Source organism: Centropristis striata, chromosome 1 (assembly GCF_030273125.1).
Source record: "Centropristis striata isolate RG_2023a ecotype Rhode Island chromosome 1, C.striata_1.0, whole genome shotgun sequence".
Taxonomy (NCBI): Eukaryota; Metazoa; Chordata; class Actinopteri; order Perciformes; family Serranidae; genus Centropristis; species Centropristis striata.
The window spans coordinates 2,438,802-2,510,890 of NC_081517.1; the positions used below are offsets into that span (position 1 = coordinate 2,438,802).

The 72,089-nt window shown below is 34.9% G+C and overlaps 3 protein-coding genes across 3 annotated transcripts; 1 reads left to right on the plus strand and 2 right to left on the minus strand.

Annotated features, from left to right (window-relative positions):
• Positions 1-547: 547 nt before the first annotated feature.
• On the plus strand, positions 548-5,821 carry krt94 (keratin 94). The gene is made up of 8 exons (XM_059352008.1): positions 548-1,096; positions 1,422-1,504; positions 2,397-2,553; positions 2,902-3,063; positions 3,222-3,347; positions 4,526-4,746; positions 5,461-5,474; positions 5,583-5,821. Exons 1-8 carry the CDS (start codon positions 644-646, stop codon positions 5,630-5,632), a joined length of 1,266 nt encoding a protein of 421 aa, XP_059207991.1. The 5' UTR covers positions 548-643; the 3' UTR covers positions 5,633-5,821.
• A 19,028-nt stretch (positions 5,822-24,849) lies between these two features.
• LOC131986752 (stromal membrane-associated protein 1-like) lies at positions 24,850-50,591 on the minus strand. The gene is made up of 10 exons (XM_059351895.1): positions 50,286-50,591; positions 47,979-48,112; positions 40,822-40,907; positions 40,639-40,714; positions 39,368-39,430; positions 39,176-39,251; positions 34,385-34,515; positions 31,315-31,522; positions 27,450-27,787; positions 24,850-25,525 (listed from the first exon to the last, which is right to left on the minus strand). Exons 1-10 carry the CDS (start codon positions 50,401-50,403, stop codon positions 25,391-25,393), a joined length of 1,365 nt encoding a protein of 454 aa, XP_059207878.1. The 5' UTR covers positions 50,404-50,591; the 3' UTR covers positions 24,850-25,390.
• Positions 50,592-52,474: 1,883 nt separating this feature from the next.
• On the minus strand, positions 52,475-60,416 carry cenpk (centromere protein K). Its single transcript, XM_059352525.1, has 10 exons — positions 60,370-60,416; positions 59,444-59,533; positions 58,570-58,626; positions 57,481-57,544; positions 57,094-57,140; positions 56,905-56,987; positions 55,464-55,562; positions 54,544-54,676; positions 54,369-54,422; positions 52,475-53,137 (listed from the first exon to the last, which is right to left on the minus strand). The coding sequence occupies exons 1-10, from the start codon at positions 60,370-60,372 to the stop codon at positions 52,982-52,984; spliced, it is 786 nt and encodes a 261-aa protein (XP_059208508.1). The 5' UTR covers positions 60,373-60,416; the 3' UTR covers positions 52,475-52,981.
• Between the last annotated feature and the right edge of the window lie 11,673 nt (positions 60,417-72,089).

The following is a 72,089-nucleotide window of genomic DNA, read 5'->3' on the forward strand; positions in this document are numbered from 1 at the left end:
TAAACATATTCACCATGTGTTGCATGTTCAAATAGAAACACTGAATTATGAATGAAAAAAAGTTGACAAAAACGAAAACTAAGGACATTTTCACTATAATTTTAGTTAGTTTTAGTTCGTTTTGTAACCACAAAATACAGTTTCAGTTAGTTATCTAGTTTTCATTTTTATTTCAGTTAATGAAAATGTTTTTTCAATTCTAGATTTCGTTATTTCGTTAGTTTTCGTTAACTATTATAACCTTGACACACACACACACACACACACATGAACACACTCTGAGAGATCCCCACGGACCAGCAGAACCTCACACAGAAAGCAGAAACACACTGACACACACATTCCATAACAGTTTCCTCACAGGAGTGGAAAGAAACCGAACCCTGGTCCTTAAAGGAAAACAAATGGAGGTTCTGCCAAGCCCGTGGCTGAACTGTGAAGAAAAAACCTCCCTCCTTCCCACTCCACTCCTCTCCACTCCCTCCTCCTCCCAGCCAGCCAGCCAGGCCCGCCCCAGGTCCAGCACTATATCAAGGCCCTGCCTCCCTCTATCAAACTCCACAGTCCTGCTACAGTCTTCAGCTGTATAACGGTCCTCTCTCCTCGTGTTCTCTCCTCACCAGCAGACAGTCAGTCAGCCATCATGTACAGTTACAGCCAGAGCACCATGGGCGGCCCCATGATCACCAGGCAGAGCCGCAGCTACACATCCAGCGCTCCTGCCCACAAGGCTCACAGTGTGTCCGGATACAACTTCAGAGGCCCCCGCATCATGTCCAGCAGCGTGCGCAGCGTCTCCTCTGGGTTTGGAGGCGGCATGGGGGGCGGCATGGCGTCCGGCGGCGGGTACGGAGGTGGCATGGGAGGGTTCGAGCTGTCCAACGCCCTGGACCAGAGCAACGTGCACCTGAACGAGAAGGCCACCATGCAGAACCTGAACGACCGTCTGGCCAGCTACCTGGACAAGGTGCGCTCTCTGGAGGCGGCCAACTCCAAGCTGGAGATCCAGATCAGAGAGTACTATGAGCAGAAGGGGCCTGCAGCAGAGAAGGACTACAGCAACTACTGGGCCATTATCAATGACCTGAAGGACAAGGTAGAGTGCACCAGCCTCGACAAGTTAAACACCAGACAAGTCAAATGTTTGCTGTGCTGTTAATGATTATCATGGGAGGGTGTTAGAGGATAGAGGCATGACTAGAGTGTGCATGATTCTTTATGCTCATGAATTCCTGATATTTTGATGTAAAGTTGTTTGTAAAACCTCAAAATAAACAAGAAGAGGTTGTCAAGTTTGCATGGGAGTACTGTGCATGACCATATGACTCATTGTTGTGCTGCTGGATGTAACTGCAGTATGAACTATTCAACTGGGACTTTTTCCTATTGACCAACTCCCATTGTTCTTCTTCTCTCTGAAGATTGCCGCAGCCACCATCGGCAATGCTAACATCCTGCTCCAGATTGACAACTCCAAACTGGCTGCTGATGACTTCAAAACCAAGTAAGTGTCTTCATCTTTGAACCTTCATCTTCATTGAGTTAATGCTCAACAACAGAGCTCAAAGGGCTCAATTAAGAATTAAGAGTTTTGCCATGGCCTGAAAGAGGTTGATCGATATTTCTGAACCAGAAAAGTAAGTCTCAAAGTTGTGATGTCATCAAGTATAAAGTCTGGAGCTGCTCTACAGGGGCAGTGTTTAGAGGGGGGTCATGGGGAGGCACTGGTTAGTACTTAAATAAGACATTACTTGCACAAGTATTTTACCTTGTGCAAGTAATGCACGATTTACTAAATGCTGTGATGACACTGTGATGTCAGTTAGACACAAAATAACCTATACAATGGCCCCAAAAATTCATGGCAAATTTACTAAAGGAAAATTAAGACCTAGAAGACTGATATTCTGCGTTTAAGCACCTGAGTCTTGTCTCAATCCCAGCAGAGATTCACGGGCAGATGTCATGCAGAGTTAGCTGGCGTACAATGCAGCCTAGTTGCTCCACGGCTGAGCTAAGTCTGGGATGTTTGCACCTGACTCACTTCTGCTTCCTCTCAAATTGTCGACTGCAGTTTAGAATGTCTTAGAATAAAAATCTGGCCAAATATTACCAATTGCATCTTCAACAAAAACCTTAGAAGCGCCCCTTTGCTTCATGGACAATGAATGTGAGATTCATTTTTCATCTATTACATCTTTCCAAATTCATGGTCAATGGAGCAACTCAAGACTTTAACACTGTAGTTTTTGCATTTGATAGAGAGTTTTTTGTTATGTTACTAATATTTTCTGAGGAAAAACTTGTTTTTTTGAGTTTTGAGAAAAGGGCGTAGTTCCCCTTCCAAGGGCGTAGTTGTCTCATATCGGTGTTCTCCACTCTCAACAAATAATTAGATTCGAGCATGAGCTGATGATGCGCCAGTCAGTCGAGGCCGACATCGCCAACCTGCGCCGTCTGCTGGACCAGACCACCCTGACCAAGGCCGACCTGGAGATGCAGATCGAGGGCCTGCAGGATGAGCTGGCCTACCTCAAGAAGAACCACGCCGAGGTGACTGATGCAGTGATGATAACTGATCCGTATGACGACAATAGCGTGCTTCAAGCGTGTAGAACTGTTTAAAACTATCAAAACTGCCCAAAATTTTGCATTGAAGTGAATGGGACGGCCGAAAGAAAATGAGCAAAAAAGAACATTAATTGAAGATTTTCAGACGTCTACTTCTCCGGCATAATTTCACCTAGAGACTCCATTTAAACTTTAAACAGTAGACACAAGTCTTGTGTATCGGTGTATTAATCCACGTTTCGATAGGTCATATAGTTTTTTATCAATCCCTGTTCAATGACCATGATCAGATCTTAACTGTGACTTCTTCCTTCCCTGCTGGTTGTTTAGGAGCTGGAAGCTTTACGCTCTCAGCTGACTGGCACAGTCAACGTGGAGGTGGATGCTGCTCCTCAGACAGATCTCAACAAAGTCCTGGACGACATCCGCTCCCAGTACGAATCCATCACAGACAAACACCGTCGTGACCAGGAGAGCTGGTTTAATGAGAAGGTGATAACATGTTTCCATAAACACTCATATCCCACACGTTGCAAATGACTGTGTTCACTCCCTCAAGGGTCTAGCCTGTAATTAAACATAATCTTCTGTGAAGCTAAGACGGGCCGTCAACAAGTCTTCACATCTGTGCCTTTGTGTCTTTTCTCTAGTCGTCTACCTTGTCCAAGGAGGTGGCCGTCAACACAGAGTCCATCCAGACGTCCAAGACGGAGGTCAATGACCTTCGGCGCACAATGCAGGGCCTGGAGATCGAGCTCCAGTCTCAGCTCAGCATGGTGAGAGAGAGAAAGAGAGAGAGAAATCCTGAACACAAAACATCTGTTCACAACTCACTGATCTTGCCTTATATGAGCAAAATCCCCCGATCGCTGTCTTGTCGGTGGGGAAATGGAGAAACAGACAGTGATAGAGGGCGAAAGAGCAGAAGGGAGAGTAACAGAGAAGAGGGCTTATTGAAATAACGAAGGGAGGGAGAGAGATAAGAGTGATGGGAGGGGAGGGCTCCTGCTGGGGGAAAACATTTCACAGACATCTGCTTAAATTCTGGAAGACATAAAAGAGCTGGAAGAAAGCTGAAGGAATGCAGAACTGGACGACCCAAAAAGCCATACTGCCATGGATTATCTGTACCCAGCTGGAGTAAATCAACACTCCCTGCAAGAGCTGCATGCTGCTCTTGTGTTAAAGACACATTTAAAACCTTTTTACCTTCGTTAAAGAAGGGGAAAATGCTGTTCAAATACAGACATTGTGTCTAGCATACACTACCGGTCAAAAGTTTTAGAACACCCCAATTTTTCCAGTTTTTTATTGAAATTCAAGCAGTTCAAGTCAAATGAACAGCTTGAAAGGGTACAAAGGTAAGTGGTGAACTGCCAGAGGTAAATAAAAAAAGGTAAGCTTAACCAAAACTGAAAAATAATGTACATTTCAGAATTATACAAGTAGGCCTTTTTCAGGGAACAAGAAATGGGTTAACAACTTAACTCTATGGAGTCTTGGGCTATTTAGTCCATTTTTGAATTCTTTTCATATCTTTTTAAGTCTTTTTGTGTCTTTTTTAAGTCTTTTGGTGTCTTTTTTGGTCATTTTGTGTCTTTTTTTGGTCATTTTGTGTCTTTTTTTAGTACTTTAGTTCAACATAAAATGTGATTTTGAATCTTTTTTTTATTTTCAAAACACTATCATGCTCACTAAAGAATTTTAAATGTTGCAAATGTGCATTAATTTCAGAGTAGACTGAGACATTAAACTGCATCATTTTCAATTAAATTCTGGAAAAGTCGGTGTGTTCTAAAACTTTTGACCAGTAGTGTATATAATCCAGGGCGGGGTTGGTGGTTTCAGACTATAGGTTTAAACTGTCACAAAAGATTTACAACAGTTAATTAGCATGCACGTATGAACATCCATTTGTTTGCATGAATCAAGCTCTTTTTTTTTCCTCCAACAGAAAGGTGCTCTGGAGAACACGCTGGGGGAGACAGAGGCTCGGTATAGCGCCATGCTAGCAGGCTACCAGAACACAATCAACATGCTGGAGCAGGAACTGGCCAACGTGCGTGGAAGCATCGAGACGCAGGGCCAGGACTACAGGATGCTGCTGGACATCAAGACCAGGCTGGAGCAGGAGATCGCCACCTACAGGAGCCTGCTGGAGACAGAGGAGTCCAGGTAGACGCAGCCACTTTTTAGGTTTTTTAGGTTTTATTTTATTTGCACAGTTAGAATTACATAAAATGACAAAGATAACATATAATGTAAAGTGCAGGGAGAGGCAGAAAACCCAGATGGGCTTATTTATTTAAAGCCTCCACCTAAAATTTCATTAGAAAGTAATAAACTGATAATAGAAAAAACAAATGTATAACATCAACAAGTTATAATGACAATAACAAAAACAATTAAAAACAAAAATGAACATGTTAAAAAAGTATATTTGTGTGTGAACTAGAATTTCAAAACAGCAGTTAAATGAGCTTTTAGACATCTTTTGAAGCATTTTACAGAGATGGAGTCCTTTGCCAGATGGGAAAAGGTTTTTATCCATAATTTGGTCCCTAAATTGAACAACAAATTGATAAACTGCATGTCAGAAATCTTGGAGGATGAAGATCTAAAGATTGACGTGTTGAATAAGAGTGAATCTGAGAATTAAATTTAAAATAAGTCTTAAAGTGCTTTGGAAAGTTTCTATGATCTGAATATACCTTAAAAATAAAAACACATATGTGAGAAATATTGATGTCATGAACAGTAAGTATCTGGAGTTTCTGAAAGAGGGCTACAGATGACTTATTGGACCATTTAGACCATTTTTATTGGGAAAATAATGCCCTTTCACTCACTGTTTTCCTCTACTTTTCTCTTCCCTTTCCCTCATTGCAGACCAATGGCTACAGGTGAGTGACGTCTGCATTAACAAGACATTACATAACAACAGTACAGTCAGTGTATTACAAGCTTGAAGCACGGCCATCATGATTTTTTCCTTCTTTTTTTTTTTACAGGAGGCTCAAAGACCACAGTCACAACCACCACTGTGCGCAGTTCCAGCTAGAAGGTCCAACTGGCAGGACAAGCTGTTCTCAGACACACACAAGCACACACACACACACGTACACACACACTCCAACTAATAAAAAGCTGTTACACGAGACGAGTGAAACTGTACTGAAAAGAGAGAGAGAATAAAAATGAAGCCCGTGTTAAAGTTTGCAATTTAATCCAAGCAATCATTGTGTATGTGTGTGTGTGTGACCTGTCTGAAAAATAAATCTGCTGGTGAATACAACTTGTTTTTTGTGTCTTTACTGGACTTTCCGGAAAAAATTGACATCTTTTTCAATAACATGGCCCTGTTTATGCAGTGGTCATGGCAACTGCATTACATTCTGGGAGGTGGGATGTGCGGAAATCTGTGTTATGTAACCGGGGCTGTTGTCAGGAAAAGGGTGAACAATGGTTAACAGCCCCAGTGTGGAAAGCATTAGGGGTTAGAGAAGAGAAAAGGGCCGCTGGGGGGGGAGATGGCTGAACTTGATGCTCTCAGAACTCAAACAAAGAAAGAAAAGTTGTAAAAAAGTGCAAGTTATGTGTCCAAGTGAAAGGAGTGACCTCGGGCTTTGCCTGAAGAGGTTTTTTAAACATGACACACCCAAATGGTTGACTAATCTTTGCCCTGGAGGCTTTCGACACAGTGTTACATGTAGTTTGTCTTCCTCCTGTCACCTAGTAACAAGAACATACACAGCTCAGGATAGAAATACTGAGTGGGAATGCAAACACTGACGAACTGAACAAAGAGAGTCATTGTGGAAACAGGTGCTATCAGCACTGCACTTTGCCCTCTTTTATGAACCATGATTGATTACAAATGACCAATGAGCTGTTATGATAAAGTATCCAGAAGGGTGCGGCTCGGCACACTGACTCTAATGTATGTTTGTGTGAAAGAGAGGCAGGAAACTGTTATCGTGTGGTGTTTGTGTGTGTGGGACAGAGAGAGATAAAGACAGAGAGGGAGTGAAAGTAGCATTTGAGCCGCTGCACTGCAAAAAAAGTAAACTTGTATTTTTTGGCCTAAAACAGTGATTTAAAATCACATGAAGTAATACAATAAGAATAACAGTTGAGGGATAATTGTCCTTGTTTTTTTGTTTTTTTGAATGATCTGAATATCTATAAACAAGAGTTTGTGCAACAGTATATTTCTGAGAAGCATGTGTTTTTGTAGGATGGACAAACAATACAAGTTAACAAGCAATATGTGTAATCCTGCACTGCAGATAGAAAACAAAGACCACGTAGTTCTGTTAATGTCTCTTCTCTGTAACGCCTTTAAGAGCTTGAATGTTTCAAATCAAAACCTTTTAATGCAAATCATACAGGAGGTGTAATACAGCAGTTTGATGATGATTGTGCCATGAAAAATGCCACTGATTAGATTGTTATCGTGCTCTGTGAACCTTTTTAGAAGTGAAATTTTAGTTTGTCCACTTTCTGGAACTTCACTGCAAAAAAAGCCAACTTGTATTTTTTGGCCTAAAACAGTGATTTAAGTTGGTAAAACTTGGAAATATAAATTATTGACATTTAGGGCAATAATGTAAGTTAGCACAACAAAGGAAGCCAGTTGTCTGCTCAAAAACAAGTTGGTGAGTTGTTGTTACTTATATCTTTAAGTTGGGGTTCACAACAAGGGACAATAGTTCTGATAACTCTTATTTCTTTGTTGGGAAATGCGGGAAAACGGTGAAATTCGGTCATTAGCGAAAGCTAGCGGCTAACTGATGCTAGCGGCTAACTGATGCTGGCGGCTAACTGATGCTAGCGGCTAACTGATGCTAGCGGCGCTGCTTGTTACAGCTACAAGAATAGCCATTAGCGTATCAATGCTAACTCCAAATTGTGGTCGCAACATTAGCTGACATTTCATAGCAGCGTTACAATCGTGCCAATTCAGCACATTGCAGAAGTTAGCAGAAGTAAGGATTAAAAGTTATTACAATGTAAAATTATAAGTGAGTACAACTTACAGTTGCGTTGACAAAAATCTGAATTCAGAGTTGAGCAAACTCAAAAACAAAACTTAAAATATTTAGTTTAATTGTCCAACTTAAAAGGAAAGTGGTGAAATTCGGTCATTAGCGAAAGCTAGCGGCTAACTGATGCTAGCGGCTAACTGATGCTAGCGGCTAACTGATGCTAGCGTCGCTGCTTGTTACAGCTACAAGAGTAGCCATTAGCGTATTAATGCTAACTCAACATTGTGGTCGCAACATTAGCTGACAAGTTATTACAATGTAAATTATTATAAGTTAGTACAATTTACAGTTGAGTTGCCAAAAAGTCAGAATTCAGACTTGAGAAAACTAAAAAACAAAACTTAAAATATTTAGTTTAATTGTCCAACTTAAAATTTTATCGAAGTTTGTTGCCTTGAAATTTTGAGTTCACCCAACTTTTCTTTTTTTGCAGTGTGTACTCTATACAGGTCAGCACTTACAGCCTCTGAAATTACAGTCAAGTCCTGTGAAGAGTTCATAATGCCGAAATGATGGTGTAATGTTAGTTTTGGATAAGAGGGAGATTACAGACAGGATCAGATTGCAAAATCCAACCCCCTCTGAGGAGATTCACCCACCCATATTTGGACCCATTTTGTTGCACATCAGCGTCTCCTCCACACTGTTATAATGAGAGTTGATGACAAAGTGCTTCCAGTTATGTTGGTAATTTGACATGAAAATCCAAAGCAAAGGTCATAAAAAAAGATGCTGCACGAACATCGGAGCATTTTCCCCAGAGCAGTGTTTAACACAGCAGGCCTGTTGAGAGCAAACTGTGCTGAGTAATAAGGGAACATCTGTTTACGAGCAAACTAATGTCAAACCTTATGAGTTCTTCCAATGGTGTCACTTACTCATGTTTTAGATGTATTTTGGATATTATGCATATTTTGTCCAAGTTTTTCCTGTTTAAAAACTGCCGTGATGGCATTTGTTTCTCTGTAAGAGTTACAGTACTTCTGTTTATATGCACAGCAATTTATAAAGACGCATCTTTAAGTTGTGAGCCAATATGTGAACATGGATTATATTACATGCATTAGAAAATGTACACCACAGCATGTTATGTTTCTTATGATAATATCAGAAAGAACAGATTAAAAGAACAGAAAGCTTATTTTCTTTCTTGCCAACAGTTAGAACAGTAGTTCTCAACCTTTTTGAGTCGTGACCCCCAATTTAACATGCATGTTGTCCGTGACTCCCGTTTACTGAACAGAATCTCACACACACAGTTCAGATCACCCAAAAAACAAACAAAATGACCACAAAATGACTAAAAAGACACAAAATGACAAAAAAAGGAAACAAAATGACCAAAAAAAGACACAAAATGACCAAAAAAGGAAACAAAATGACCAAAAAAGACACAAAATTACCAAAAAAGACACAAAATGACCACAAAATGATCAAAAAAGACACAAAATGACAAAAAAAGACACAAAATTTCCAAAAAGACACAAAATGACCATAAAAAGACACAAAATGACCAAAAAGACTAAAACACATTACCACATGAACACTTTAACACAGTGGAGACAGAGCTGACTTCCAAAATGATTTGGCGACCCCCAGAAATCATCTCGCGACCCCAATTGGGGTCCCGACCCCAAGGTTGAGAATAGCTGAGTTAGAAGACTGATATGAATCAACGTGGCTCTTTTTTCATACTGCGTTTGCAGAAAAATGCAGTAACGAAGCTCTGCTGTCATTTCACCTTAGGACTGATTCTGCAACTGTGTAATATTGGCGTTCCCGGTCTGTATTCCACAACGATGGTTTGCCATGTGAATTCAAAGTGGGTGCAGCCGGTAAAGCAGTGCAGAGCAGCGGTAGTATGTGTACAATAAGCACTGACAGGGCTGAGGGAATTCAAAACAATAATGGAGGAAGTGTTGTTTCTGACTGTAGAGATTCTACAGAATAATATGACTCGATTCCTGTCTGACTCAGGTGACTCCTCAAGGAAGACATAGGTCATTTGCACAGGCAGCAAAATGTGACTCATATTTGGGTGATTCTTCAATTAAGGGAGTTTTTCTGTCCCCAAATTTTGAAAAAAATAATGTTCTTTAATCTCTGTTTTTTCTATTTGAAAAAGTTTATCAATTGGTCTGGAACAAAGATCTTAGCATAGCTTTGATTGCATTTCATGATGATTTTGATATTTTTATAATTTTTTCAAAGTTGTCAGAGCAAAATGTCATTACCATCACAAAAACAAAACACTGCTTTTAACACAAAATGATTTGAAAAGCAAAGTTTTCACAATCATTCCAGTAAGTACAAAACATGCTCTTTAAGAATCATATTCTAAATATTTGTAAGTACAATTGAAATACATTTTGGTGACTGTTCAATTATGTATCATAGTGAAGTAGTAAATAGTAAATTAAGCTAATATATTCTAGTTATGAGGTAATAAACAGATAAATTGTCATTACCATCACAGTCACTTGTGTGATGGTAATGACACGTGATGGTAATGACAATTTTCACTTGCCGCACAAAATGTTGGCTAGGTTTTCGCTAAGCTAAGCTAACTGTTAGCTAGCATACAATTTACACTAAATATACGTAAATAAAGTGAAATTTCCTATTAATTAATTAAAATACTCAAATAGTAACTTGTTTGGTAATGACGCCTAATAAACATACTCTCAGATCAGGATGTATAAAACATCAAATTACTTACATATGTGGGCATCAAAAAATCAGACAGAAAAACTGCCTTTCAGAATCACCCATTTACGTTTTAGACTGTCCTCCACAAGGCCGGATGAACCATATGGGCAACTGTGCAATGGCCCAGAGGCCCTCGACCTCTAAAGGGCCCGGGGCAGAGTGGGCACAAGCAAAATATCTGGTTATCTCTCGTTTATATGTTAAACTGTCCATCAGAGCCGTTCCTCAAAAATGAATTTTGAGGTGATTTCAGGGTGATTTCTGTTTAAAATGAGCTGAGGACCAAAATGCTTCTTGATTCTAGATTCTTGATTCTTGTTTGTGTCTTCCTCTGTGATGCCTCTATCAATTCAATACATTTGTGCTGCTGGGAATAAATGTTGTTAAATAAATATTGGATGCTTTGAAAGTGGTTGCTTACTTATTTTTTTTGAGAAAATTGAGGACACTTCCTTCCCTTTCTTTTTCTAACTTTTTGTAGGTGTCCTTGAGTGGTTCTATTAAATAAATATTACTTAGAAACAGCCTGAGTAAAGATTACAAACACTTTCTGTGTGGAAAAACTTGCCTAGCTTTTTTTAAGTAAATGTCACTCATTTTTTTCAGTGTAGAAGGATCTGGGGTTTGATCCATCAACAGCCCTCCCACCTACCTCATAGGAGACTTACGTAACATTACATAACATTGCTTTCTCATTGAACAAAATTTTGTGCAATACCTTTATACCATGGGTCTCAAACTCGCGGCCCGCGGGCCAATTGCGGCCCTCGTCACGATATTTTGTGGCCCCCACCTTGATATGAAAGTTTAATGTGAGTTTTATATGAATGACACTTTACTGTGTTGTGTGTGGAAGGTCCCTTTTATTACTTTTTTGGGGTAATTTTGTCTTTTTTAAATAATTTTGTCTTTTTTTTAATAATTTTGTGTCTTTTTTGGTAATTGTGTGTCTTTTTTAAGTATTTTAGTTTTTTTCTGTCATTTTGTGTCTTTTTAGTCACTTTGTGTATTTTTTTGGTCATTTTGTGTCTTTTTAACGTAATTTTTTTTTACGTAATGTAGTGTTTTTTCAGTCATTTTGTCTTTTTCTGTAATTTTGTGTCTTTTTTTGGTCATTTTGATACTGCCTCCAGCGGCCCCCAGGTAATTTGAGTTTGAGACCCCTGCTTTATACGGACCGTTCCTGAGGACAGCCTGACCACTACAGAGTCTGTACACTAAAGCAGAGTTCAGGCTGCATTTGCACCAAATTCTGTGATGTAATATCTCAATCTATTTTCTCTAAAGACAATTAAATACGCTGAGTGGTGCAGCAGCTTCCTTATTGTCATTCCCCGTTATCCTTTAAAGGAAACGATCCTGTCATCTGTCAGTTTAATGACTGATTGCTGAACCACTGCCCTGCCCACATCACTGGGAATGGAAGTTGGAGCGTGGAAGGATTTGCTTCAATTTGTTGCGGAGCGTCTGGGCGTTATAATGAGCTGTCATCATAAAGAAATAAACCCTGAAGAAATATGGGTTAATGATGGCTTTATCAGATAAGGAGATCGTGGGAGTAGTTGTTATGTGAGTTATTTATTTTATTTACAACATGAAAAGGCAGACAGTCGGCACGTGGTGGCACAAAGGAATATGATAGAAAGCTGCGCCAAGTTGCCAACAGCAACTTCTCTATTTTCTCCGTGTGATGGCTGTCTGCCAGCCGAGGCTAGCCCGAGGCTAGCCGAGTGAGATCAGAGAGGAAAACAAGATGTTTCTCACTTGTCATGAAATACTTGGCATATAAAGAGTTCACTTCAGCTCAATTAATGACAAGTTCAGAATATTTTGAATTCTTTCGGTTGTTTGTTTTCTACTGAAACTGTTGAAGCAGGGACTTCCCCAGTGGTGGAATAAGTATTCAGATCCCTTACTTAAGTAAAAGTACTAATAGCAAACTGTGAAATTACTCCACTACAAGTAAAAGTCCTGCATTCAAAACTTACTGAGGTAAAAGTACAAAAGTATCAGCATCAAAATGCACTTAAAGTATCAAAGGTAAAAGTACTTGTTATGCAAAATAGACCCACTTAGACTGTTTTATATATTCCAAATATATTATTACATTATTATTATTGATGCTTTTATGTAAACAGCCTTTTAATTTTCTTAAGCCAGGGCTCATTTAAACTACTTAATATACTGTTATGAGTCTAATCACTCTAAATTAATCACATTTTTTGCGTTAAATCTCGACCTGAAAAGTAACTAAAGCTGTCAGCTAAATGTAGTGGAGTAGAAGTATAAAGTTACATAAAATGGAAATACTCAAGTAAAGTACAAGTACCTCAAAATTGTACTTAAGTACAGTACTTGAGTAAATGTACTTAGTTACATCCCACCACTGTGTGTGTGCAAGCTTTCCCTGCAAGCTGTAAGTCACGGTTGATTTCTTGTTAATAATTTATTTAGTGCAGTAGATTACGGTTTGGAATTGCAAAGTAAATAGCAGTAAAATAAGGAATAGTTTGAAACTTTTACATGCCCAAATAAGGCAGCTTCCTTATTGCACTGGTGAAGCCAGAGTCATTTAGGACATAATACACGCGTTTCACAACATCACAACTATCTAAAACCAAACTTATCAGAATAATGAATACATGATAAGAACAACCACAAATAGCAGAAATCGTCTTTGCGAAAAATGTATCTGATGTTTATTTTTTGTTTTTAGTTTGATTTGTGACAAGGTTTATGACCTATACTGCAGCCAGCCACCAGGGGGCGATCCAGATAGATGTTTTGGCTTTACTTTACTTTTACACTGTAAAAAAGCCAACTTGTATTTTTTGGCCTAAAACAGTGATTTAAGTTGGTAAAACTTGGAAATATAAATTATTGACATTTAGGGCAATAATGTAAGTTAGCACAACAAAGGAAGCCAGTTGTCTGCTCAAAAACAAGTTGGTGAGTTGTTGTTACTTATATCTTTAAGTTGGGGTTCACAACAAGGGACAATAGTTCTGATAACTCTTATTTCTTTGCTGTGAAATGTGGGAAAGCGGTGAAATTCTGTCATTAGCGAAAGCTAGCGGCTTACTGATGCTAGCGGCTAACTGATGCTAGCGGCGCTGCTTGTTACAGCTACAAGAGTAGCCATTAGCGTATCAATGCTAACTCAAAATTGTGGTCGCAACATTAGCTGACATTTCATAGCGGCTTTACAATCGTGCCAATTCAGCACATTGCAGAAGTTAGCAGAAGTAAGGATTAAAAGTTATTACAATGTAAAATTATAAGTTAGTACAACTTACAGTTGAGTTGACAAAAATCAGAAGTCAGAGTTGAGCAAACTCAAAAACAAAACTTAAAATATTTAGTTTAATTGTCCAACTTAAAATTTTATCGAAGTTTGTTGCCTTGAAATTTTGAGTTCACCCAACTTTTCTTTTTTTTGCAGTGTATGGAGCTGTCATACTATCCATGTTCATACACAATCTATGCTAGCTGCCAGTTTTAGCTTAGCTTAGCATAATTTTTAAAGTCTTGTGTTGGCATTTGGCTGACCTATTTTGTTGCTTTTGGAGGCAGAAGTGATCATATTTGGACAAAGGGGAACTGAGTGAGACACATATACATAATATGCAAGTCGTTGCTAACAAAGTTAGCTTCCATAGTTCGAGGTAAACCAAAAACAAGTTCACAGCTATTTAAATGTGTAGATGTAGCGCCATGAAACAGATTGCAAGTCGTCATAAAAGTGACTTGTCAATCACAAGGTAAACAATTGGATTGTTATATACAAAATAATCATCATGCAATATGGAAGAAGAGTAATTAATAGCAATTGAGACCATAAACACTTTAGAAAAATGTTTACTGAGGTAATAAATCAATTATGATAGGGTCATTTTGTCATAGATTTGCATGCTTTTGGACTAGCAGTGGAGTCTCCCCCTACTGGCCATTAGAAAAAATGCAGGTTTAAGACATTTCTGCATTGGCTTCACTTTTCAGACCCAGAGGCTAATAAGTCCACTCCATGCAAGAAAGTGAGTCATATTTTCCCAAATTTGACATTTTACAGTACTGATTAAATGGAAGAATGTAAAAAGTCTAATCAGAAAGTTCACTTGAATGGGCGCCTGCTGTATTTCAATGTGGCCTTTAACCAAATCACATGAAGCTTTCATATCAGTGAAATGTTTAGTAAAGTATGAGTCATGTCTGCAACAGTTAAAGCTCAAAATTTCAAGGCAACAAACTTCAATAAAATTTTAAGTTGGACAATTAAACTAATTATTTTAAGTTTTGTTTTTGAGTTTGCTCAACTCTGAATTTCTCTGGCACGATTGTAACGCCACTATGAATATCAGCTAATGTTGTGACCACAATTTTGAGTTAGCATTGATACGCTAATGGCTACTCTTGTAGCTGTAACAAGCAGCGCCGCTAGCATCAGTTAGCCGCTAGCATCAGTTAGCTGCTAGCTTTCGCTAATGACCAAATTTCACAACAAAGAAATAAGAGTTATCAGAACTATTGTCCCTTGTTGTGAACCCCAACTTAAAGATATAAGTAACAACAACTCACCAACTTGTTTTTGAGCAGACAACTGGCTTCCTTTGTTGTGCTAACTTACATTATTGCCCTAAATGTCAATAATTTATATTTCCAAGTTTCACAACATCACAACTATCTAAAACCAAACTTATCAGAATAATGAATACATGATAAGAACAACCACAAATAGCAGAAATCGTCAATCGTCAAATCGTCAATTTGCGGAAAATGTATCTGATGTTTATTTTTTGCTTTTAGTTTGATTTGTGACAAGGTTTATGACCTATACTGCAGCCAGCCACCAGGGGGCGATCGAGATGTTTTGGCTTTACTTTACTTTTACACTGCAAAAAAGCCAACTTGTATTTTTTGGCCTAAAACAGTGATTTAAGTTGGTAAAACTTGGAAATATAAATTATTGACATTTAGGGCAATAATGTAAGTTAGCACAACAAAGGAAGCCAGTTGTCTGCTCAAAAACAAGTTGGTGAGTTGTTGTTACTTATATCTTTAAGTTGGGGTTCACAACAAGGGACAATAGTTCTGATAACTCTTATTTCTTTGTTGTGAAATGCGGGAAAGCGGTGAAATTCTGTCATTAGCGAAAGCTAGCGGCTAACTGATGCTAGCGGCTAACTGATGCTAGCGGCTAACTGGTGCTAGCGGCTAACTGATGCTAGCGGCGCTGCTTGTTACAGCTACAAGAGTAGCCATTAGCGTATCAATGCTAACTCAAAATTGTGGTCGCAACATTAGCTGACATTTCATAGAGGCGTTACAATCGTGCCAATTCAGCACATTGCAGAAGTTAGCAGAAGTAAGGATTAAAAGTTATTTCAATGTAAAATTATAAGTTAGTACAACTTACAGTTGAGTTGACAAAAATCTGAATTCAAAGTTGAGCAAACTCAAAAACAAAACTTAAAATATTTAGTTTAATTGTCCAACTTAAAATTTTATCGAAGTTTGTTGCCTTGAAATTTTGAGTTCACCCAACTTTTCTTTTTTTGCAGTGTAGGGAGCTGTCATACCATCCATGTTCATACACAATCTATGTTAGCTGCCAGTTTTAGCTTAGCTTAGCATAATTTTTGAAGTCTGGTGTTTGGCATTTGGCTGACCTATTTTGTTGCTTCTGGAGGCAGAAGTGATCATATTTGGACGAGGGGGAACTGAGTGAGACACATATACATAATATGCAAGTCGCTGCTAACAAAGTTAGCTTCCATAGTTCGAGGTAAAGCAAAAACAAGTTCACAGCTGTTTAAATGTGTAGATGTAGTGCCATGAAACAGATTGCTACGAGTCTATCCTGATTGACAGGTCGTCATAAAAGCGACTTGTCAATCACAAGGTAGACAATTGGATTGTTATATACAAAATAATCATCATGCAATATGGAAGAAGAGTAATTAATAGCAATTGACACCATAAACACATTAGAAAAATGTTTACTGAGGTAATAAATCAATTATGATGGGGTCATTTTGTCATAGATTTGTATGCAGTTGGACTAGTGGTGGAGTCTCCCCCTACTGGCCATTAGAATAAAATGCAGGTTTAAGACATTTCCACATTGGCTTCACTTTTCAGACCCAGAGGCTAATAAGTCCACTCCATGCAAGAAAGTGAGTCATATTTTCCCAAATTTGACATTTTACAGTACTGATTAAATGGAAGAATGTAAAAACTCTAATCAGAAAGTTCACTTGAATGGGCGCCTGCTGTATTTCAATGTGGCCTTTAACCAAATCACATGAAGCTTTGAAATGTTTAGTAAAGTATGAGTCATGTCTGCAACAGTTAAAGCTCAAAATTTCAAGGCAACAAACTTCAATAAAATTTTAAGTTGGACAATTAAACTAAATATTTTAAGTTTTGTTTTTGAGTTTGCTCAACTCTGAATTTCTCTGGCACGATTGTAACGCCGCTATGAATGTTAGCTAATGTTGTGACCACAATTTTGAGTTAGCATTGATACGCTAATGGCTACTCTTGTAGCTGTAACAGGCAGCGCCGCTAGCATTAGTTAGCCGCTAGCATCAGTTAGCTGCTAGCTTTCCCTAATGACCGAATTTCCCAACAAAGAAATAAGAGTTATCAGAACTATTGTCCCTTGTTGTGAACCCCAACTTAAAGATATAAGTAACAACAACTCACCAACTTGTTTTTGAGCAGACAACTGGCTTCCTTTGTTGTGCTAACTTACATTATTGCCCTAAATGTCAATAATTTATATTTCCAAGTTTTACCAAATTAAATCACTGTTTTAGGCCAAAAAATACAAGTTGGCTTTTTTGCAGTGTATTTTATATATATTGCTGCTCAGCTGGAAGACTTCTTGTGCAGTGACAATAAAGATTATTTTATTCTATTCAGTTCCTGAGGTATAGCATTGTATGGCCAGAAAATAGTTGAACTTTTTGTCGCAGAGAAGTTGGCTTTTTGGATATAAATTGTCATCACTTTATCATATTTATCCTATTGGAAATTTTTTGTAAAATTGTGTGATAATTAGCACATTTCTGCATTGGCTTCACTTTTCAGACCCAGAGGCTAATAAGTCCACTTCATGCAAGAAAGTGAGTCATATTTTCCCAAATTTGACATTTTACAGTACTGATTAAATGGAAGAATGTAAAAAAAGTCTAATCAGAAAGTTCACTTGAACGGGGCTCTGCTGTATTTCAATGTGGCCTTTAACCAAATCACATGAAGCTTTCATATCAGTGAAATGTTTAGTAAAGTATGAGTCATGTCTGCAACAGTTAAAGCTCAAAATTTCAAGGCAACAAACTTCAATAAAATTTTAAGTTGGACAATTAAACTAAATATTTTAAGTTTTGTTTTTGAGTTTGCTCAACTCTGAATTTCTCTGGCACGATTGTAACGCCACTATGAATGTCAGCTAATGTTGCCACCACAATTTTGAGTTAGCATTGATACGCTAATGGCTACTCTTGTAGCTGTAACAAGCAGCGCCGCTAGCATCAGTTAGCCGCTAGCATCAGTTAGCCGCTAGCTTTCGCTAATGACCGAATTTCACAACAAAGAAATAAGAGTTATCAGAACTATTGTCCCTTGTTGTGAACCCCAACTTAAAGATATAAGTAACAACAACTCACCAACTTGTTTTGAGCAGACAACTGGCTTCCTTTGTTGTGCTAACTTACATTATTGCCCTAAATGTCAATAATTTATATTTCCAAGTTTTACCAAATTAAATCACTGTTTTAGGCCAAAAAATACAAGTTGGCTTTTTTGCAGTGTATTTTATATATATTGCTGCTCAGCTGGAAGAGTTCTTGTGCAATGACAATAAAGATTATTCTATTCTATTCAGTTCCTGAGGTTTAGCATTGAATGGCCAGAAAATAGTTTAACTTTTTGTCGCAAAGAAGTTGACTTTTTGGATATAAATTGTCATCACTTTATCATATTTATCCTATTGGAAATTTTTTGTAAAATTGTGTGATAATTAGCATATGAATAAAAAATTTAAGACATTTCTGCATTGGCTTCACTTTTCAGACCCAGAGGCTAATAAGTCCACTCCATGCAAGAAAGTGAGTCATATTTTCCCAAATTTGACATTTTACAGTACTGATTAAATGGAAGAATGTAAAAAGTCTAATCAGAAAGTTCACTTGAACGGGGGCCTGCTGTATTTCAATGTGGCCTTTAACCAAATCACATTTAGCTTTTTATATCAGTGAAATGTTTAGTAAAGTATGAGTCATGTCTGCAACAGTTAAACCGGAGGCTGACACCCATATCAGCAGGAATGTTGATGTCTCAGGGTCAAAAAGTCCATTAAGGAGCTGTGGAGAGAAGGAACATTCTTCACTCTATTCTGGAGCAGTGTTAGCTTTGAGAGGAATGCCTAACCTCTTTGCTAAAGGTCTCAGATGCTGCATGGCATCAGACCTTACTGTGAAAGTTTTTTCAACTGTGGCTAAGCTGCAGCGAGGCGCTGGAACAGTTGAGAGGTAGAGAGTGGAACAATCCCAAATACACTTCAGGGGCTTTCAGGCCCCGCCAAGCATGACATAGATGTGACTTCTCATCCATTTGCACCACTGTGAGCTCCTGTCAGTCCATTTCTACCATTAACCCATAAGAACCTATGGTGACACAAACATTTTAAATGTTTTAGTAATGTTCATGTATGTTTTCTCAAATACACTACCGGTCAAAAGTTTTAGAACACCCCAATTTTTCCAGTTTTTTTTTAAATTCAAGCAGTTCAAGTCAAATGAACAGCTTGAAAGGGTACAAAGGTAAGTGGTGAACTGCCAGAGGTAAATAAAAAAAGGTAAGCTTAACCAAAAAAATAATGTACATTTCAGAATTATACAAGTAGGCCTTTTTCAGGGAACAAGAAATGGGTTAACAACTTAACTCTATGGAGTCTTGGGCTATTTTGTCCATTTTTGAATTCTTTTCATGTCTTTGTAAGTCATTTTGTGTCTTTTTTTTAGTCATTTTGTGTCTTTTTTGTGTCTTTTTTTTGTCATTTTGTGTCTTTTTTTAGTCATTTTGTGTCTTTTTTTAGTCATTTTGTGTCTTTTTTTGGTCATTTTTTGCCTTTTTTTAGTCATTTTGTGTCTTTTGGTGCCTTTTTTTGGTCATTTTGTGTCTTTTTTGATCATTTTATGTCTTTTTTTTTGGTCATTTTGTTTCTTTTTTTGTCATTTTGTGTCTTTTTTTGTGATTTTGTGTCTTTTGGTGTCTTTTTTTGTCATTTTGTGTCTTTTTTTGGTCATTTTGTGTCTTTTATTTAGTCCTTCAGTCCAACATAAAATGTGATTTTGAATCTTTTTTTAACTTTCAAAACACTATCATGCTCAATAAAGAATTTTTAAATGTTGCAAATGTGCATTAATTTCAGAGTACACTGAGACATTAAACTGCATAATTTTCAATTAAATTCTGGAAAAGTTGGTGTGTTCTAAAACTTTTGACCAGTAGTGTAAGCGTGTTTTTCAGCGTTCTACAGCTACAGTAGCTTGTTGAGAAGCCATGAAATGAGGCAGTGTTATTTATATTTATTTATTATTGATTTTTTATTATTTTGTTACTTAAAACAAATCTGAAATGGAATTTGTAGTCTAACAGCACTATTAATGTCACAATTTTTATATATGATGTGGAGATGCAATGAAAAAGGCAAATTTGTGTTTTTGTAAGTCAAGTCAAGTCAAACTTTATTATAGCACATTTAAAACAACCGGGGTTGACCAAAGTGCTTTGCAGATATCACAGTAAGCAGAAAAGGTGTCTAGTTTATTCATTCAAAAATAAGAAATATCATAAACATAAATTCCATAAACGCCCAACGTAACATACACTACCGGTCAAAAGTTTTAGAACACCCCAATTTTTCCAGTTTTTTATTGAAATTCAAGCAGTTCAAGTCAAATGAACAGCTTGAAAGGGTCCAAAGGTAAGTGGTGAACTGCCAGAGGTAAATAAAAAAAGGTAAGCTTAACCAAAACTGAAAAATAATGTACATTTCAGAATTATACAAGTAGGCCTTTTTCAGGGAACAAGAAATGGGTTAACAACTTAACTCTATGGAGTCTTGGGCTATTTTGTCCATTTTTGAATCCTTTTCATGTCTTTGTAAGTCATTTTGTGTCTTTTTTTGGTCATTTTGTGTCTTTTTTTGGTCATTTTGTGTCTTTTTTTAGTCATTTTGTGTCTTTTTTTGGTCATTTTGTGTCTTTTTTTTGTCATTTTGTTTCTTTTTTTGGTCATTTTGTGTCTTTTTTTTGTCATTTTGTGTCTTTTGGTGTCTTTTTTTGTCATTTTGTGTCTTTCTTTTAGTCCTTCAGTCCAACATAAAATGTGATTTTGAATCTTTTTTTTACTTTCAAAACACTATCATGCTCAATAAAGAATTTTAAATGTTGCAAATGTGCATTCATTTCAGAGTACACTGAGACATTAAACTGCATAATTTTCAATTAAATTCTGGAAAAGTTGGTGTGTTCTAAAACTTTTGACCAGTAGTGTGTATGTCAGATCAAAGATCTTTGACATTTAGGGCAAGTATTTTTTTTTAAAAACATCATAAATGTGTTCTATGTGGTTCACTTGGTCTGTGGTATTTCCCCATAATTTTCCTTTATGGATTACTGGCTCTGGGTTCTTATGGGTTAAAACACAGACACTGAGTATCGTCTCTTATAGAATAAGTAACAATGTGGATCAGGGTTTAACAGGTAGGGCTGGTTTGCGGAGCCACACCTTAAATACAGTTGCAACATCCTGCAGACCAGGATGGACCTACCTACCTTACAGCAGCTTAGGAGTGCTCTATATACAATGCATGCCATCATGAAAGAGTGAGTTTACACAAAGAAAAGCTTACATTTTTCTGTAGTGACCACTTGTAAAGCTCCCCATGGGGCTGGCTGGGTGTGTACTGGAGCAAATCCCAGCATGCACTGGGTGGAGAAATCCAAAATCTAGATATAGTTTGTGTTTAAAGAGACACATTCTGTTGAAATCCCTATTAAGATACACAAACCTCACAGTAGTGAAAGAGCTACTGATGAAAACCACTCCGAGGCAGAGTGAGGCACATTTTCCCTACAAAACTGCTACTGACTGTAAACACCTACTGCCATGTGACTCTCATTTTCCAAAGTTTGTGTGAATGTGCCCAAAAGGCCTCACAATAAACTTCTAACAAATGTGCATTCATTGCACCAGCCATAAAAAAGGCAGTAATAATAATAAACTTGATGCACTGCATGTAGAACTTTATTACCAATGGTTTAAAGGGGAAAACTCAGCAACAAAATCAAAAAGATGTGATCAGGGCAACTAAAAATGATAGAAAAATAGATAAGAGAAAAATTAAAAATACTTTATGTGAATATTGGCATTGAAAAGTAAGCAGACAGCTTGAGATTTCATTCATTTTGGCCTCAGAATTAACAAGCAACTCCCTTACCGTATAAAAGCTGAAGCACTGCTGCCACCAAGTGCTGGTTGTAGATTAAAACTCATTTTCGAACCCATTGAAAGACATTTACTGCACCTTTTATGGGCAAAACCATGCAGCCATCATGTTGCACATCAACTTAATATTTGCAGGCGCTCTCCAAAATGAACACCATTAATCAGCAGCTTCACTTTTTTAAATATTTTGTCAATTTCTAGAGATTTTGCAAGTGTGTCAGTTTGATGGTTAGGTGGTGTTGAGCTGTATTTTTGGTGCACTAAACCTTAAAAAGGAGCAAGTTCTGCAAATCAATTGTGTGTGAATATGATCATGCTGTGAAGCATTTCTGTCCTGCAGGAATTATCACGTGTGACAGTGCTGCCATCTAGAGGCCAAGAGCAGTAATGAGCTTTCTTCAGCATAAAACCATCACTAATTTAACCCTCCTCTTATGTTGCGGGTCAAATTGACCCATTTCAAAGTAAAAAAAAAAATTCATAAAATGAAAAAAAAGAAAATGTAAAATAATAATAATAATTTAAAAAAATCTGTCATATAAAACCATTGTATTTTATATGTAGGTATTTCCAGTGAACATAAAAGAAAGATTTAACATTTTTATTTTTTTTTAATGAAAAGAGTGAATTATCCTCATTTAACCATGATCTGTGAGAGGTAAAGAACACCACTGTACTAAATATTGACTGAAATGGTTAGTTATGGAGTTATTAATTAAATATAAACACTGTTTATTGTGATTTTTTTTAGATGCTGACACTTTTGGATAATTAAACATAGCACGGATAATTGCTGTTCCTGAAAAACTAACATAAGGGGAGGGCTAAATGAATGATTCAGATTCAGTGGCGGTTCTAGACCAATTTTATTGTGGGGGCCAAGGAGGGGCCAGTGTTTAATCAGAGGGGCACATTGAAAATTGTCAAAAAATTATATTTAAGCATTCAAAACCTTTATTTTAGCTAAAAGTCTCATATTTGGAAGAACTACATTGATTGAAGCAATGAGACTTACCAACATGATCAATTATTTTTGTATGACAATGACATTTCCCATTTTTGTGCACAATTACTTTTTTATTTTTTTTGAAAGTGCAGTACAGTGAGAATGATCTTTATATTTAGTTTTTATTGCACAATTAAACTATAATACAACGTACACATCATGGGTTCCTTTTGTGTACAATGAGATATTGTTTGAACAAAAAATAGGTAAGAATTGTTCCGTCGCTCATCGTTATAAATTGATCATTTAATTATTAATTTGACACAGGGGCCACAGCAGGGGCCAAAGAAGATCCATTCAATCAGCTGTTTTAAAGGTGTTCTTCCAAGATTAGTGTTACCACTTCAGTGTCTGACCAAATGTCCTCTTCATTGCACTATTACTTGGACTATTTTGTTGTATAACATGCATGTACATATTTTTCTACTGTTCTTTTTATTTTTTTAACATACACTGCAAAAAAAGAAAAGTTGGGTGAACTCAAAATTTCAAGGCAACAAACTTCGATAAAATTTTAAGTTGGACAATTAAACTAAATATTTTAAGTTTTGTTTTTGAGTTTGCTCAACTCTGAATTTCTCTGGCACGATTGTAACGCTGCTATGAAATGTCAGTTAATGTTGCGACCACAATTTTGAGTTAGCATTGATACGCTAATGGCTACTCTTGTAGCTGTAACAAGCAGCGCCGCTAGCATCAGTTAGCCGCTAGCATCAGTTAGCCGCTAGCATCAGTTAGCCGCTTGCTTTCGCTAATGAGCAAATTTCACAACAAAGAAATAAGAGTTATCAGAACTATTGTCCCTTATTGTGAACCCCAACTTAAAGATATAAGTAACAACAACTCACCAACTTGTTTTTGAGCAGACAACTGGCTTCCTTTGTTGTGCTAACTTACATTATTGCCCTAAATGTCAGTAATATTCTTATTATTTCCAAGTTTTACCGAATTAAATCACTGTTTTAGGCCAAAAAATACAAGTTTTCTTTTTTGCAGTGTATTTTATATATATTGCTGCTCAGCTGGAAGACTTCTTGTGCAATGACAATAAAGATTATTTTATTCTATTCAGTTCCTGGTATAGCATTGAATAGCCAGAAAATAGTTGAACTTTTTGTTGCAGAGAAGTTGGCTTTTTGGATATTAATTGTCATCACTTTATCATATTCATCCTATTGGAAAATGTTTGTAAAATTGTGTGATAATTAGCATATGAATTAAAAATGTGCTTTGTTAGGTGATGTGCTCTTGACTTTTGACCACCAAACCAAGGTTATAATAGTTTTGGATTTTTCATTAGTTTTAGTTTTAATTTTTGTTTTCAAATTCAGTTAGTTTTTAGAGTGAGTTTTCTAGTTTTAGTTTATTTTTTATTTTTTGAAAATGCTTAGTTTTAGTTTTTTTGTAATGGGCTATATGTTGGGTGCGAGATTCAAAGAGGCCATAATAAATGTTTCCTTTATTTCCTTTGGTTTATCATCTCAGCCCCAATAAGGTTATTAACTCTTACAGTTCTGGGTGTTTTGTATTTTGGTTCTAGTGTAAACATCCCAGTCTCAGTAAACATATTCACCATGTGTTGCATGTTCAAATAGAAACACTGAATTATGAATGAAAAAAGTTGACAAAAACGAAAACTTGGGACATTTTCACTATAATTTTAGTTAGTTTTGTAACTACACAATACAGTTTCAGTTAGTTATCGTTTTTTTAAAACTCTAGTTTTTATTTTTATTTCAGTTAACGAAAATGTTTTTTCAATTCTAGTTTTCGTTATTTCGTTAGTTTTCGTTAACTATAATAACCTTGCACCAAACTCTAGTTCATCCTTTAGTTTGTGTTGATGAGAATGGGACGGCTGTTGCTAGGTTACGACCCTCTAATGACGTCACGCTTTGGTGTTAAACAAGTTAACAACAAACAAACATTTAAAGTCCACTTTTATTTGGAGCCTTTAAAAACGGAAACACTTGAACCATAGAAGACGCATCAAACAAGTCATTTCTTATCACTTTAATTTTATAGGGGAACCACATGTACTTTAAAAGAAGGTTATACAGTGCTGTACATTTGGGAGCAGTACTGACAGACTTGATAGTCATATCGTCTCCCGTTAAATACTATTCATTTAAATGTTCTATATTCTTATAATGATACAGTGATACAATAAAAGCTTGTGTAACTGGTCCTGCAGCTTTTCTGATATGTCGATATCATTTTTGTTGGGACTGTTATTTCCTTGTCTTTCTTTTTTTTTTTCCAAAAAAGGAAAATAAAAGTTATGATCAAAAACCATAGGACAGGCAGAAACTGCCAGGCTGTAATCCTGTATGACTCCCAATTCACTCACACAATAGAGAGAAAGAGAGACAGAGAAAGGGAGAAGGAAAAAAAGGAGATACAATTTCATGTTCTGAAGGCTGGTCCGCGATGGAAATGGGCATCAGTTCATAGCGAGGCGCAGAGAAGCACAATTTATATTTTGCACCTCCTGCGACCTCGCCTCTTACTCCGCCCGCCCATCAACCCGCTCGAAGGCTCACTTCCATAGCTGTGTGCTCAGAGTCTGGCCGGATCCAGCGGCGGCCCATCCACCCATCGCTGACGGAGGCTGACCGAACGCCATCTGGCCGCCGGCGCCGTTCAGAGTCATCCCTGACATCTGCTGATTCACCTGGTAGAGACGTTAGAGGGTCCGGTTAACAGTGGAGCACAGCATCAGGGACTGAAACCTTCATTTCTCACTTCTGACCCGGACCCTGTCCTCAAACTAGTCCACATTCTCTCTAGTCTGACTAGGGTTGTCAAAAGTATCGATACTCAAAAAAGTATCAATACTAAAACGTTGTATCCGGATACGATACTCATTTTCAAAAGTTCACAGCATACAATCTCAAAATATTGTCCTAACTGTTATTGTTTATTGTATTTATTTACTTTTTGCACTACCTCAGACCTCAAGCTTGTTATCATAGTTGCGGTTTCTTTTTGCACAACTGTTTTTTATTATAAATATTTAACCTGTGGTTCTGTTAATTTTTACATGTTCCATTTTTCTTGTTAATAAAAATATTTCTGTTAAATTTTGGGGTCTTTGTTTTTATCCTGGTGGTAGAACGGTGCTTTTATTTTGAAGGCGATGTACGTATGTGCATGCATATGCATGTGTACCTGCACATTAACATTGAGTTACCTTGTTTCCTTATCAAAAACACGTATTGCTTTTTGCATATAGTCAATAAATTGCTTTACACAGACATGTTTTATATTGTTTTTATGGTTTGAACGTATGGTGTGTTTAAAATAAATGGGAAAATTAAATAATGATTGGAGAATGATTGGAGTTTTTACTATTTTTAGAGCTATATTTGAGTTGCTCCACATTAACAGTTTTATCATAACATGTATTCTTAGATACAGATAATTTACTGCATTTCCTAAAGCCATGAAGAAGAGTTTTGGTGCGGCCCTCCGCAACCTCCATAGTTTCTCATGTGGCCCCCCTGGGAAAATTAATTGCCCATCCCTGCTCTAGACAGTAGTTTGTCCTGCAGCATCTCTTTTAGAGCCCTGCTTGTGCTGCCATCTGGTGGCTGCTGGCTGCTCTGTCACACTCTGTACAGTAACACACCTCACAATGCACCATTGTGCAATGCATCATCATAGCTTGGTGTGGTCACATGTGAAACTAATCACACCTGACAGACAGACACACAGAACACCAGCCACAATCTAAGAAAACAAGGTGAAGTGTGGAACTGCTTGTTAAAACACTAAACAAGCTAAAGAGCAGCTTCAGCAACAGACTCATACAACCTGCTGCTCCAAGGAACCATACAGGAAGTCCTTCCTTCCTTCTGCAATAAGACTCTACAACTCATCTACCTCTGCCAGAACCAACATTACTGAAATGCACTAAAATCTATGCACTAAATCTATGCATGACACTTTGCTATGCTATTAATATTATTACTATTATTATTATTATTATTATATATACTGTTGCTGCCATTACTATTATTACTATATACTGTAATATACTACTATTATTATTATACCGGCCTTACTTATTATTATTATTATTATATATTATATTATTTTACTTGTAATTACTTTATTTATATTTTCATTTTATTTTTATATTGTTTATTATCTATTATTACATATTATATTATATATATTATAAACTGTACTATTATTATTATTATTATTATTATTATATACCATCTAGTCACTATAGCATTGTTGCATCATATCACCAGTTTAATTATTACCATCATCTTGCCAACCATCCTACCAACTGATGTTCTTTTTTAACTTCTTAAGTGTCCTTGTTCTATTCTGTGCTTTGTTTTCTATTGTTGTTTTTATTTATGCTACCTCAGTATTTTATTCTATTGTATTTTATTGTACTGAATACCGGACTGCTGTGACAACCGAATTTCCCTTCGGGGATGAATCTATCTATCTATCTATCTATCTATCTATCTATCTATCTATCTATCTATCTATCTATCTATCTATCTATCTATCCATCTATCCATCTATCCATCTATCTATCTAAATGAGCTCTCACCCCGCTGCAGTGACCAACATACCTGCCCCATGTTCCACTGAGCCTGCTGCCCGGGCTGGATGGCGTACATGCCCTGAGCGGGCACCATGCCTGCAGGTAGCGGCCCACCCTGTGGTCCCATCATCCTCGGGGCCATGCCCATCACACCGGTGGCCGGCGCATTCCCCATGAAGCCATTAGGCATCGTCATGCCAACCATCATGCCCGGACTGGGCCCCATCATGGCTGCCCCGCTCTGAGCCATCATGGCACCCATGACGGTTGTAGGCGGCATGGCGGCGCCCATGCCAGGGAAGGCCTGGTAACCGCCGGGGGCCTGGACAGGAAACTGCATCTGGGAGGGGCCCATGAACATGCCAGCTGAGGGGAAGAAGACATGCAGAACAGAATGAGGATCTCATGCATACAAATAACATATTTAACCCATTTAAGCTGTGAAAGTGTTACCGCATTTCTACCATTAAAACCAGGCGCTGTTGTGTTATTCTACCATTAAAGCCGGGAAAGAGGATATGTAGTTTTGTAGTATTTGTAGTTTTTTCCACCTATTTTCGGTCTCTTGGCCAATGAAAGGCATCAGAATACATGTTGGAGAGTCGCAATGCAACATGGGACTTTTCCAGAACTTTGAAATCATCACCAAAAAAAAGACACAAAAAGACACAAAATGACTAAAAAAAGACACAAAATGACTAAAAAAAAGACACAAAATGACCAAAAAAGACACAAAATGACAAAAAAACGACAAAAAATGACCAAAAAAAGACACAAAACACACAACATGACTAACAAAAGACGCAAAATGACTAAAAAAAGACACAAAATGCCCCAAAAAGACAGAAAAATGACTAAAAAAAGACACAAAATGACCAAAAAAAAGACACAAAATGAGAATACATGTGGGAGTGTCGCAATGCATCAAGGGACTTTTCCAGAACTTTGAAATCATCACCAACAAAAGACACAAAAAGACAAAATGACTAAAAAGAAGACACAAAATGACAAAAAAAGACACAAAATGACCAAAAAAAGACACAAAATGACAAAAAAAAAGACACAAAACACACAACATGACTAACAAAAGACGCAAAATGACTAAAATAAGACACAAAATGCCCCAAAAAGACAGAAAAATGACTAAAAAAAGACACAAAATGCCCCAAAAAGACAGAAAAATGACTAAAAAAAGACACAAAATTACTAAAAAAAGACACAAAATGAGAATACATATGGGAGTGTCGCAATGCATCATGGGACTTTTCCAGAACTGAAATCATGGTGGAAGACGACTATAGCGGAGGGAGCTCAGATATAACAGCTATAAGCTCTCAAATACTTTATGAATTTCATTTCTATCTACTACAGAGGCTGAAAATCGATTATTTAGTAGAAGCGTTGACACTTCTGTTGAATTTCCAGAAAAACTTCAGGTTTTAGGGGGTCATTTTAAAATCGCCCAGAGGTTTTACAGGCATTTTTTCCAGGCGTTTTAGGCCTAAATGGGTGAAGCAACATAATTGGGTGTGTGACTTCTTTCAAAAGTAGGTAAATATTTGGCTGTGCGTATGTATGAAGAGCCTGTTAATCAGGATGAATAAGAAGTTAAGAAAGCTCTGTGGTGTTGTCACATACAAGCAAGTTTCTACTTGCTTCTTGTGGATTCATTTCATCACATCGACAAATCCCAGAATGACCTCGATGAGGAAAATGTTCCTCTAACCTAGAAGTTTCTTTTTAAAAGTTTGGCACAGTGAGTAAGTTATGGGCTACAATTTAACCCCTATTTTCTTGCCTTTGCTTGTTTACATTATGGCAAACTAGCACCATTAAAGGTATGCAGAGTTGGCTATTATATTAGCAGTTCATGGATGTACAGACAACTATCATTAAATTACTTTGATACAGAAACAAGCTCAAAAACGTGCTGATTGTAAGGAAAGTTCGGTAACACTTTCTATGAAGACTACATCTATAGTGCATTATGAGCGCATTCATAGTGAATTATAATGCTCATTATAATCAATCATAATGCATTATGACTGCATTCATAAACACATATAAAGCTTCATGATGCACTATATCAACAGTTATAAATATAGCTTATCATGACTTATAAATCCAAGTGTCTTATGAGTGCTCTTGACTGGTTATAAACTACAGGCTGACTGATGAGGCTTATAATACATTACAACTACTCATACCCCTCTATACACACACCTCAACAATCAATTGTTATAAGGACTCATAGGATGCCATAAGTATAAATAAATGATCAATGTATGCTGTAAGTAACCAGTCAAGAGCACTCATAAGACACTTGGATTTATAAGTCATTATAAGCTATATTTATAACTGTTGATATAGTGCATCATGAAGCTTTATATGTGTGTTATGAATGCAGTCATAATGCATTATGATTGATTGTAATGAGCATTATAATTCACTATGAATGCGCTCATAATGCACTATAGATGTAGTCTTCATAGAAAGTGTTACCGAAAGTTCTTCAGTTATCAGGAGCATCTTTTTTCTATGATTTCTAGGACGGTTTTTGGAGGGTTGCCGATCATACCGAAATACTTTTTTGATACATATTACATGTAAAGTAATGGAAAAAATGATTAGACCACCCCTTGTTTTTCTCCTTGCTTTCTTGTTGCTGAAATCTAGCCATTTTTCATGGTTTTCTTGATAAAAAACAAAATCATTATCAAGAAAACCATGTTAAATGTCTAGATATCAGCTCTTAAATTAAACTCTTATCAGCTATTTTTGTTGTTATCATTATATTTGTCCAAACAAATGTACCTTTAGTTGTACCAGGCATTAAAATTAACAAGAAATTGAAGAAAACAAGGGTCTAATAATTTTTTTCCATGACTGTATGTGTAGGAGAGAGTAATGTATCAAAAGCTGGCATCGAACGTCTGCTTAGATTTGAAATCATTCTTTCTCATTCTTTTAACTGACACTAACGTTCTTATTTGGGTGCTTATGTTTTGACAATATGTACAATTTAAGAAGTTCGACTTTTGTAAAAAGAAAGAGTTTTATAAAAATAAAAAAACATTTAAAACTAAAAGTAACGTACATAACATTACAATAAGAAAATGATTACATGTTTAACATTATACATAATAATACATTAAATGAAATAAAATATTTTTTATGTACGTATGTATGTGTGTATATATAATTATTATTATTTTTTTAATATTATTGTTTTTATTTATTTAATTAGTTATTTTATTTATTCTTGTTTATTAGTTTTCTCTCTAACTTTCCTCCTCCCTCTCTTCTTGCGTTAGCGCTTCTTGCTGTGTTTGCCTATTTATTTTCACACACACACACACACACACACACACACACACACACACACACACACACACAAACACAAACACAAACACAAACACAAACACAAACACACACACACACACACACACACACGCACACACTCTCTCTCTCTCTCTCTCTCTCTCTCTCTTTTGGTCAATTAATGTCTTTTTTTTGGTAATTTTGTGTCTTTTTTGATCATTTTGTGGTCAATTAGTGTGTTTTTTGGTCATTTTGTGTCTTTTTTTGATCATTTTGTGGTCAATTTGTGACTTTTTTGGTAATTTTGTTTCTTTTTTTGGTCATTTTGTGTCTTTTTTGGTCATTTTGTGGTCAATTTGTGTCTTTTTTGGTCATTTTGTTTCCTTTTTTAGGTCATTTTTTCTTTTTTTGGTGATTGGGGTCGCGACTCAAAAAGGTTGAGAATAGCTGGTGTAGTGTATGTGTCTCTCATGTCACCTTGTTTGTTACGTCATTTCACCAATAAAAAAAGAATAAAGAATAAGGAATACATTAAACGATGGTGGTATTTGACATTATTTTGACGTCCTCACCAGCGGGGGCCTGTTGGGACATGCTGTTGGTCCCGTACAGGGACAGGATGGAGTCCTTGGACATGGGCTTCTTGGCCCCGTCTTCGGTCTTAGTGGTGCTACTGGTGTCACTGAACAGGTCCAGGTCTCCCTGCCCCGACCCGGAGCCGGCTGCGCCTCCTGCTGCTGGGGCTTGTGTCGGGGTGCTGGCCGCATTACTGGAGCTCACCTGAAACCAGGAAAAAATGGTTGTTTTTTTTATTTGGTGAGGAAAATATGGAATCAAAAGCTCAAATTTTGTCCAGTGTTAAAATAATTGATTATTCTCTATTTTGGTAAATTATTTGATTGCTTGATTTCTGCTTCTCTGTTGTTCTCTGTCTCTGTGCGTGATGCAGGTCACTATCAGGTCAGCCTTGGTAAAGATCTCTATACATTTATATTAAATCATGCAATATGATTTTGATACAATGATTATGTTTGTGTGTTAATGTTGATTTAGAAACTGTGATTACTTTGATTACATACAGTACAGGCCAAAAGTTTGGACACCCCTTCTCATTCAATGCGTTTCCTTTATTTTCATGACTATTTACATTGTAGATTCATCAAAACTATTAATGAACACATGTGGAATTATGTACTTAACAAAAAAGTGTGAAATAACTGGAAAGATGTCTTATATTCTAGTAAGCAAAGGGTGGCTACTTTGAGGAATCTAAAATACAAGACATGTTTTCAGTTATTTCACACTTTTTTTGTTAAGTACATAATTCCATATGTGTTTATTCATAGTTTTGATGCATTCAGTGAGAATCTACAATGTAAATAGTCATGAAAATAAAGAAAACGCATTGAATGAGAAGTTGTGTCCAAACTTTTGGCCTGTACTGTATATTCCATTTGCTTAAACTGATTAAGTTTCTATAATCACAAAGAATATTATTGTCTGTTTTATATTTTTTAGACTTTAAAATAACAAGTAGACATTGAAGAATATTTGGGCTCTTGTTATATCTCTGTAGGACATAACAAGGCAAAATGTTCGTCATAACAAGTTTGTTAGCAGATCAGCATGGCCTTGCTCTGGGCAGCATTGATTGGATGCCCAGGTGGCAGATGAAGAAGGCGGGACTTCCTGGAAGAAATCGACCAGCATGTTTTGTAAAACAAATGTTAGTATTTTAATGGGTTCAGGGAGAGAGACGTGGTTCAGACTTCACAAACTGAAACACGTCTGTTTGTATTCAGGGACATGAATTTTTGAGCCCGAGATCTCTGTATAATGCACATTTTTTGACGTATTGTAATAAACTTTTGTTAAATTGAGAACTTGGACATCTCCTGCTCTTCATTCTCCATCAAACGATCTGCACAGAAAAATGGTGAGGGTTTTCTGTTGGTGACAGATTATTCAATTTTCAAGGTTTCCTCATGCAATTTTTCTAACACCAGTTAGAAAAAAAAGAAACTGGTCTTCAGTTCATTTCCTGGGTGTTGTCCTGACAGAACAGGTTTCAAATGGACCAACAAATAATCACCAACAGAGGCTCCATAATTAAATTCTATTATACTTAATTAAAGTTTACGATCTGGTTGCCATACTGGCAAACATCTGCTGTTGTTTGCCAAATTTGATTTAATGGTTACATGTTTGCATCCATTTATAACAAGGAGTGATAATGACATGTCCTGCATAATAATAGCTCATATTTCAGTTGTGGTTTGTTTTTGCAAACATTTGGCCAGGTGGTAATTAAATCCCCTGAACTTAACAACAAGTCATTTAAACAGTATTATCTGTAGGAGTTTTTATTTTATAAAACACAAATTAAGTTTTAGTTAGCATCTCTGGAATTTCCATCACAATGTTGGCTTCCGACGATAATGAAAATGAGAGAATCAAAATAAAACGATTATTGTGCGACATTCTGTGTTGCAATGATGCTCTCGTTTTGTCTTTCATGTAATAAATCCAGCACATTATTGACTGAATTATGTTTACCAAAATGTGGAATATATGTTTAGTTGTTCATGATTTTAGTTATTATCAAAAAATCCATGGAAATAAATATATATATATATATATATATATATATATATATATATATATATGGAAATACATATTTATATCCATGTGTGTGTGAGTAAAGAGCCCCATTTATTTTTTTACATTTTAAAATTGTGTTTTTATTACACTACATTAAAAGTTTTAAAAAAATCACTGTCAAACAGACGTTTAACGCTTTAAAAAAAAAGTTAAATAAATGCATGATTTCTAAAGTCAGTGAGTAATCGTGTTAAACACACATGATCATCTCTCCATTTTTTTTATTATTATTATTTTTATATATTTATTTTTTATTTTTGTATGTATTTATTTTTATTTTTTATTTTTTAAATTATTATTTAATTTAATTTATTCATTAATATGATTTAATTAATTTATTTATCATTATTATTTATTAATTAATACATTTATTTTATTTTATTTTTTATCAACTCAAGTATTTGTTTTCCTCCGAGACTACTGTTGGTTATGAGAGGGAGGGATGGGGTTTTATGACTGTATGTTCGTTGTTGTGTTCATCGTGTGTTACTTTTTGGGAAAAACCTCAATAAATAAAGTTTTGAAAAAACCCCCCCCAAAAAAACATGATCATAATACTGACTAAAATAATTGTGATTATGATGATTATGATTATGATTTTTGTCATATTTAAACAACCCTACACAAAACACTCAAAAGACATCACTTTAAGTTTTTAAAGACCTTGATGGACATTTATCACCATTTATATTAAACGCTTAATGAAAATATTAACAAATGAATGCATCACTAATTAATAAACGTATTGGTTGCAGCCCTATTTAAATGACTGCCTCATTAGCTGCATTCATCTTCTAGTATCGCTGTAGCCGTCTTGTGGGCTGTTGATGCAGGTAGTTATCATTTGACATTTTATTTTCTACTGCACACTTAATTTCACATCTACAGCTAGACAGTAACAGTAACAGTTAAGCCCTCCTGAGCATTTCTGAGGAATTAGCAATAATAAATCTAGACGGGGGAATTCTTGCTGGATTTTACCTGAGAAAACTGAGCTGCGGATGAGGAGGCGGGGAGGGGATTGGACACCATGGGGCCGAATATATCCAGGTCATTGTTGTTCTGGCTTGTGCTCGTGCTACCATTGTTAGTTGATGCTGCTGCCGGTACGTCTGTGACAAAAAGGTGGAGGAAAGAAAAAAAAAACAGGTTTTACAGGTGGAAGATAAGCTCACAGAGTTAGAGAGGAAACAAACACGGTGAGGCCATTTTAACACACAGCAGCATAACTTACTGACAATTTCCCAATGAGCTTCTGCCTGAATTCACTTATGAAATATCATAAATAAAAGCCTCATATTATATGTAATTGTTGTGAAAAGTGGTGTAAAACAAACAGAGCAAATGTTCGCTAATGTGTTGTCTCTGTATTTATTTTATTTAACTGCAATGCCCTCCCATGGCTGCAGAACTGCCCGCACAGTAACATAACAGTTAGTACAATAAAAAATTAATCAGCTTAGCCTCATTAGCTCACTGGCCACAAAACTAAAATAACAGTAAACATGCCATCCAAATAATGCAATGCCCCTCCAAGCCAAGCAGTAGCATAAATATGTCATCTTACTTTAAACTGTAAATGAAGTTGCTGTAATAACGCCATAACACACTATTATTCCTCAGTGAAAATATCAATGGACAAGTAGACAGATTAATAGAAAAACAATAACCTGTAGTTCCATCTCACCATTCAACAATTAGTTTACATGATCACCTACAGGTGCATCTCAATACATTAGAATATGATGGAAAAGTCCATTTCTAGTAGTTCAAGTCAAATAGCCCCAACCAAGTATTGAGTCATTTAGATCAGTAGTTCTCAACCTTTTTGAGTCGTGACCCCCAATTTAACATGCATGTTGTCCGCGACCCCCGCTCACTGAACAGAATCTCACACGCACAGTTCAGATCACCCAAAAAAGAAACAAAATGACCAAAATAAGTAAACAAAATGACCAAAAAGACATAAATTGACCACAAAATGATCGAAAAAGACACAAAATGACCAAAAAAGACACAAAATGACCAGAAAAGACACAAAATGACCCAAAAAAAGAAAAAAAATACCAAAAAAAGACACAACATGACTAAAAAAAGACATAAAATGACCAAAAAAGGAAACAAAATGACCAAAAAACACACAAATTGACCACAAAACGATCAAAAAAAGACACAAAATGACCAAAATAAGTAAACAAAATGACCAAAAAGACATAAATTGACCACAAAATGATCGAAAAAGACACAAAATGACCAAAAAAGACACAAAATGACCAGAAAAGACACAAAATGACCCAAAAAAAGAAAAAAAATACCAAAAAAAGACACAACATGACTAAAAAAAGACATAAAATGACCAAAAAAGGAAACAAAATGACCAAAAAACACACAAATTGACCACAAAACGATCAAAAAAAGACACAAAATGACCAAAAAGAGACATTAAGTGACCAAAAAGACTAAAACACATTAACACATGAACACTTTAACACAGTGGAGACAGAGCTGACTTCCTAAATGATTTTGCGACCCCCAGAAATCATCTCGCGACCCCAATTGGGGTCCAGACCCCAAGGTTGAGAACAGCTGATTTAGATGAACATACAGTAGTGTTCAAAATAATAGCATTCCAATGTGACTTTAGTGAGTTTAGTGATCACAGGATTGCTAAATCCTAGAAACAAAAAAGTTTGAGACACTTAATTTTCAATCTTCACTAAATGTAAGTCATAATCATTATAATTAGAAGAAATTAAATAAATCAAGACATTAAAAGTTTCATTCTGTGTGTAATGGATCCATATAATGTGTTATTTCCACTTTTTGAATTGAATTAGTGACATAAATAAACTTTTCTCTGATATTATAATTTATTGAGATGCACATGTATATCGCACTGTCAATTTGATATGGGTCATAAATGAGGCGTTATTCTGAATGTAGCATTTTTTTAATGTGACGAGTGATATGCTGATATTACTCAGGTTTAAGGGCGTTCTTGTGTACAACACATCTGGAATGTGTGTCTCAACTGGGGATTTTACAGCAGTTTGCGACACACTGCCTGTTGCCTGGTTGCAGTCAGATCTGTAATACACAAACAAACTAGCCAACAGTTTGCAAAGCTGGTGCAGAGATGCATGGCCCAAATAAAAGCCTACATTTCTGGTTCAAAGAAGAAACACACCTACTTTTAAACACTCAATTTTGGATATTAGTCTAGACGGATTTCAGAAAAAAGGCCTTCTATAAGAAGTGAGGAGCATTTATAAGTTGGGAACCGGCCTACCTTACATATCTCAAGGGTGCTGAGTCTAAAAAAAATGGTTCCCAAGCGAAATTTTGAGTTTTTGACCTTCTAATTTGTATATCAAATGGCCACCAAATTGCCCATCTTGCTCAGTCGTTGGACCATTTCCCCTTAGTTTTTTTGTAAGTAGGCAATCAAAGATGAGGAAATTAAGTTTCTGGATCTATAGTCTAGGGTCAGAGCAAGGATATAGTGGAGGCTCAGTGTCTTTTTTATGTATGTATATATATTATATATATATATATATATATATATATATATATATATATATATATATATATATATATGCAAAATACCAACTTTTAAGGTGAGATTAAGCATTATTTGTGTCATTTTTTAAGGCAGACATAAATATTCAATCGTATTTTGCATACATATATATACATAAAAAAGACACTGAGCCTCCACTATATCCTTGCTCTGACCCTAGACTATAGATCCAGAAACTTAATTTCCTCATCTTTGATTGCCTACTTACAAAAAAACTAAGGGGAAATGGTCCAATGACTGTACAAGATGGGCAATTTGGTGGCCATTTGATACAAATTAGAAGGTCAAAAACTCAAAATTTCGCTTGGGAACCATTTTTTTTTGGATTCAGCACCCTTGAAATAAGTAACATAGGCCAGTTCCTGACTTGTACCCATAAATGCTCCTCACTTTCACTTTTTGGACAATTCCGTCTAGACTATCTAGTTCACATACTTTTTCTTGCCACTGTACACTGAACACAGGCCTCCTGGACATGATCCAGCATTAGAGCCGTGAGGAAAACCTGTTTCCTATGGTTGGCATACTGATAAGGCACCATGTTTCAAGATGTATCGTTTCACTGCATATTATTTTACAGCTTTTCTCTTAATATTCATGGCTGGTTTTCAACAAAAAAATCGAACCAGATGCAGCTGTTAAAAAAAAAAAGAAGAAGTAGATGTAAAGAACAAGAAGTCAGACGCAGACCTCTGTGGCTGAGTCAGCAGCTTTAGCGTTTCCTCTGACAGCTGCAGTTGTTCTCTTGTACAAAGTGTTTAAAGCGGAGCAGCAGGAGAGTTGTTCGGTTTGCATCAACAGCAACTTAAAGAGCTACAGACTTCATTATAGTTTGATACAGACAGCACAGCAGAGCACAGATTGGTTCTTCTGCTCGGATGAAAGTAGTAGAAACGTACAATTACACAGGTGATAGAAAGTGAAAGGGGAAGCCTTTAAACGATGACACCAAGTATTGAGTCATTTAGGTCAGTAGTTCTCAACCTTTTTCAGTCGCAATCTCCAATTTAACATGCATGTTGTCCGCGACCCCCGCTCACTGAACACAATCTCACACGCACAGTTCAGATCACCCAAAAAAGAAACAAAATGACCAAAAAAAGGAAACAAAATGACCAAAAAGACACAAATTGACCACAAAATGATCGAAAAAAAACCCCAAAATGACCAGAAAAGACACAAAATGACAAAAAAAAGACACAAAATGACCCAAAAAAGACACAAAATGACCCAAAAAAGAAAAAAAATACCAAAAAAGACACAACATGACTAAAAAAAAGACACAAAATGACCAAAAAAAGGAAACAAAATGACCAAAAAAGACACAAATTGACCACAAAACGATCAAAAAAAGACACAAAATGACCAAAAAAGACACAAAATTACCATAAAAAGACACAAAATGACCCAAAAAAGAAAAAAAAATACCAAAAAAGACACAACATGACCAAAAAAAGGAAACAAAATGACCAAAAAAGACATAAAATGACCAAAAAAAGAGACAAAATGACCAAAATGACCAAAAAGACACAAATTGACCAAAAAGACACAAAATGACCAAAAAAAGACACAAAATGACCAAAAAAAGGAAACAAAATGACCAAAAAAAGACACAAATTGACCACAAAACGATCAAAAAAAGACACAAAATTTCCAAAAAATACATAAAATGACCAAAAAAAGACACAAAATGACCAAAAAAAAAGCACAAAATGACCATAAAATGACACTTTCTCTCACAGCTTCTGTTTCCTTATTACACATCGAGCGAACAAGTTCACAGCGATACAAGCTGAATACTGAGGCCGTCATGATTTGATCCTGTGCCTTACAAGGACCACAATGACTCAGTTCAATGCAGGTATCCCCCCGCTGTGAGGACGCACTGAAAATATACAATCCCAGCCTGAAGGAGCCGCAGCATTAGCATGCTACACCAAATACATACTAAATATCAGTAATCTAAAATTACACAGCACCGTAGGCCCATAAAAGCTCCAAACTCCCGGCTCAATGAGTTTATAGTCATCCAGTCATTTATTAGATCTGCACAACTGGCAATAAAAAGCAAACTATTACAAGCTGAAACCTTATTAAGCCCGATTCCATAAATATCTCAGTCAGCACATTTATATGGCATATTCTAGTTTATTTTTATTTTCCACTAACACAAGAAGTGCAGAAATACTCACCAAGGCCTAGTAGGTTCACAGAAGGTTCTGAAGTCTTAGCGGGGCTGATTTTGGGAACTGGCCGAGGCTCTTCACTCTTTAAAGAACATGAAGTAAAAAATAAAATATGTAGGGTAAAAGAAACTCCATATGGGACAATAACGATGTTGAGAAACGTGTTTTTACTCACAAAGGAATGTGTGTGATACTTACCTTGGTGTAGGATGACACCTTGCTCCCTCTGTCTGCCTCCCGCTCCTTCTTACCATCTTTTGGCTAAAACAAAAACAACAAAAGAAACTCAAAATGGACAACAGAAAAAGCTTCCGTCTGTAAAATTATGCCCACTACTTTTAAAAAGTATGTACATAAGATAGTCTAGACGGAATTGACCAAAAAGTGAAAGTGAGGAGCATTTATGGGTACAAGTCAGGAACTGGCCTACGTTACTTATTTCAAGGGTGCTGAATCCAAAAAAAAATGGTTCCCAAGAGAAATTTTGAGTTTTTGACCTTCTCATTTGCATATCAAAATGGCGGCCGTTGGTGGTTGGACCATTTCCCCTTAGTTTTTTTGTAAGTAGGCAATCAAAGATGAGGAAATTAAGTTTCTGGATCTATAGTCTAGGGTCAGAGCAAGAATATAGTGGAGGCTCAGTGTCTTATTTATATATATATATATATATATATATATAACATCAACATTACATCAGTTTTTACAATGATGCACAAAACTTGATGAAAATAAATGTAAATGTTTTAAAATTTTGAAGAAATTCAAAAAGGAAAATGTATAAAATGAACGTTATTTTAATGTTGCGGTAAGGACATTTTGTAAGAAAAAGTGATGAAAACCATAAAAAAATAAACATTTTCCAGATTAAAATCTTAACGATTATATACAATTTTGTGTACCTGTTAATATGCATTACAGACTCTGATGGCTAAAATTGAAATTCATCGAGGTTGATTTTTTTAATTTGGGAGAGTCAAAAGTGACCGTAATTGCAGAAACACCCATATATATGCAAAATACCAACTTTTAAGGTGAAATTAAGCATTATTTGTGTCATTTTTTTAAGGCCGACAGAAATATTCAATCAATATCACTTTTAAATGTTCCAAGTGGTATTTTGCACATATATGTATATATATATATATATATATATATATATATATATAGACTATAGATCCAGAAACTTAATTTCCTCATCTTTGATTGCCTACTTACAAAAAAACTAAGGGGAAATGGTCCAATGAATGAGCAAGATGGGCAATTTGGTGGCCATTTGATACAAATTAGAAGGTCAAAAACTCAAAATTTCGCTTGGGAACCATTTTTTTTAGACTCAGCACCCTTGAGATATGTAAGGTAGGCCGGTTCCTGACTTGTACCCATAAATGCTCCTCACTTCTTATAGAAGGCCTTTATTCTGAAATCCGTCTAGACTAAAAGCTATATATTATAGGAAAACTGATACATACACTACTCCCATTGGTCACATTCTTGCTGTAGTATTTCTTCTTCTCATATTTATCCCTGATGAAGAATTCCACAGATCTAAGATCAGAGTTAAGAGAAAAACTGGCAACAAACCAATGGCTTCAGTATATACAGTATGGCATGTGTAAGTTCTTTGATGTTTATTGGCAGATATTGAAGGATACTGGTCTGTTTGAGGTCTTCTGAAGCTTTCTGGAAGGTTGGCCTCATAAAGCTGCCTGGCCTTGGTGTTACCCATATCCTGTATACTCTGAAAAAAAAAATAAAGGACAAAAGGGTTAATATAAACCTTGAGCTGTTTATTCTGAAATTCAATTTACCCATGAAGAGCTGGTAGCAGTAATTGTTAATGCCAGTATACAGCTACATTTAAAAAAAATAAGAATATTGTGAAAAAGTTCAATATTTTTTGTCAATTATTTCAGAAAGCGAAACTTGTATATTATATAGATTCATTACACATACACTACCGGTCAAAAGTTTTAGAACACCCCAATTTTTCCAGTTTTTTATTGAAATTCAAGCAGTTCAAGTCAAATGAACAGCTTGAAAGGGTACAAAGGTAAGTGGTGAACTGCCAGAGGTAAATAAAAAAAGGTAAGCTTAACCAAAACTGAAAAATAATGTACATTTCAGAATTATACAAGTAGGCCTTTTTCAGGGAACAAGAAATGGGTTAACAACTTAACTCTATGGAGTCTTGGGCTATTTTGTCCATTTTTGAATTCTTTTCATGTCTTTGTAAGTCATTTTGTGTCTTTTTGTGTCTTTTTTGGTCATTTTGTGTCATTTTTTAGTCCTTTAGTCCAACATAAAATGTGATTTTGAATCTTTTTTTTTACTTTCAAAACACTATCATGCTCAATAAAGAATTTTAAATGTTGCAAATGTGCATTAATTTCAGAGTACACTGAGACATTAAACTGTGTAATTTTCAATTAAATTCTGGAAAAGTTGGTGTGTTCTAAAACTTTTGACCAGTAGTGTATGTGTAATGTTTCAAGCCTGTATTTCTTGTAATTTTGATGATTATAGCTTAGAGATAATGAAAACACAAAACTCAGTGTCTCAGAAAATTAGAATATTACATAAGATCAATTAAAAAAAAGGATATTTTAAACACAATTGTCAGGCTTCTGAACAGTCTGTTCATTTCTATACTATATATATCAATACTTGGTTGGGCTCCTTTTGAATCATGAATTACTGCATTAATACTTGGTGGCATGGAGGAGATCAGCCTACAGCAGCTATTCTCAACCTTGGGGTCAGGACCCCAATTGGGGTCGCGAGATGATTTCTGGGGGTCGCCAAATCATTTTGGAAGTCAGCTCTGTCTCCACTGTGTTAAAGTGTTCAAGTGTTAATGTGTTTTAGTCTTTTTGGTCATTTAATGTCTTTTTTGGTCATTTTGGGGGTTTTTTTGGTCATTTTGTGTCTTTTTTTTGGGTCATTTTGTGTTTTTTTTTGTTGTCATTTTGTGTCTTTTTTGCTCATTTTGTGGTCAATTTGTGTCTCTTTTTTGCTCATTTTGTGTCTTTTTTTGATCATTTGTGTCTTTTCTGGGTCATTTTGTGTCTTTTATGATCATTTTGTTTCTTTTTTTAGTCATTTTGTGTCTTTTTTTAGTCATTTTGTGTCTTTTTTAGGTGATCTGAACTGTGCGTGTGAGATTGTGTTCAATGAGCTGGGGTCGTGGACAACATGCATGTTAAATTTGGGGTCGCGACTCAAAAAGGTTGAGAACTACTGGCCTACAGCACCATGTTGCTTTTATAGCAGCCTTCAGCCCATAGACTCCTATGGGGTTCAGGTCAGCTGAGGTAGATTTGTCCAGTCCAGTATCACCATGGTCATTGAACCTGTTTTTGGTACCTTTGCCAGTGTGGACAGGTGCCAAGTCCTGCTGGGAAATGAAATCAGCAGCTTGTGGAAGCATGAAGACTCTAAATGTCCTGCTAGATGGCTGCTATGTTGACTGTGGACTCACATATTGAACTTTTCCACAATATTCTAATTTTCTGAGACATTGAGTTTAGTGTTTTCATTCTCTCTAAGCCAGAATCATCAAAATTACAAGAAAAACAGGCTTGAAATATTTCACTCTATGCATAATGAATCTATATAATGTATGAGTTTCACTTTCTGAAATGATTTTAAAAAATTCGAAAAAACATTGAACCTTTTCATGATGTTTTACTTTTTTGAGATGGACCTGTAAACCTGAAGCTTTCTATGCTAAAATATTTCAGGGGGGAACTCCATTCAATTTACACATGACGAATTTTTATTAGTCTTTGTTTTAATTTCGTTGTGAATTTTTGTTTTCAAATTCAGTTTGTTTTTAGAGTGAGTTTGCTAGTTTTAGTTTAGTTTTTAGTTTTTGAAAATGCTTAGTTTTAGTTTAGTTTTTATTAGTTTTAGTGTTAGTTTTCAGTTTTTTTGTAATGGGCTATGTGTTGGGTGCAAGATTCAAAGAGGTCATAATAAATGTTTCCTTTATTTCCTTTTATTATCCATCTCAGCCCCAATAAGTTAATTAAGTCATAAAACCAGGTAGATGAAATAGATTTCATCTCAACCAAAAAGGTTTACGTATGAAAAAAGTTGACAAAGACGAAAACTAAGGACACTTTCATTATAATTTTAGTTAGTTTTAGTTAGTTTTGTAACCACAAAATACAGTTTCAGTTAGTTATCGTTTTTTTAAAAGGTCTCATTTTTATTTCAGTTAACGAAAATGTTTTTTCAATTCTAGTTTTTGTTATTTCGTTAGTTAAATAAATAAATAAATAAATAAATAAAACCCAATAAATTCAATTTCAAGTATCAGTGCCCACATTTATCAAATTAAAAAACTATAATTTGTAAACACTAAGCTTGTTATCGAGACTAAGTTGGGCGACAGATGCTAGATTATTATAAAACGTTATTATAAACTGGAAGTGTCTGCTCCATACAGCAGCTATTCTCAACCTTGGGGTCGGGACCCCAATTGGGGTCGCGAGATGATTTCTGGGGCTTGCCAAATCAGTTTGGAAGTCAGCTCCGTCTCCACTGTGTTAAAGTGTTTTTGGTCACTTAATGTCTTTTTTTGGTCATTTTGTGTCTTTTTTGGTCATTCTGTGTCTTTTTTTGATCATTTTGTGGTCAATTTGTGTCTTTTTTTGGTTATTTTGTTTCATTTTTTGGTCATTTTGTGTCTTTTTCGGTCATTTTGTGTCTTTTTTTGTCATTTTGTGTCTTTTTTGGTCATCTTGTGTCTTTTTTTTAATCATTTTGTGGACAATTTGTGTCTTTTTTGATCATTTTGTTTCCTTTTTTGGTCATTTTCTGTCTTTTCTGGTCATTTTCTGTCTTTTCTGATCATTTTCTGTCTTTTTTGGTCATTTTGTTTCCTTTATGGGTGATCTGAACTATGCGTGTTAGATTCTGTTCTGTACTGCCTTACAGCAGCAGCAGCAGCAGCAGAGTTGCAGCACAGAGGAGCAGGAGTCAGATTTCACTTATCATGTGAGGAGAGTCAAGAGACTAAATGCTGGTGGGGAGCATCACAGTGCCAGAACTAGAACCAGAGCTGGTGAACGGGCAACAAGCCCTGTTTTCAGCAGCCTCCACAGACATTATAAGGCAAAGGCAAAGAGGTCATAGAGAGGAAAACAAGGACAGTGTGACTGAGTGAGAGGACGCTGGACAAGAATAAATATTGAATGTTGTTTTTTGGTAAAATGTCTGATGTAATCAGCACCACCAGTTCATTAATTTACCAGTGGGAATATGTCTTCACCATGGCCTCCCTACTCATCATGCAGATTAAAGATGGGCAAAATGGCAAAAATCTCCTCGAGGTCATTTTATACTTGGATACAGGGTCCGTACACTTTTTCAGTGGTCAAGTTCAAGCACTTTTCAAGGACTTTCAAGGTCCATTTTCAAGCTTTTCCAGTACCTTACCACCAGCAATGGTATTAGATAGATAGATTAGATTAGATTAGATTAGATTAATAGATTAATATATATATATTTTCTGAACTCATATGTAGGTTCTTTAAGATAAAAATAGAAGTGATATAGAAATATATATATACAAAATAGGGTAACACTTTACAATAACCATCATTTATAGATGGTAAACAGATAGTTTATTCATGTTTAATCATCATTTATAAACCATATATAGGCCATTTAGAATGGTAAATACATACTTTTATTAATGTTTAACTAACTACATTTATAAATGGCTAATAGATGGTATATTAATGTAAGTTTGTAGTTACTTTACCATTAACAAACAATTAAATTATAATTATTAGTTTATTAATAGTTTAAGTTGCACTCATTATAACATTTTTAACACCATATTAAGTATGTTAATGATTTAGAAAAGATTCATATACATTTAACAAACTGGTTGAAAACATTTAAAGATTAAATATGTAGTAAATGGTTAATAATTGGTCTATAAACCATCTATAAACATAACTTAGTTGGTTATTGTAAAGTGTTACCCACAATAGACATGTTTATATCGTTTTTATGATATATATTGTAATAGGGCCCTGCCCAAAATGCGGACATAACTCTAAAAAGTAAAATGTCTTCTTGGCGCTAGTGGAGCTTTCTCATTTATGAGAAAAAAGCCCTGATGATGTCATCAGAGTTATCTTGGCTTAGTTGTCACAGCTCAAACATTTAATGAAAAGCCTGTGTTACAAGCTAAGGGCGTGGTGCTTGACAAGTGTGCATAAAGCAGGCAGGCAGTGTGTTTGGCTGCAGGGGGCGGGCAGCTGGAAAGAATGTTGTCACCAAAGACGTTACACAGCTGAATTATCTCGATATCACAACAAGAAATACAAGATCCATCTCGCCAGGCTCCAAGTTATGCGTTCGCATCGCACAACTGGATGTTCTGACCGATAACATGTTTGTTAAAGACACAAAGAGGCGAATGTTCATTCTAAACAACAATGGCTGCTCCTAAAAATGCTAGCACAGATGCTTCAACAGCATCGGTTTTATCAGAACCGGAGTGTGACATACAGTTGGGCCTTCCAATCACCTGTCAGTTAATTTTTTTAAAGTATCTGCCCTTTTACGAAGAGTTTCCAATGATGGCCTCTCAGATGGGTCATCGGTATGACAGCTCCTTGTGAGACATGTACACTACCGGTCAAAAGTTTTAGAACACCCCAATTTTTCCAGTTTTTTATCGAAATTCAAGCAGTTCAAGTCAAATGAACAGCTTGAAAGGGTACAAAGGTAAGTGGTGAACTGCCAGAGGTAAATAAAAAAAGGTAAGCTTAACCAAAACTGAAAAATAATGTACATTTCAGAATTATACAAGTAGGCCTTTTTCAGGGAACAAGAAATGGGTTAACAACTTAACTCTATGGAGTCTTGGGCTATTTTGTCCATTTTTGAATTCTTTTCATGTCTTTGTAAGTCATTTTGTGTCTTTTTTTAGTCATTTGGTGTCTTTTTTTGGTCATTTTGTGTCTTTTGGTGTCTTTTTTGTCATTTTGTGTCTTTTTTTGGTCATTTTGTGTCTTTTTTTAGTGCTTTAGTCCAACATAAAATGTGATTTTGAATCTTTTTTTTACTTTCAAAACACTATCATGCTCAATAAAGAATTTTAAATGTTGCAAATGTGCATTAATTTCAGAGTATACTGAGACATTAAACTGCATAATTTTCAATTAAATTCTGGAAAAGTTGGTGTGTTCTAAAACTTTTGACCAGTAGTGTATATATATCTATATACACACAATTGTTCATTATTTCATATATATGCATTAAAATAGCTTTTTATCATACTGACATGTTAATAACATAATACTAACAATCCAAGTCAAATTGACCTGTTAAGAGGTAGGACTAGATACGTTTTTTTACTTCCTCCTACCCCCTTTAGAGCATGTAGAAAGTGTCTGTTTTAAAAAAAAATGTTTTGCTTCTTTGTTTTGTTTTTTATTTATTCATCTATTAATATTTAAACTTTTTTTTCATTGCTTGCATGTTCGAAATAAAGACAATCAATCAATCAATTATAACTTTACAGGGACTTTTGTATTAAAAAGTGCCATGTAGCATATATTGGAGCTTTCCAGAAAGTGTTTTCCAGTTCTAATTATCGCTTGGACGTTCACATCAACAGTAATTTGCAAGTTGAAAACTGGTTATTATAGTAACTTCCAAACATGGCTGAGGCATAGTGACAGACTCTTTCAGTTTGCATTTTAGAAAGTGTAGAACGAATGGGTTCCAGTTCGTTTAAAGCTTGACCTACATTAGGAACTATGGCTGCATTCACACCAAATCAGGCAATGCAGAAATTAGTCTTGCAGCACGTAGATAATGTAATTAACAATAATTATTCTGTCAGAGCATTTTTACAACATTTCTAGCAGGAATCACAAAAGCTAATCAAGCAAAAAAAAAGACCAGGCTTTGTGCTGGAGCTTGTTGCAGGAAACAAATGACCAAACTCCCACAGAATTGCTCCAATGAGCATCCAAGCTGTTTCACAAACTCTTGGGTAGTTGGGGTGAGTACTTGGGTTTTACTTTCTAACCTCATGTCTCTTGTACAAAAGTTGTTTTTTGATCCTCCGCCCCATTACAGTGATACAGCCACAGATGTTGACTGTACTCAGTTTGGTGTGAATGCAGTCTTATATTTAGGATCTCTCATCCCCTTTTTCAAACTGTCTCCCGCCATTCTGCATTCAAGTTTAATGAGGTGACGTGCTAGCTTACAGGAAGTACCCTTTTTAATTGCCATTTCCAATACTCTTATGTCTAAGTGTATGGGTATACAGGAAATGTATTGGTATGTTTGTGTGCATCTATGTGTATCGGTATGGTGTTGATACATAGAATTGATATCATGAAAATGAGAAATTAGTCTGAAGGAAACAGGAAGTTTTGAGTTTGAGTTTCGATTTTGATTTCAGACCTGTTAATATTGTTTAAAGAAGTGGGGTGGGATTGAACAAGTTTTTACTTCTTCCCACCCCTTTTCAAATATGTTGTGGCATTTTTATAGAGTGCTTGGCAGCCTTATCAGTGCAGGAGTCACTAGGGCTGACTCCTGTTGATGCATTTATTATTATTGTATTGTTGTTGCATATTTGAAATAAATCATTCATTCATTCATTCGTTGTCAGTATTGGACAGATATGCCAATATAAGTAATTATATTATGGGATTATGTCCCATTCAACAACGACTTTGCAATAGTGTCTGAATTACTTAAACTGATTTAGCATCTGGCTGATGAAATGCAGCTTCTTTTGTAATAGAAACAAAGCACATAACAGTACCTGGATTTGTTCTGAGGTCCACTGGTCCAGGTTGACTGATTTGACCCTGGATATGTGAACCCCCAGGTTCCTGTGGATTCCAGCACACCGGATACAGATAAATACTCCCAGATTCCATGATGCCCATCTTGGACCTGATATGGCAAACAAAACAAAAAACAAGGCAGCAATATTAATATGAAGAGAGATGTCTGAAGCGAAACAAACCACATGTACGATCTTGTCGTGTCTTTAAGTGCCAAAGAAAGTTCTGCATTCTTTACCAATGACCTAACTAACATATGAGATAAGAGTTTTAGGAAGAGGTTAGTGTAATAGTTCAGGAGATTCTATCCATTAGACTAGTTCGGGAATCCAGACTTTTTTACTTGGTCTATACCCAGAGGGGCATAACATAAATTACAGTGAACAAGTTTTTGCTTAATTTGTGTTTGTTACAGGCAAAACGAGTGCCTCTTGTTCTCTTGTTCTTAAAGTATGCTACCTTTCACCGCCATGTTATTGTACGTTTGCTTGTTTTATATTTTTCTTGTGACCTATGTGTCAAGTTTGTAAAACAAAACTCAATAAATATATTGTTGAAAAAAACAAAAACATAACGTCACACTGTTAAAATAATCGCCTATGTCATTTTTTGTCAAAATTGTTAGTTTTTTGCCTAAATCATCTCCTCCCCCTTTAAGATCATCACTTCTTTGACAATTTGCCACATTCATAGTCATCAGATAAGAACCCAGCAAAGAAAAGCTAGAGGGAGATTGTTTAGTTATCAGTTTAGTTTATCAGTGTTTTATTGTTGACACTAATATTGGTAACACTTTATTTTGAAGGTGTCTACATAAGAGTGACATGAGCGTGTCATAAACATGACATGGGATGTGTCATGAACATTAATGACACTTTGAAGTGACATTAATGCTCATGATACTTGTCATGTCATGTTTCTGACAGGCTTGTGTGACTCTTATGTAGACACCTTCAAAATAAAGTGTTACCATATCTTGCTTAAGTCACAAAGGCATGTTCAAAAAAATTGCCCAAGTCATTTATTTCTCTTAAGTTACATAATTTACACACAGTGTTATTACTATGCCAATAGCCATCCTTTGTTACATCAATTTTGAGTGAAATGATCAATAAATGTCATATGTTACACTTTTGGTGAAGTTTTTTGTGTTTCCTGCAAAACTTGAAAAAAATTAGTTAGGTGATTATTTTAACAGGGTGACGGTACGAGATAAGAGTCAAGTTCCTGTGGACAGAGGTGGAAAAAGTATTCAGATCTCTTACTTAAGTAAAAGTACTAATACCACACTGTGAAATTACTCCACTACAAGTAAAAGTCCTGCATTCAAAATGTACTTAAGTGAAAGTACAAAAGTATCAGTATCAAAAGTAAAAGTACTTGTTATGCAGAATGGAGCCACTTAGATTGTTTTATATATTCCAAACATCATATTATATTATTATTATTATTGATGCATTTATGTATACAGCCTTTTTATTTTTCTCAAGGTAGGGCTCATATTGACTATTTAATATTCTGTTATGAGGTTTATTTCAAAAAGTGTCTAATCACCTAAAAATTCTATTCTACTCCTTCTTTAGACACTTTATATTTTATTGTATTTTTATTGTTAGTTTTTTTTATATTTTATTGCTTGAAGTATGCCTAGGTTGTTCTTTTTACTTAATTGTGTTGTTATTGTCTCTGTGTGTAATGCTGCTGCTACACTGTAATTTCCCAGTTTGGGATAAATAAAGTATATCTATCTATCTATCTATCTAAATTTATTGTGTTTTTTATGTTAAACCTCGAGTGAAAAGTAACTAAAGCTGTCAGCTAAATGTAGTGGAGTAAAAAGTACAATATTTGCCTCAAAATGTAGTGGAGTAGAAGTATAAAGTGACATAAAATGGAAATACTCAAGTAAAGTACAAGTACCTCAAAATTGTACTTAAGTACAGTACTTTAGTAAAAGTACTTAGTTACTTTCCACCTCTGCCTGTGGAGGACCTGCCACTGTTTGTCAAACACTTGTAAAACCAGCAGAGACAGCAGAGCTGCAGGCTGCAGAGAGGGAGAGGCTTATAGATTTAGAGAAGTTAGCTTGCTAGTTAGCCACTTAGTTTAGCTTAAAGGAAAGAAATGTCAGCTGACTAGCCTGAGCCAGATACACGGTAGTTAGCCAGTTAGCTTGGCTAAGCTAACTAACGCAGATGCTACACTGGTTGTTAGCGTTAGCGGCGAATTCTGAGTAATAAAAATGTTAACTTTGTGTGGTGAAACAGGGAAATGTTCGCTACCTTTCGCCTCGCAGTCGGCGCAGTACTTGTTGTCTTCCTCCCTCAGCATTTTGGACAGGATGGCCTGGTGCTGCTCGTTGAGTTTCTGGGCCTTCTCTCTCTCCGAGCGGGTCGCCATGGTCACGGCTTTAGTTGGGCTTTCCTTAGTGAACAGAACTCTACTTTAATCAGTCGTCAATCGGAATAAGTTTCTGATAAAAGAGCATAATCAGAGGAATGAAACGCCGCCGAGTGGAAGATGAAAACACCCGGAACCGGAATCCCCTTTAGCTCCGCCCACAGGGAGTCTAACGCTGACGCGGCGGAAGCACCGGATTGGACGAGAGCTCTGACGTCATTTGACGCAGTAAGTTTCTTGTGAATTAAGTTTTAATTCCATTCAATTCAATTCAATTGGCTTTATTGGCATGACGTAACACTGTATATATTGCCAAAGCAATCATCAGAAAAAAGATAACAGTAAGGAATATTGAAAGCAGTATTTACAATAAATTATTATAATTCTATTATTCATTTAAAAAAAATCCCATCTTGGGATAAATAAAGTATATCTATCTATCTATCTATCTATCTATCTATCTATCTATCTATCTATCTATCTATCTATCTATCTATCTATCTATCTAAAAGAAAAGAAAAACTAATAACAATAAAAGAAAGCAATATTTACAATAAATTATTATAATTCTATTATTCATTTTAAAAGAAAAGAAAAACTAATAACAATAAAAGAAAGCAATATTTACAATAAATTATTATAATTCTATTATTCATTTTAAAAGAAAAAAAACTAATAACAATAAAAGAAAGCAATATTTACAATAAATTATTATAATTCTATTATTCATTTTAAAAGAAAAGAAAAACTAATAACAATAAAAGAAAGCAATATTTACAATCATTGAATTACAATCAATGTATCATTCATACAATCTAACTGTTAATTAATCTAATTAAGTTTTATATCACACGTCTTGCCCTTTCTCAGCTAAATTATGGGAAGATATTGTAACCTGATTTTTTTCTCGATTGAACCTCATTTGTCCCTGTGCTTTGAACATATACTGTTTGGTTTCACTGACTTTCCTTTTGCAAAAGAAAAACAGCACTATATCATCAATCTCATGATGCAGTTAGCCAAATGGCATATCCATAAATGTTGTTACGTTAATCAAAAACCTCTCTTTCTTGTCTTTGAAAATGAAACCAAACAATATATTAAGCCAATAACAGACCAATCAACATGAAAGCTATAACAACTTTGAATTTATGTAAATTTAAACTTTACAATGTTTTTGTATGAATGCTTGCCTCTGTATTGTTGAAAGCCCCTGACAGCGTTTTGTTGGTGTATTGTCTTGTATTGCACCATGTTGCTTTAATAAAGTTGAAAAAAAGAGAGAAGATACTCACCTGTTTTCAGGTAATTATGCTATCTAATTAACCACTTTTAATAAATAAAAATGGCACGAAAAAAAGTTTTATATTACAATAGTGCAGTGGCCGTAGGAAGTATGTATTCGTCTAGTGGGAGATTAGGTAGAATTTTCAATTATGACCAAATGAGGTTGTGTGTGAAAGTGGGATGTAAAATGAGGTGTAATACTCTTGCTTAGTGTTAATATACAAAGTGTATATTGGGTAATACATGGATGTACATTGAGATATAAAGAGACACAGAAATAGTTATTTTAAGAAAAATAAATTCAACATGGTTAGACATATATACAGACACAGATATAGGAGGGGATAAGTTTACATGCAGAGCAAACAGATGGATGTGAATAACAGAATTTGCACATTACATGCAGACCACTGCGTCTGCAACTCCATAAAACACTTACTTTTCCAAAGGTATGCACACCATCCAGTACAAACATATTAAACATTGATATTCGCTGCAAACTATTTGAATATTATTGGAAAATCGAACCTTGTAGCCACTTTAAAACTCCTAAAGATAGGTAGGCTAAATAGACTTCCAGATGAGATGAGTCAGGGTGGAAATCCAGAGTGAATTGTGTTACTGACCAGGTGTAGGCCTATCACACAAGGGGCGGAGCTCCCCAATTTTTATTTATTATGACTGGAAATTGTCTATATCCATAATAATAATAATATCATTGATCATATGTAGCTTATTTTATTATTATTTTTTATATTTAACAACACATCTGCAGTTACCAAGTTTATTGAACAAGTAAATATATACAAACAAACACATTAACATAATTTACACATTTACAGTAAGCCATTGTGGTATCTTAAGGTGTCAGAAAACAAACTTGTCAGAAATTTGAACTTTAAATGAAATAAATCTGCCACTGAAAACAGCAATGGAAAAGAATGACATTAAATAATTATGTTATTCAGAGAAAACTTTACATGCAATTGGAAGTACTTTGTTAAAAAAAGGCTAAATGTATTTCGATAAACGTACATTACATTAAGGTGTTCTTAGACATTTTAGAGATCCCATGGTTACTCAGTACATTAAAAACTGTTCATTAAAAACAATGGTTATTCTTATAAAATGTACTACAGTAAATGACTGATTCCATAGCTTTCCCAGCACAGCTATCCCTCATCTCTTCTTACATAGACGTGAACAATGATAGCACTATACTGAACAAGCAGACTCAGATTAGAAACACGAGCAGATCAGTGGTGCTGGAGACGCCTGATGCCCCGCCGCCCTAACAGAAGGTCTCCAGGCGGATCTTGAAGTTATTCTCTTGGTGTCTCACTGCGACGCCGTAGCGGAGCAGCATCTCCACGTACGGCGGCCAGAACGTGTCGTCTACTGTCACGTAGGGGTCGTGTGGTGTGTTCAGGACCTTGTTCATGAGCAGCTGTGGGGTACAGAGGACCAGAGTAAGGAGCAGGACATTTAAACAGTTTAATAGATTTAGAGTAGTATGTAGGGCTGGGCGATATGGACCAAAAGTCATATCCCGATATATATCAGGGTTCGTACACTTTTTTAGCAATGGTTTTCCATAACTTTTCATGACTTCTCCATAACCTTTCAATGACTTTTCAAGACCAAAAAATTAACGCATTTCAGTCGGACCACTGTAGTCGGTTCCTCTAAATCAAACCAACGACACATTTTGACACACCTTGCTATGTTTTAATTGCAACTTGAATTCTTCTTAACACATATTTACATGGATTGAAGTAAAAAAAAAATCTTCTGACTGAAATTTTATTTGCGCTCCAGCCAAGTGTTTGAAACATGTTCCAGGTTAGGTTACTTGACACCTGCTTAAGAAATACTAATGCATAAGAATTCGGCAGGCCTATTTTACACATTCTAAATATTATCCAGCAATATTTCAATGACTTTTCCAAAACCTTACGGAGGATTTTATTTTTCAATAACTTTTCAAGGACCTAGAAATTGCTTTTTCAATTTCCATAACTTTTCCAGGTTTTTCATGACCGTACGAACCCTGATATATTCAGGCTGAATATCGATATACGATATATATTGTGATATTTTTATCGCAAAGTGAGAGCAAATGTTTAGTCAAAGTCCCAACAATGTCAGTGTTTATACTGGAAAAGTCCCCAAAAGTGAGCAAAAACACACCTACTAACACACACAGACACACACATTCTTGTACTTCTATCGTTGTGAGGACCCACACTAACATAGTCCAACATGGACCAACCCTAACAGGCAGACAGCTAGCATCTGCTAAGAGTATTGCTCTTATGACTAATTGGTCATTTTGTGTGTTTTTTTGTCATTTGTGTCTTTTTTTGATCATTTTGTGGTTAATTTGTGTCTTTTTTTGGTCATTTTGTGTCTGTCTTAACAGTGTGACATTACTGTTAAGTCTTTAACTTGATGCATTATATTAAAATAGATTTTTGGATTTTGGAATCTTTGTCAAGTTAGATGTGAATCTTGCCTTCTGCAGTATATTCTGACCGTTTACACCACAACACCAAAGCCAATTCCAAAGTGAAAACCAACGTGGCAATAAACCTGTTGGTGATATTGACTGCTTTCACTTAAAGCAAGGGAAATTAATTGGACATCAAAGTTAATTATGTAGTGCATTAAAAACCCACCTCAAGAATTTCATTAAGTGAAATCAAGTCATCATTTAACTCCTGGGTAATGTTCTGAAAATGAAAACAAAAGATGATGAGCTGCACTGGAGTAGTAACAGCACTGGTGTTGCATGTAAACACATTGAAAATGAATGAATGGATGGATGATAATGGAACAGAAAGGCCAGCGCACCTTCTTCTTCTTCTTGTGGGACTCGTTCTGAGGCAGAGGGACGTGTTTCTCCAGGACTTCCCCCAGACACTCCATCAGCTTCTCCTGGTACACCTTCATCTTCTGGATTTTCGCCTTTGTGTCCTGCAGAACACTGTAGAATGCAAGTCAACACACACATTATAGTTCATATATAGATTTTTCAAAATAAAAGGTGACTATATTTACATTCATTCAGTGTTTTTTCCCCCTTTTTCCATATGTTTTGCTGCCCTCCAGTGGAGACCAAGGTTATAATAGTTTGGGATTTTTCATTAGTTTTAGTTTTAATTTTGTTGTGAATTTTTGTTTTCAAATTCAGTTAGTTTTAGTTAGTTTTTAGAGTGAGATGGCTAGTTTTAGTTTAGTTTTTATTTTTTGAAAATGCTTAGTTTTAGTTTAGTTTTTATTAGTTTTAGTGTTAGTTTTAGTTTTTTTGTAATGGGGTATATGTTGGGTGCCAGATTCAAAGAGGTCATAATAAATGTTTCCTTTATTTCCTTTGGTTTATCATCTCAGCCCCAATAAGGTTATTAACTCTTACAGTTCTGGGTGTTTTGAATTTTGGTTCTAGTGTAAACATCCCAGTCTCAGTAAACATATTTACCATGTGTTGCATGTTCAAATAAATACACTGAATTATGAATGAAAAAAGTTGACAAAAACGAAAACTGAGGAAATTTTCACTATAATTTTAGTTCGTTTTGTAACCACACAATACAGTTTCAGTTAGTTATCGTTTTTTTTTTTTAAAACTCTAGTATTTTTTTAAATTTCAGTTAACGAAAATGTTTTTTCAATTCTAGTTTCCGTTATTTTGTTAGTTTTCATTAACTATAATAACCTTGGTGGAGACACCTCTTAACTAGAGTTCCTGTGGTTCAGCATGACTTTATTCTCACCTGTTCGCTGATATTTTCTCTTTATCCTTTTGAAGTCTTTCCACATGGTCACTGGCAGCCACCAGCGCCTGTTTTTTATCCTCCAACCACTTCTGTTCACTAAAAAAAGAACATAAACTTTCAGAATCATACACAGAGCACAACCAAAATGAGACGTACAGGTGCATCTCAATAAATTAGAATATTTACAATTCAAAAAGTGGAAATAACACATTATATAGATCCATTACACACAGAATGAAACATTTCATGTCGAAATGTATTTAATTTCTTCTAATTATAATGATTATGATGATACATTTAATGAAGACCTAAAATTCAGTGTCTCAAAAGATTTTAATATTACAAAAGACCAAAAACAAAACAAAAACTCTTCTTCATGGCTTTAGGAAATGCAGTAAATTATCTGTATCTAAGAATACATGTTATGATAAAACTGTTAATGTGGAGCAACTCAAATATAGCTCTAAAAATAGTAAAAACTCCAATCATTATTTAACTTTTCCATTTATTTTAAACACACCATACGTTCAAACCATAAAAACAAAAACAATATAAAGCATGTCTGTGTAAAGCAATTTATTGACTATATGCAAAAAGCAATAAGTGTTTTTGATAAGGAAACAAGGTAACTCAATGTTAATGTGCAGGTACACATGCATGCATGCACATACACTACTGGTCAAAAGTTTTAGAACACACCAACTTTTCCAGAATTTAATTGAAAATGATGCAGTTTAATGTCTCAGTGTACTCTGAAATGAATGCACATTTGCAACATTTAAAATTCTTTATTGAGCATGATAGTGTTTTGAAAGTAAAAAAAAGATTCAAAATCACATTTTATGTTGGACTAAAGGACTAAAAAAAGACACAAAATGACCAAAATGACCAAAAAAAGACACAAAATGACTTACAAAGACATGAAAAGAATTAAAAAATGGACAAAATATCCCAAGACTCCATAGAGTTAAGTTGTTAACCCATTTCTTGTTCCCTGAAAAAGGCCTACTTGTATAATTCTGAAATGTACATTATTTTCCAGTTTTGGTTAAGCTTACCTTTTTTTATTTACCTCTGGCAGTTCACCACTTACCTTTGTACCCTTTCAAGCTGTTCATTTGACTTGAACTGCTTGAATTTCAATAAAAAACTGGAAAAATTGGGGTGTTCTAAAACTTTTGACCGGTAGTGTACGTACATCGCCTTCAAAATAAAAGCACCGTGGTTGTATTGATTTCTAATGTTCTGGTAACCTTACGCGGACCACCTAATGCCCAGGTCTGATCTGTATGACTCAATATTTGTTTGGGGCTATTTGACTTACTGGAAATGGACTTTTCCATCATATTCTAATTTATTGAGATGCTCCTGTATCTCCCACTCACGTGTTAAAAAGGAAAGACAGTAATTCTGCAATATATAAAAAAGGTTTACGTACAGTTCTTTAGTTTCTCTCAGTTTGTCTCTCTTAGCTTTGTGGCAAGAAACAATCATCTCAAGTTCAGAGCACAGCTTGAGCATCTGTAGAAAACAAAGTGTGAAAATGCATTATGAAGCTGTAGTCATGTGTTTTAAGAAGGAATTTTTCAAATCCAGACACATTCTTCAGTGTTGCAGAGACACGTACCTCCTCTCTTCCAGCTTGAAGTAAAACTTCTGAGTTTGATGGCAGCACTGCACAGAGCAAAAATAAATAGAAAATTATGGATTTCTAAAATGTTAATTTTGTAATATCACACATTAGATAGCTCAGATATAACCGTTTCAATTCAATTTGAAAGCCGAGAAAATCACAATCTGCTAAAGTCACAAAATCTGAAATGAAATCTTGATTAAACTGTAATGTTTTTCGCACCAATTTCACACCAGGCTTAATTGTTTCTTTTGAAATATGGAATGACATTAAACTCTAACTGTGGCATAAAACGGTGGTACTGATTTGTGATATTCATATTTCAGTTGTAAATACTTATATTACATTACAATTCTATGACAGTGTTAATGGAGGACTCACATTTCGGCCCTTCTGTCTGCCACTGAGTCAGTTCAGCTTCTGTTGCCATCAGTCGATTTACCGCCTGTTGAAGATAAATATTCATAATGCACAGAAAATACAAATGAAAAAAAGTTATTGAGTTATTTTATTTACAGACACACATATCACATTATGAATGAAAAACATTTAAAACACAAAAATTTAGTAATACGTGACCAGAAAAAAGGAATTTTATAGTTTAAAAAGATCAAAAATTGCTTTTGAGATGACCGACTGTTAATCACTGCATAGATTTCAAAATAAAACCTCAAGTTAGATAAAACCAATGTCATACTTTTCCTCTCAGTCTAGTACAGGGGTGTCAAACTCAAATACACAATGGGCCAAAATTTAAAACTTGAATAAAATCGTGGGCCAACATTGAAAAAAAAAACTGAACTATGTCCATATCCTATTTAAAAACATATCAATATATTTTTTATATCGGTATATCACCCAGCCCTAGTTTATCCACACCAATATAAGACTTAGGCACCCGTTTAAAAACATATTGATATCACTTATATTTAAAATATAACTAATATGTTGTTGCTCTGCACTATTTGTTAATGAAGGTCTAACACCTGAGGAACTAGATTGTCAGTATTGTCTGTTTAATTGCAATTTTTATTAACAGACTCTGAAAGTCCATTTCATTTTCTTTTTTTGGTTGTGTGGTTTGACTTTAGTTATGTTTTGTTTATTTGGAATGTTTTCATATTTCTTGTCAGAATCCAAATTCAAATTCTGAATAAATTGTCAAAACTTGAGAAGTTCATAGCGCTTTGAAAAGGTGTGCTTGAATTATTATCCTATATAATAATATAATATAATGATCATTATATCAGTGACATGATATAATGGTCCTAAATTGCAAATATTACTATTCTTATTAGTCAAATAAAAGTAGTTATCATGACAGGCCTAGTACCCATGACACCTCAAAAAAGTGTAACCTTTTTTTTTTTTTGAGGAACTCATTTCAGTGTTTCCGTGTTGTATCAAAACATTGGGAAGATGTTGCATGTAATCTAAAAATACAGAAATTAATATGTACAATCATCTCACCTGCTCTTGAGGATTTTCACAGAAATCTGGTTTACACAGAATAATCTCATTCTGAAGCTGCAACAGAGAGAGAGAGACACAGTCTGCAGTTTATACCTTCTCTAAAACAGTAGTTCTCAACCTTTTTGAGTTGCGACCCCCAATTTAACATGCATGTTGTCCACAACCCCCGCTCACTGAACACAATCTCACATGCACAGTTCAGATCACCCAAAAAACAAACTGACCAATTTGACCAAATGACCACAAAATGACTAAAAAGACACAAAATGACAAAAAAAGGAAACAAAATGACCAAAAAAGACACAAAATGACCAAAAAAAATACACAAAACGACAGAAAAGAAACAAAATGACCAAAAAAAGACAAAATGACTAAAAAAAATACACAAAATGACCAAAAAAAGGAAACAAAATGACCAAAAAAGACACAAAATGACCAAAAAAATACACAAAATGACACAGAAAAGAAACAAAATGACCAAAAAAAGACACAAAATCACCAAAAAAGGAAACAAAATGACCAAAAAAGACACAAATTGACCACAAAATGATAAAAAAAGACACAAAATGACCAAAAAAAGACACAAAGTTTCCAAAAAAGACACAAAATGACCATAAAAAGACATAAAATGACCAAAAAAAGAAACAAAATGACAAAAAAAATCCCCAAAATGACCAAAAAAAAGACATGAAATGACCAAAAAGACTAAAACACATTAACACATGAACACTTTAACACAGTGGAGACAGAGCTGACTTCCAAAATTATTTGGCGACCCCCAGAAATCATCTCAGGACCCCAAGGTTGAGAACAGCTGCTCTAAACAACAAGAGAATATTTAGAGAGGACAGCTTGATCCGGATGAGTTTACCTTTTCCAGCTGAGCAAACTGATCCTCGCACAGCTCCATCAGCTCGCTCAGAGCTTCCTCTGACAGCTCTGCTGCTGCCTCCACCTCCGCCTGGACACACAAATATAATCAATCAATCAATCAATCAATCAATCAGACTTTATTTGTAGAGCACTTTTCATACAAGAGAGAATCAACACAAAGTGCTTTACATAAAAAAGGAGAAAGTAATAATAATAAAAATAATGAAACATAGAAACAAGCAAACAACCTCCATCCACCCATCCTATTAAAAACAAAGCACAAACTGAGATAGATAGATAGATAGATAGATAGATAGATAGATAGATATACTTTATTTATAAGACAATAACAACACAATTAAATAAAGGAAGCGCCAGCTCAACGTGGAGCAGTTAGAAATAAATTAGATAAAAAATAAAGTAAGGTAAGATTAAATAAAATAATTAAATAATAGAAAGTAAAAAAAAACAAATAAATAAATATAATAAATAAAAACAAAAATATAACAAAATATAACAAATAAAACAATATATAAATAATTAAGAAATGATGCATGATAAAAAAAATATAGAAATAGACTACTAAATAGTAGCAAATAAATAAATAAAAGAGAAGATGTGATAACACTAAGATACATGAGCAGAAACATCTCTAAAAATGGTTCAGGTAAAAGTCAAATTAAAAAGATAAGTCTTAAGTTTGCTCTTAAAAATATGAGAAATATGGAAAGGACGAAAGATTCGGGTCTATTTTTGAATACTGACAACAACACGGAAAAAGATGGCATGTTGAGATCTTATTAGCTGTCGTGTATGAAAAGTTGAGCCGACAGACATTCTCTATATAGAATATAAACATCGATCTTTATATTGCTGTGTGCATATTTTCTCTATAATGATCAGTCAAAGGACGCTTAGTCTTACCATAGTTTGTAAATATCACTGTTTTTCTCCACGACGCGGACAACAGACGCTCCTTTTTCAAAATACCGCCAACACTGATGACGTCACGTCTGCGACAGAAGGGAGTGCTGAGGAGCGCCAATGCTGCGCAGGACTGCGCATGTACAGTAGGAAGGACCGTGCAGTTATGCGCAGTCATGTAGATTTACCCTTTTTCTGTTTGTTTTTTTAAGGAAAATGGGTAAATATATAGAAACATGTCTATTAAGGACATCAATCCAATCCAATCCACTTTATTTATATAGCACAATTTTAGCAAACACAAGGTTTCCAGAGTGCTGCACAACAATAAATAGATAACACAATACAAAGAGATGTAGAAAACAATACAACAGAAAAATACAATAGGATAAAATAAATTAAGAATAGAATAAAATAAATAAAATGTAAAATGCACTGCCCGCACAAATAAAATATGGATGTATATAAATAAACAAAACAAAAAAAACATCAATCGATCAAACAATGCGACTTCATTGCATTTCAGTGGAAGATATTACGCTTTCTTTTAAAACTACATTTCATTCATCTCCAATTATGTCACAGCTACAGTGACTAGTTACTTTACATCTCAAACATTTACAAAAGCATATATCTTATAATAATGTTACTTTGTTAGAGATAGATATAAAAGACAAAAGTGAAAATGATCTAATATTCAATTAGCTAGGCTTAATTGCTGATGGATTAGCAAATAATAATCATCTGAAATGGGACTAATAAAGGAACGGTGGTGTAAAAAGTATTCACATCCCTTACTTAAGTAAAAATACTAATACCACACTGTGAAATTACTCCACTACAAGTAAAAGTCCTGCATTCAAAACCTATAGTAAAAATACAAAAGCATCAGCATCAACATGTACTTAAAGTATAAAAAGTAAAAGTATTTGTTATGAAGTAAATATTCCAAATATAATATTTAAAATATATTGATGCATTTATGTAAGCAGGGTTTAATTTGTCAAGCGAGGGCATATTAACTACTTAATATAGGCTACTGTTGATGAGGAAACATAAAAAAAAGTATAATTTCTTTATGTATCATGTTTTTTTTAATGTTAAATCTCAACCTGAAAAGTAACTAAAGCTGTCAGCTAAATCTAGTGGCGTAAAAAGTACATTTGCCTAAAAATGTAATGGAGTAGAAGTATAAAGTTACATAAAATGTAAATACTTAAGTAAAGTACAAGAGCCTCAAAATTGTACTCTACTTAAGTAAATGTTTTTAGTTACGTTCCACCACTGTAAAGGAATATATTATTTTATCTCTTATCTTAATCCAATATTGTAGCATTTGAATTGGGCCATTCTGATACTTTTACTATGTTTTGTTAATAATACACGTTCACTTAAATACGGTTTTATATCTTTTTTTTTTTTTTGTTTGTTTTTTTTTACATCGGATGCATGTTCTGTATCTATGACAACTGCATTGTCCCTATCAAATAAAATAAAATAAATAAAATAAAAAAAATAAAAAAAATTTAAGTTTCTTTTTTTACTTTTTGTCAATACCAGCTCGTGACCAATATCAAGAAGAAAATGTAACGATTATTAATAATTTAGCTACAAATTAAATAAAGTTAGTTCGTCACGTGATGACCTGCGGCAGGTGAAAGGTCATCATTTGACGTAGCCTCCGTTTCGCTAACGTGCAGCTATGACGCAGGACGCTGCAGACACACGGCGGGAAAGTTCAGATGGTGAGTTTGTCTGATTAATTATCACCTTATAGTTACAGTATCAATATTAACCCTTTGTCAGGCAAATAATTTGGTAACTTCAGGTAATATTTCGAGAAAAAAGTTGCAAATTTACTAGATTCAAGTAGCAAATCTACCAGAAAAAAGTCGCAGATTTAAGAGATTTAAAGTGACAAATCTGCGAGAAAAAAGTCGCAGATTTACAAGAAAAAAGTGGGAAAAAGCAACTTTTTTCTCCCAGATTCAACACTTTAAGCAGCGTCATTATGCAACATAATATCAGTCCTAACTGCTGCTTCTTCCACTTTGTTGTTTTGGCTCAAAGTGACGCTCACCTGTATGTAACTCGTTGCTGTGCAGTGGTTGATGTTATTATTCATGGGCTATAATATACACTACCGGTCAAAAGTTTTAGAACACCCCAATTTTTCCAGTTTTTTATTGAAATTCAAGCAGTTCAAGTCAAATGAACAGCTTGAAAGGGTACAAAGGTAAGTGGTGAACTGCCAGAGGTAAATAAAAAAAGGTAAGCTTAACCAAAACTGGAAAATAATGTACATTTCAGAATTATACAAGTAGGCCTTTTTCAGGGAACAAGAAATGGGTTAACAACTTAACTCTATGGAGTCTTGGGCTATTTTGTCCATTTTTGAATTCTTTTCATGTCTTTGTAAGTCATTTTGTGTCTTTTTTTGGTCATTTTGTATCTTTTTTTGTCATTTTGTGTCTTTTTTTTGGTCATTTTGTGTCTTTTTTTGTCATTTTGTGTCTTTTTTTGGTAATTTTGTGTCTTTTTTTAGTCCTTTAGTCCAACATAAAATGTGATTTTGAATCTTTTTTTTGCTTTCAAAACACTATCTTGCTCAATAAAGAATTTTAAATGTTGCAAATGTGCATTAATTTCAGAGTACACTGAGACATTAAACTGCATCATTTTCAATTAAATTCTGGAAAAGTTGGTGTGTTCTAAAACTTTTGACCAGTAGTGTATATTGAAGCGGTTTTGTTCCTGCTGCAGTGAGTAGGATCAGAGTTGGATGAGTCTGCAGGTCTGCTAGCACAGTGAAGCTGTGCTGTATAAAGTCATTAGCTGATATAAAACCATGTGTTTGATACATGCAGTGGAACTTTTTGATGTGCTGGTGTTGTCCTTACTGATTTCCACACTAACCGGTTCCCCGTACTTGTACTTCTATCTTTGTGGGCCTTCATTGAAATAGTGAATTCCCTAGCAATGTTATAATAGTTTTGATTTTTTAAAATTAGTTTTAGGTTTAATTGGGTTGTGAATTTTTGTTTTCAAATCCAGTTAGTTGTAATGAGTTTTTAGAGTGAGTTTGCTAGTTGTAGTTTAGTTTTTTTTATTAGTTGTAGTTTTTTGTAATAGAGTATTTGTTGGGTGGGAGATTAAAAGAGGTCACAGTAAATTTTGACATTTTCACTTAAATTTTAGTTAGTTTTGTAACCACACAATACAGTTTCATTTAATTATCTTTTGTTTAAACTCTCCTTGTAAATGAGAAGAAAATGTTTTTTTCAATTCTAGTTTTCGTTATTTTGTTTCATTTTTTTAAACTATAATAACCTTGTTCCCGAGCCCCTTACCTTAACCTTTAACCTAGATAGATAGATAGATAGATAGATAGATAGATAGATAGATAGATAGATAGATAGATAGATAGATTGATTGATTGATTGATTGATTGATTGATTACTTTATTCATCCCCAAAGGGAAATTCGGTTGTCACAGCAGTTTTCAAGTTCAATAAAAATAAAATACAATAGAATAAAATAAAATACTGAGGTAGCATAAATAAAAACAACAATAGAAAAAAACACAGAATAGAACAAGAACACTTAAGAAGTTAAAAAAGCAGATCAGTTGGTAGGACGACAAGATGAAGGTAATTATACTGATGATATGATGGCACCAATGCTATAGTGACTAGACGGTATATAATAATAATAATAATAATAATACAGTATATAATATAATATAATATAATAAACAATAAATAATAACCTAACCCTCATCATGACAACTAAATGCCCAAAACTAACCCTAACATAAACCTAATGTAACCTTTAACCCGTAAAACAAAGTCTGAAATCTAAAAAAAAAGCCTTTAAAGAAGTGAGGACCGGCCGAAATGTCCTCACTTTGCAAAAAATGTCCTCACTCTGTTGGTTAAAAACGTGTTCTGGTCCTCACTATGTAGGAAGTACAAGAACACACACACACACACACACACACACACACACACACACAGCACGGCTTGTTAAGTGCTCAGTGTGGTGGAGGACAGTGTCCTGTGAGCACCAGCAGGTGTCTCTCTCCTCTGTGGCCGAGCAGCTGACTGAGTTACTGGAGAAGCTCGTCAACATCTGCATTCCTGTTTATTTTTTTATTTATTTATTTATGTAGTTCAGGAAGTCATGTCCCAGTATGAGTATGTTTTATTGTGACACATGATTTAAAATGAATCCATCAGGTTTGGATGTGCCTCCAGATGATCATCAGGGACACATTTGATTCAATTTATTTAATCATTCATCTGTTTATTTTAATGTTTTTGCTCTATGCCACGATTAAATAAAGCTTTCCATCATTTATATCTAGTAACTTTACCACCTGAGCTCATAATTATAATATTTTTGCCTTTTTTCTTTTCTTCACTTTACACCTTTATTTACTTTTGTCTATCTGAAATCATATTTATGTGCTGCCAATGACTTGTGGGATCATTTTTAATGTATGCAGATTTCTTTACTTTCTTGATTTACATACTTGCTGAAAAATCAGCTCATATACTGCAGCAGTTTTGACTATAGAGCCCGACTGATTAATTTGTTTGCGGATATTATCGACTAATATTGGCTGCCAACACACATATATCGATATCTATCTGTATCGGCATGATTTTACAATATGTGCTAATATGAAAAGCATTTTTATAGAACATATAAAGCAGAGAACGATGCACTGGGTGATCTAGAAATGGTCATATAGCTATCTATTTTATTTGTATTTATTCTTTATGTTTGTGGTTGGCAATATAATACATTGTATGTATAATTTATAATGTTAAATATTACATAATAAAGTTATTTGCAGCTTTTTGAGTACCTCTGCAGACTCGCATCTGTGCAAAATCCACAAAGAAAATTTTCATTTCGGCTCAAAAATTCTCTATATCAATCACCATATGAGGAAATTTTCCTCCTCTAAAATATGTATCGCTCTCAAAAATCTCAGGCTGTAGTTTGGACCAGTAAAGGAACAACATTGTCTCACAGGAATCCGTGAAATAGCCACGGATTCCCTCAACTCAAAATCCGTGGAATAGCCACGGAATCGCTCAAATTTCCGTGAAACTGACACGGATTTCGCTACAATGCAAGTTAATGCCAGTCATATCCCATGGCTATATCAACATACAAAGTGATTATGTACATTCACTGAGTGAATATTTAGAAAATAAAACATATATTTCTCGCTAGAAATGTGATCAAAATCCATTTTTATGCAGAAACTAAGTCAAAATATTGATTTTTTTCACTAAAAATGAGAGAACTGTCCGCCATGTTTTTTTGTTCTGACCGCCGGGACCTTGAAAGTCACGTGACTTGGAACAAACCAATAGGAACAAATATTAACTTGCATTGTAGCGAAATCCGTGTCATTTTCACGGAAATTTGAGTGATTCCGTGGCTATTCCACGGATTCCTGTGAGACCAGGTTCTCAAGAATTATGTTATAATTATATATATATATCCCTAAGTGTTTATTATAAGGCAGTATTTGTTAACAGTTATATGTCTCCTGCAAAAAAAATTTAAATACTACACAAAACTATACAATTTTTAAATATATTTTACAATATTCTCAATCTGTTTGTACAGTAGCCTCCAATATGGTGGTGAGGTATAGTTATTACAGTAGTACTTTCTATGGCGGCCATGTCAGTAATGCATTATAAACATATTTATAATGCATTATAATCAGCTTGCAAGCATCATCTATTATAATTCTTATAATACTTTATAATTCATTAATTCATTCTAAGTAGTTTATTAAAGACATGGGTTTGCATAACACCTGACCTTATAAGTCTTTATAAAATGCTTTATAACGTGCTATTATTGTTATAAACCATCATGAATATTTCTGAATGCTTAAAACTATAATTAAAGTGTCATAAGCAGATTATTATGTGTTATAAGTATGTTAATAATGCATTATAGACCTTGGTTTGCAAAACAATGTCAGTGAGTATATTGTTATTCCTGATCTTATAAGTAACTATAAAATTCTTTATAACGCATTATGAATATTTGTTTGCTTATAACTACAATTATACAATGCTTATAAGCAGATTATAACACATTATAAGTATGTTTATAATGCGTTATAAACATATTTATAATGCATTATAATCAGCTTGCAAGTATCATCTATTATAATTCTTCTAATACTTTATAATTCATTATAAGTAATTTATTAAAGACATGGGTTTGCATAACACCTGACCTTATAAGTCTTTATAAAATGCTTTATAACGTGCTATTCTGAATGCTTAAAACTATAATTAAAGTGTCATAAGCAAATTATAATGTGTTATAAGTATGTTAATAATGCATTATAGACCTTGGTTTGCAGAACAATGTCAGTGAGTATATTGTTATTCCTGACCTTATAAGTAACTATAAAATTCTTTATAACGCATTATGAATATTTATGTTTGCTTATAACTACAATTATACAATGCTTATAAGCAGATTATAACACATTATAAGTATGTTTATAATGCGTTATAAACATATTTATAATGCATTATAATCAGCTTGCAAGTATCATCTATTATAATTCTTATAATACTTTATAATTCATTAATTCATTATAAGTAATTTATTACAGACATGGGTTTGCATAACACCTGACCTTATAAGTCTTTATAAAATGCTTTATAACGTGCTATTCTGAATGCTTAAAACTATAATTAAAGTGTCATAAGCAGATTATAATGTGTTATAAGTATGTTAATAATGCATTATAGACCTTGGTTTGGAAAACAATGTCAGTGAGTATATTGTTATTCCTGATCTTATAAGTAACTATAAAATTTCTTTCTCCACTCTTTCTCACATGCACACACACACACACACACACACACACACACAGACACACATGCACACACACACTGGTTTATTTATAAAACAAACAAGCATAAAGCTCCGCTGTTGTATTGTTGTAACGATGTTAATCTACCAGAACAGACTGCAGCAAACTGGATGAACAGTTCCAGTCCAAACTGTGACTGTTAGCTCAGCAGCAGCAGAAAATATATATACATGTTACTGATTTATATGTTTTCAAGCTACTTCCCCAAAAATCACATAGCCTGGATTATTTGAATGATCAACTAGAATTTGATTAATATGCAAATTTCCGAACAAACTGTTCCATTTGAGCCTTCAGCGCAGCCTAATTAATCAACAGTTAAAGGAAATTAATACATACATCAATTCTGTCAGGAACATGCTTAGTTCAATCGCCCGTAAAATTGAAGTTTGAAGTATTAACTGGCTCCACAGGAAGGCTATGATTAAAACTCTACAATTCAGGCAATCCAGGCAAATATAAAGTCATTTACAGATCTCCTTTTTTTTTTAATACTTATTCAATAATAATAATAATATTAATAATGATGATAATATAATAATAATAATACACTGATGGATGGGGATTTTTTCCTGCTAATTTTAAAAAGACAAACTGGAAAAATTAAAATAATTCATTTTAAAGCTCGTCTTTAATGCTGTCACTCGATCAGCGTCTCAAATATTAATTTACACTTTGCACCTGAGACTGTTTTCCACAAGGTGCAAATAATAATAAAATAGAGAGAGAAGAAGAAGAGAGAGACAGAGGGAGAGAGAGAGAGAGAGAGAGAGAGAGAGAGTATAAAGGGGAGGGGAAGAGATGAAAAGAGAGAGGGCTGTACTATTGTTTCAGTAGGGACTCATGCATCAAACTTCAATTTTCCGGACGATTGAAGTAGTGATTTTTTCCATCTTGAAGTGAAATACTGAAATACACTTAAGACCTCCAGATTAATTACCACGAAGTGGTCCCACAGACTGTAGTATTACTTATCGCCGGGCCCGCCTGACAAGCCCTCATAAAATAAGCAAGTGAAATCCATAAACTTAGCCTGCCTTAACACTCTCTCCCTTCATAAATATGCTTGATTCAGAATAGGCTGCTGCAGAACACACACACACACACACACACACACACACACACACACACACACACACACCGTGTTGTAATATACGCCTAAAAACAATTTGCTTTTCGAAATAAGTTTTAAATGACAAGCTCATATTTGCAAGTCAATTCACAAAATAAATGAACTGAATTTTTCTTCTGAGGCGCCGTTTAAATCAAAGGTTACCTTTGCTTTACTAATCCTTAATAAAAGGAATTAAAGGGAAACACTTTACCCCTTATTTAGCATTTATAAGCAGTGTTTAAACGTGTTATAAATGGTTAATAACACACTATAATGCCTTTATAACAAACTTGTTTTTTTGAGTGTTTTTAAATAAGCAGTATTTGTTATTAATCATCACATCTATAAAAACACATTTTACATTATTACAGCAGTTTCTATAAAGCCCATGTCTATAATGCACTATAAACATACTTATAATGTGTTATTATCTGCTTATAGCGCTGTATTAACAGAGTTAGAAGCAAAAATATTCATAATACCTTATAACAAAATTTATGTCACCTTATAAAGAATGTCATTTGGACATATCAGGCAAAATATCATAATACTTCATAATAATTGGTGATACAGTTAAATTTCAACTAGAATTATAATACATTATGATCTGTTATAGAACAGCAGTTATAACGTATTATGACCTTATAAGTCATTATGAAATGCTTTATAATGTGTTATGATTATCGATATAAAGCTTTTTTAATAATTATATGCCTATGAGTATCATTTATACAGTGCTATAAGCAGATTACAATGCATTATACTGTATGTATGTTTATAATGCATTATAGGCAGGAGCTTCACAGAAAGTGTTGTCCTGTGTTTTGTTAAATTGTAATTAATTATCTGATAATACGGCAGCCTCCATTAATGAGCCCACAGGAGGAGGTATAGTTGTTAACAAATACATTAATAAACATTAGCTGTGTAGCCTGTAAACATTTATAACACTCTACAGCCTCATGCAGTTATAAACAGATAGAATGATATATATATATATATATATATATATATATATATATATATATATATATATCCCTAAGTGTTTATTATAAGGCAGTAATTGTTAACAGTTATATGTCTCCTGCAAAAACATTTTAAATACTACACAAAACTATACAATTTTTAAATATATTTTACGATATTCTCAATCTGTTTATACAGTAGCCTCCAATATGGCTCCACAGGAGGAAGTATAGTTATTACAGTAGTACTTTCTATGGCGGCCATGTCAGTAATGCATTATAAACATATTTATAATGCATTATAATCAGCTTGCAAGCATCATCTATTATAATTCTTATAATACTTTATAATTCATTATAAGTAATTTATTAAAGACATGGGTTTGCAAAAACAATGCCATAACACCTGACCTTATAAGTCTTTATAAAATGCTTTATAATGTGCTATTATTGTTATAAACCATCATGAATATTTCTGAATGCTTAAAACTATAATTAAAGTGTCATAAGCAGATTATAATGTGTTATAAGTATGTTAATAATGCATTATAGACCTTGGTTTGCAAAACAATGTCAGTGAGTATATTGTTATTCCTGACCTTATAAGTAACTATAAAATTCTTTATAACGTCCTATTATTGTTATAAAGCATTATGAATATTTATGATTGCTTATAACTACAATTATTCAATGCTTATAAGCAGATTATAACACATTATAGGTATGTTTATAATGCGTTAGAGACGTAGAAATTGAGATTGTTACCACCAATACATTAATAAACACTTATATCTGCTTACAACTGCATTATAATGTGTTATAAAGCGTTATTGACGACTGCTTATAAATGTTAAATAGAGGATTTAAAGTAAAGTGAATGATACATTTTTTACTGGAGGGCTAATTTGCCTACAGGGAATTTACAATAGCTTCAGTCATATTAAATGCTTAAAGGCCTACAAACTTATTCAGGTTGCCCTGAATAAAATAAATAAATAAATAAAAGAAAGAAAGAAAGAAAGGCAGCAGTATAAAACAAGTGAGAAGAAGACAGGCCTACTTATCATTTCTGTGAACAAAGAGAGTTAAACGGGAGGCAGCCTTTTGAGTTCCTCTTCTCTCTTTTCTCACATCACCATGTTTTCAGCTTCATTAAACTCCTTAAAGACAAAAGAAATAAAAGAAGAAGAAGAAGAAAAAAAGGAGATGAGAAGAAAACAAACAAAAGGACTCCCTAACCAGACTTTGGCATAAATGTCACAGTCTAAACTCTTTATGGCTCCCTACTTAACATTAAAAACACTTCCAACAAAATCCATTTCTTGTTTAGAAAACCCCTTCTTGGACAGAAGTCAAACATATTATTCCAGGGCTAAAAAGCGGGGAGAGACAAGCGGCTCACAGAAAAGGGGCAGTTTCATTGTAATTCATTGACTTGTTCAAAACGCCATGGCAAAGAAAGGGGCTAGACATTAATAGCCGCAGATGCCCTCATGAAGGGAGAGTCTATGTAGGCATTATGGCCTTTGTTCGCACCCAGTTAAACTGTTTAAAAGGAGGGTTAACTCAATCCATCAAATTGTCTGAAATTGTGAGGAAATTTCAAAAACCATATGGCCTCCAAACGTTTGCGTCCTTTTTGTGCGGTGGGACACACTTGTCTCAGTATTGCTGCCTGCGGGGGACCGGCCCTGCTCCTTTGTGGCCCGTCCCATCAGGGAACGCTGCTCATTTGTCCCCACTTTTCATGCTTTAACGCTCAAAATTACGGCCCCGCAGTCCCGCAGAACAAAAAAAAAGCCCCTACTATAAAAGGCTGGAGAAACTGGCCCAAAACTTTGTGTTTTTTGTGGCTTCCTCGCCTTTTTTTTTTCTTCCCCCACCCGGCACCAGATTTGTGTTTCTCACATAAATTTTTGCCACGAATGGAGAAACACGTCTAAGGGTCAAGAAGCCACGATACGCATTTAGGGCTTGTGAAAGGAGATGTGAGATTCCGGGCCACAAAATGTTTAGAGCATCCTAGTAGAAAAGGACACAAAGGGGACAAAATAGTTGAGAATAATAACTCTAAACGGGCCGCTTTTGATTGGCTCACACGCCCAGAATTGGCAAAGAGAGCGTGTTGCTAAAATGATTTTTTTTGTCCTCACTCAGGCTATTATATCCATAATATTAACTCAAGAATTACAACATAAAAGATATATTCAGAAAAGCCATTTTATTCCCATAGTAGCCTATATACATTACAGTCTGTGCATTGGTTTTTCAAATAATGTCCTGATTTTAGAAAGGCACTTACAGGTGTACAAAACATAACAAATTTTTTTTATAACTGTAAATCTATTGTATCCAAAACAATAAATCTAAAAAGTAGCCTACAGCTTGTCAAAAATCACCGCAATAATTCTCGCCGTCGCGTGAGCATTCCCATAAAACGCATAATAATAATTATAATAATAATAATAATAATAACAGCTGTGTTATGAATGTCCGAGTTAGCCTTTCCGATCATCATCATGCACTGCAGAGAGAGAGGGGTCCAGTCTGATGATGATGAAGAGGAGGAGGAGGAGGAGGAGGGCCGGCAGTGACAACTCAATGGCGATTTGGCTCACACTAATTAAATAAAAATTAAAAAAATAATAATAAAGTAAAAATAAATAGATAATGATCACAAATCAAATCATGCATTTACATGCAAAAAAACTGG

Coding starts and splice junctions, on each gene's coding strand:
- LOC131986752 (XM_059351895.1), bottom strand. CDS start 50,403: ATGGCGACCCGCTCGGAGAGAGAGAAGGCCCAGAAACTCAACGAGCAG. Junction 39,431..40,638: donor ATGTGACCAATGGGAGTAGT/GTATGTATCAGT, acceptor TTTTTGTTTTAG/CCAAAAGATGGTAAGAAGGA. Junction 39,252..39,367: donor AGGTGTCATCCTACACCAAG/GTAAGTATCACA, acceptor TGTTCTTTAAAG/AGTGAAGAGCCTCGGCCAGT.
- krt94 (XM_059352008.1), top strand. CDS start 644: ATGTACAGTTACAGCCAGAGCACCATGGGCGGCCCCATGATCACCAGG. Junction 1,505..2,396: donor GCTGATGACTTCAAAACCAA/GTAAGTGTCTTC, acceptor ACAAATAATTAG/ATTCGAGCATGAGCTGATGA. Junction 3,064..3,221: donor AGAGCTGGTTTAATGAGAAG/GTGATAACATGT, acceptor TCTTTTCTCTAG/TCGTCTACCTTGTCCAAGGA.
- cenpk (XM_059352525.1), bottom strand. Junction 58,627..59,443: donor AGTTTGCTCAGCTGGAAAAG/GTAAACTCATCC, acceptor TCTCTGTTGCAG/CTTCAGAATGAGATTATTCT. Junction 54,423..54,543: donor CCCACAAGAAGAAGAAGAAG/GTGCGCTGGCCT, acceptor TTTCATTTTCAG/AACATTACCCAGGAGTTAAA.